The sequence below is a fragment of the Arvicanthis niloticus genome, unplaced genomic scaffold, assembly GCF_011762505.2.
Source record: "Arvicanthis niloticus isolate mArvNil1 unplaced genomic scaffold, mArvNil1.pat.X pat_scaffold_548_arrow_ctg1, whole genome shotgun sequence".
In the NCBI taxonomy this organism is placed as follows: Eukaryota; Metazoa; Chordata; class Mammalia; order Rodentia; family Muridae; genus Arvicanthis; species Arvicanthis niloticus.
In genome coordinates, this window is record NW_023046175.1 from 3922 (window position 1) to 68761 (window position 64840).

General features: G+C 39.3%; 1 pseudogene; it reads right to left on the reverse strand.

The window, feature by feature from the left end:
- Positions 1-1165: 1165 nt before the first annotated feature.
- On the reverse strand, positions 1166-59055 carry LOC117702185 (transcription intermediary factor 1-alpha-like; annotated as a pseudogene).
- Between the last annotated feature and the right edge of the window lie 5785 nt (positions 59056-64840).

Sequence of the window (64840 nt, forward strand, 5' to 3'; positions counted from 1 at the left end):
CCCCCCCCCCCCCCCCCCCCCCCCCCCCCCCCCCCCCCCCCCCCCACCCCCCCCCCCCCCCCCCCCCCCCCCCCCCCCCCCCCCCCCCCCCCCCCCCCCCCCCCCCCCCCCCCCCCCCCCCCCCCCCCCCCCCCCACCCCCCCCCCCCCCCCCCCCCCCCCCCCCCCCCCCCCCCCCCCCCCCCCCCCCCCCCCCCCCCCCCCACCCCCCCCCCCCCCCCCCCCCCCCCAATGCAACCAAATAAATCCTCAGGTCAGCTGTGTTTATTCTGTCAATCTAAAGAAAAAAAATTCTTGAGTCAAAACATTTAAAATGCTTTAATACTAAAAGTTTACTATGGCAAACTAAAACTGTTCCTGTATTTTGTCAAATATGGGCTAGTACAACAGTACATAATGATTTTATTCTACCTTAATCTCATTTGGTGCTTTGTTCATCTGAACCTGTCCTCTCCTCCACCCCAAAAAACCCCACCAACAAGCAAAAGGAATAAATCTTTTTTCTTTTTCTCCCAAAGAAATTAAATTCTGAATTAAGGCAGATCAAAGATGAAATATGAAGTTCTGTTAAAAGAAATCAAGCAAACAGAAGTCAACAAAGAATAGTTCACAGAATTTTTTTTTCTGCTTATACCCCTCCCCCCAAACTAATCTCATCCCAAGTCGACAATAGCCGCTCACTTGAAATGAGAAAGACAGATGAAAGACCATTCAGGGAACTTGAACAGGGCAGCCCCAGAGTATAAGATGAAGAAATCTTCAAATACTGGTATACCCTATTGTACTGTATATTTGGTGATTCTATTAAGGCTCACACTTTTAATCCCAGCACTCAGAGGCAGGTCTCTGTTTGAGGCCAGCCTGGTTTACAGAGTGAATTCCAGCACAGCCAGGACTACAGAAATACTGTCTCAAAAAACCCAACCACCTCAACCTGCCTCCCCCAAGGAAAGAAAAGCCACTAGTCTTGCTGTACCAGCTCTGCAAAGTAAGGGGTAGAGTGGGGGGTTGGGGGAGGCGGATCAAACAGCAACATGTAACACTCATACTTACTTCCCTCAAGGAAGCTGAACAAAAGGCTGATCTAGCAATACATGAAAGAATGGCCCTGAAGACCTGCTATGCCCAGCATCTCTGACAAGATAAAACAAAACAATAACCAAACATTTTCGTTTCCTGATTTTTTTTTAATGCATTTGCCATCTTACATGGACACTATTTGGTGTCTTAATAGCATCTGTCTACACCTTTTCTGGCAGGCAGCCTGGGAAAGAACTCTGCTTCCCACTCACGTTTGGGGAGGACTTCTTTTAAGAACAGTAAACCTATCTCCTTACAGTTGGCCATAATTAAAGGGTAATGAAAGTAACCGTCTAAAAATGGATTAGCACACATCCAAGTCACACTAAAATCTCAACTTACTTCAAACTCTATTTCTCTCTATTGTAGCTCTTACTCCAGGCTGCTGTAGGAAATCCAACAAGTGGGAAGAATGTCTTTTCCTTCTTTGCTGTTTCTTCTTTTTCTACTTTTTCTTTCTTCTTTTATTCTTATACACATTTCCTTTCTTCTTCTTCTTCTTTTTATTATCAATGACAAGAGGTTAAAGAAATAGGTTATTAAAGAAATCACAGTCCAGGAAACAGAAAACAGACCAGAGATCTCACAAACCCTGCTCTGTTGTGATCTTAGATCACTGACAAGGCTTTTGCTTTCTTTAATTTAAAAAAAAAAAAAAAATCTCTAGCACAATAGTGCACTGGGCCAGCAGTGCTTTACTTAAGCAGCTGGCGGTCCTCCGAGCTCTTGAGGCGCTTCTTCCGGGGCTGTACAAAGTCATCATCTGAGTCGTCACTGAACTTACAGTCTTCTGCTTCAGGCCTGAATTCTAGCTTAGGAAATCTTTTTTCTGGATAAAGATTCTTTAGAAGTTCTTCAAATAGCTTTCAAGTTTTATACCAGCATTGGCTACTTCAGAATCAGGCTGTGGGATAAAAATAAAGGTAGGAATTAACACCCAAAAGACCCACGTTTTAATTTATTAATCAAAATAATCTTTCACAATCCTGTTCCTATTTGGCACACAACTGAAACTGTTGGGCAAGTACTTAGGGAATGTCACTAATATAAACAAACACTAGTCTGGGGCTATGCTTTTTACTAAGTCCTTCCAGAAGGAGTGGTGACAATAGGGATGGGTCACATCAGCAAGGTGACAAGATATCATGGGTAGGATGAAAAACAAAGAACAAACAGAACAGAAAAGACACAGTTTACATAAAGTGACACAAGAAGATATTTAAATGAGAACTGTTTAGTACATCCTTACTATTTCAAGATAAATTCAGAAGTCAAAGTGCATAGCCTGCAAATAAAAGGAAGGAATGGGGAATCCTTACTCTAAACTACCTCAGCCTCAGGCCAGCTTGTATTTGCACTTACCACATATAAAACTTTGCAAACTCAGTGTGGATAAGCCTTCTAGCAAGCTCTGCCCCACCCTGGTACACGAGACACTGCACACTTACTCTAGGACAGACATCTTGGGACCTCACTGCTGGCAAGCTGTCTGGTTAAGATCACTCTCCACATTGCTGTGGCCTCGCCCCATCTCACCTCATTGAATTCAGCACAGTTTTGAAAGATCAATCTAAAATCAGCTACAAAATCTTCAGGCTTTGTATACATGCAATAATCCTCCTGAAGTCTTTTCTTGATGGTTGACAAGTCCATTGGGTTTTTAATTATTTTATAATAATCAGGCACCTTATAAAACAAATGAGTTATTATAATATAAATAAGTAAATTGCACCCGGTCCTATAGTATATGCTATTTTTCTTCATGTTAGTTTGTCATTGATGAAAAACAAAATCAAAGAAACAAACATTTACAAGTATGTTTTCACACAGGTTTGTGTCACTTTTTCTAAAAACTTAACATTTTATTCTGGTATATATTTACTGTATATAATGTTGGGTATCATACAGATAATTATGTGTATCAAGACTTATACCAAAGGTCTTCCCTCCCCAATTCCAAGGCATGCATATATATAAAAATACCAGCAGACTCATACTTGAGAGAAAATATGCAATACCTTTCTGCATTCATAGAATTATCTCTACATATCTTATTTTTTAGAAAACAACATAATTTCAGTCTTTATGGCTGACTAAAAGTCCGTTATGCATATATAACTTTGTTCTGTTGTTTGTCAAGACAGAGTTTCTTTGTATGTAGCGCTGTAGAACAGGCTGGCCTTAAACTTGAAGATCTACCTCCTTTGGCCTCCTAAGTGCTGGGATTTAAAGGCACATGCCACTACCACTCAGCAATACATAGTACTTTTTAAATCTAACTATCTTCTGATGAACAGCTAGGCTTATTCTATTAGCTACTGTGCACAGTGCTATAATAAATTTGAATGTGCAAATATCTTCACTGTACAGTGTCCTATGAACATTTAAACCAGAAGAGATTAAAGTATAAATGGCCAATAAGCATTACGGAAAAAATGTGTATTAATGTTAGTTATCAGGAAAACGAAAACTGAAATTACATTGAGATTCTATCTTATGCCAGCCAGAATGGCTACCATTAAGGGATGAAAACACACACACACACACACACACACACACACACACACACACACACACACACACACACACACGGTAAATGTTGATGAGGATTAGGGGGAAAATGGAACCATTATATACTACTGGTGGGAATGTAAGTCAATTCAGCCATGATGGTAATCAGTATGGAGGTTATTCAGAAAACTAGGAACAGAATTACTATGTGACCTAGTTAACAATGGATTTTAAGACTAGAATTACTATGTGACCTAGTTAACAATGAATTGTAATGGAAAAAGGAGCTCCAGGCCATCAAACACTACGTAGTGTTTTCCTTTAAAGCTCCTATGTGCTCCCTCTTCACTGTTAAATAAAAAATAATTACTAAGCTGGTATGGTGGCACACACCTTTAATCGCAATGCCTGGGAGGGAGAAGAAAGGAGATCTATGAGTTGGAGACTAGCCTGATCTACATAGGAATTCCAGGTTAGTCAGGAGTTGAAAAAAAGAAAGGAAACAAAAGAATAAGTGAGTATTTGTAAAGCACGACTGCTCTACCCAGCAACATTATCTTGGATATTTGATGTGCTGGTGTGAGTCTTTAGTGCCAGCACTGGGAGGCAGAGGCAGTGGGATCTCTATGACTTCCATATCTACTTGACAGTCCGATCTAGACAGTGAGTGCAGCCAGGCCAGCAAAGGCTAGAGAATAAGACCCTGTTTCTAAAACAAGCAAACATACCAATTTTAAAAGGATGGATCAACAGGATTTTGTCTTGTACTATTCCCCGTAGAGAAAAGCTGGATTCTCAGCTTTGATACTCACGAGAATGATCCTACAACATGATTTAAACCTGCTGAAAATCTGGGTATATTCCAGATCAATAATCTTGGCAATTTCAGAGAATTAATGAGGTGATTTTTATGAAACCCTTTATTTATCAAGACAAAGGTGTTAACTTGTGGTTAACTGCTGGTACTGTTAATAGAAATGTAAGTCAGAAGCATAAAAAGCAACAATTTTGGGTTATATTTTTAGGTACATATTGGCACGAACTTCCATCTTCTCTACCCTGCTCCTTTTGGGTATGAAAGCTACTTTTCCCTGAAGTTCTTATTTCCTTTTTTGGACTGGAGCTATAGCTTAGTAGCTGCGTGCGTGCGTGCGTGCGTGCGTGCGTGCGTGCATGTATGGGTTTAATCTGCAGTGCCCTTAGAAAACTCTTACTTCTAAAAACTTAAATATAAAAACCTAAATATCAGAACTGGACTGCTGGTGCAGGAGGATCCCTGCAGGTTCAAGGCCAGCATGGTCTACAGAATGGCTTCCAGGCCAGCCAGTGCTACACAATGAGCTATATATTCACAGTAAACAATAACAATTATTTAACTGTAATATTTTATACCATAAAATTGACTGTCTTGAGCTAAATTATTTATGAGTTTTCTTTTTTCTAGTTTACATTAATTTTTAAGACCCAACAAACCATAAGTGTAAATGTCACTAGAAGGTGGAGATAGGAGGTCAGGAAGCTCAAAGTCATTTCCCTCTAGACTGTTTGAGGCCAACCTGAGATACATGAGATTCTGTCTTAGAAAACCCAACCCAACCCAACCCAACCCAACCCAACCACAACAGTAAAGAAAACTAAAACAAAGTTTATTCAATTTCAGAAAGAACTTTCATACATTACAGATGGAGAAAATATTTTAAGAATGGGCTTCTTTCTAGTATTCTATAGGTATCAAAGTCATATCATACTTTCAGTATAGATCGCTTTCATCTATTTGATATATATATATATATCATATATGTACATTTTATTATCTATCTATCTATCTATCTATCTGAATGATTCTCAGCTTTTTTCCATAATTAAATTCTACTTAGTTTTTATAAGTCTAGACCTATAAACTAGAGAGATCTTTATTTAAAAAAAAAAAAAAAGTGGCTATTGTCCCCAACAACTCATGCCATATAAGCCTTCTAAGATACAGAAAACATAAAAAACATCCCAATATAAAAGTAAACTGGGCAGGATGAGAAGGATACCCAAGAAATAAATAGACATTATCAGCCAATTGCCACTAACATGCATTTATCTGTTTAGTGAAATCAGCTCCTTTGTAGGAACAGGAATGAAGCTTGAGACCATCACGCTAAGTGAACTAAGCAACTCAGAAGGAGAAATGCTGTACAGACATGCAAGCACAGTGGGTCTGTGTGAAGGGAGCAAGAGCAGTGCTGTTGAGGAAACAAGACCGAGCGAGCAATGTGGGAAGTCAAAGACAGATTCAGTCTTCTATCTTATATGGAACTTAGATTTAAAGCACTTACTCATGCACATGTGTACATCAGAAAGCGTGAGAGAAAGGGAACCAGTGGGAGAAGAGTATGCAGGAGCATAGTGAGGGGGGTGTGTGTGTTCAAGATTTGGATTAGGAGTCTGGGAAGACGGCTCAGTCAGCAAAGTGTTAGTGGTGTATGAGGACATGAGTTTGACCACAAGCACCTCTGCAAACCTATGTAAAAGCCAGGCATGGCAGCACACTCTGATAATCCTAGCTCTGGGGAGACAGAGACAGGCAGATTCCGGGGGATTACTGGAGAACTAGCAGAGAGTTCTCTTAAGTCTGTGATCCTCTCACAAACACACACACACACAGACACACACACACACAGACACACACACACCTGTTCAGACTCCCCCAAAGGACTGATCACAAAAAGATTTGGATTAGATATAAGAAACTATTGAAATAAGAAAGAAATAAAGAAATTAGTTCTCATAATAAAATTTAAAAATTCTCCCATCATGTTAACACTACACATCGCGTTAATACTTACAGTTAGAGGGACAGGGTCTTGGAAAGCCAGGCTCATTTCATGGCAGTAAAGAAACAGAAGCAGGCGTTCACATTTCTAATGAAAATACAAATGAGAATGAAGTCATAAGCTTATTTTCTGAAAGAATTCACAGGTCTCAAATGAAAAATTAAAGCCCAGGGAATCAGTAAGGACACTGAATCTTTGGTTTTGCTTGCCATCTGAATTAGTAACAACTTAGGGGTATGGATCTGAGAGTCCCTGTAATTGGGTGAATAAGCCAATCACACTAGGGAATACACATTTGTTCGTCAAGGTGAGTGCCTCCCCATTACCCCGTCACTCCAGTCTCTGCTGTGTGAATCAGCAGTCACTGGCGGAAGCTCACACACTTATTAATAAATGTAGTGCTACAGCCTTTTCCCTGGTAAGAGCTCTCTTTTCTCTCTTACAAACAGAAGTGTCCTGTTGTGAGTTCTGCTACTTCCGCCCCTCACCACCAGGGAGCGCCTGCCTCCCAGGGAACATACAGTGCACTAGCACATCTTAGATGTCAATTTTCATAGTTTCTTTTCTAAAAATATATTTTGATAAATTTTTTAGTAATAAAAAATCATACCTAAAGCCGGGCGGTGGTGGCACACGCCTTTAATCCCAGCACTTGGGAGGCAGAGGCAGGTAGATTTCTGAGTTCGAGGCCAACCTGGTCTACAGAGTGAGTTCCAGGACAGCCTGGAAGTTTCTACACACAGAGAAACCCTGTCTCGAAAAACAACAACCAAAAAACAAATACACACCCACCCACCCACACCCACACACCCCTAAATGTTAAATAAAATTTCATGTGGTCAAAGTATGGAATTCTTTCCAAGAACATTAAATCAAAAAGTAAATCTGTCAATTCTCAAAAAGATTCTGAAAACCAGTGATAAAAATGAAACAAGACAGAAAGAAATTAAGGTAAACAAATTTAAAAGCTCAGACTAAAGCTATGCATGGTGGCCCATTCCTATAATCCAGAACTTGGAAAGCTGAGGCAGGAGGATTGCTGTTTGATGACTAGACTAACAGTGATACGCTGTCTCAAAGAAACAAAACAAAACTAACAATAACAAATAAAACAAAAAATCAGAAACACAGAACAAGGCTGGGCATGTACTTGGAATGCAGAGCCAAGTGGAATGCTGTTCATTCAAGACCAGTATGTTACCCAGAGAGTTAGGCTAGCCTGGGCTACACAGTGAGTCCTTCTCTCTTCTTGGCCCTGCCAAAAATAGCCAAGATTTAGGTGGACTGAAGAGACGGTTCAGTCAGTAAAGTAGGGAGCACCTGGGTTAAATTCTGAGACGGAAGGTAAGGAAGCTAGGTACCCTGATGTATACTTGCAATCCCAGCAGCAGAGAGGTGGAAATTTAGGGCTGACTGCCTAGGCAGCTTCTTCCCCTCCCTCCCTCTCTCCTCCCTCCCTCCCTCCTCTCTCTCTCTCTCCCTCCCTCCCTCCCTAACACTATCCCTCCCAACCCAAAGGCCAGCTCTATCTATAAGGGATATACAGTTTACTCTGCTCAAATATAGGATTTTAAATGCCTAGTTAATATAGTTTTCTTTTTTATTAAAAAGTTCAGTGGGTCAAGTGCTTTTTCTATGCACCTGGATTTGGATCCGTATAATCTAAGCAAAGAAGCCAAGCATGGTAGCATCAGCATCCACCTGTAACTGACGGGAGGGAGAATGGGGAAACAAGTGAATATCAGGTACTTGCTAGCTAAGCCACTCTAGCCCAGTGAGCTCCAGGTTCAGTGACAGGACCTGTCTCAAAAGTAAGGTGAAAAGCAAAGGAGGAAGAAGATATGTTAGGATAACCTCTGGTCTAGACCAGATGCAACCATGCATCTATACGTAGATGCATGGATGAAAGCTCACACACAAGTGTACACACACACACACACACACACACACACACACACACACACGCACACGCGCGCGCGCGCACACACACTATAGCTTACTACAGATTCTTCTGAGTACAGAGGGAGAGAGAGAAAGAGAGAGAGAGAGAGAGAGAGAGAGAGAGAGAGAGAGAGAGACAGACAGACTTAAAGGTGAAAGAATTCAGTTTAAAATCAATGCATGTAACAAAACATGTCCTAATACTCTAGCGTGGAAATGTTAAAACTTACCCTTTTATCTATTGGAGTTAATTTAGTAAGGCCTTCACTTTTCCTTTTATCTGAGTGGTGACTGGGAGCATCACAATCATATTCAACTTCTGGCTTAGATAAGTCTCGGCAGAAAGTACAAATCCATTCTCCACTGTTGGGATAATGTACCTTTCAGTTCTGAGGATGTCAGATCTCCCCACCATGTTCCCACCCCCTGCAGGCCACCTATGAGTAGTTTCTTTGGAATGGTTTTTATCCTTTGCCTATTTATCACATACTACTAGGCACAAGGCAGTATAGAGAAGAAATAGCAGATATTTGATGCAAAGGTCTAAGAAGTTAACATCAATGTCTGAGTAAACATCACACTTGTGACCCTCCCTCTATCTCCTCCATGCTTGGTTACAGGTGTGTGCCACAAGGGCCCAGAGAGAGCCTATGACTGTTTATCTTAACCGATGAGCTTTCTGACAAGCATAAAGACTAGAAAGCAGAGAACAGGAAATTGTAGGGACTTTAGAGCACACACTTGTGCCAAATGGAATTTAAATCTTCATAACAATTGTCAAAAGTTCATTACAACTGTTAGATTTAAAAAATCCCTTCTCTGCCTTCCCTTCCCACTCTGTGTCATTCCTGTCCAGTTGTATCCCCTCTCCCGCTCCACGTCATTCCCGTCCAGTTGTATCCCCTCCTCCGCTCCACATCATTCCTGTCCAGTTGTATCCCCTCTCCCGCTCCACATCATTCCTGTCCAGTTGTATCCCCTCCCCTACCCCTCCCACGTCATTCCTGTCCAATTACACCCCCTTTGCTCTGGAACACTGTCCTTTTATATACAGTCCCCTGGGCACGCACATGCCAGCTAAGAAGCTCTAGCACTCCTAACCCTGTTTCATACTTTAGACAGACGTACTGTTTACCTCGGGAAGTTTGTCAATGTGGGCACATGACATGTAAGATGGAATACTTTAGGACATTTCTCACAGCACAGGAGTTCCCCACCATTTTGACAAACAGCACACCAGTCTTCATTGGGGTCGTCCTCCTTCCTTGTCTCTCCGACATGCACAGGGGACTTCTGGGAGGCATCCGGCCACTCAGACTTTCCATTTGAGGAATTTTCTTGATGAAGTCCAGGTTGATCTCCTGTACTATCAGGCGCATCAGATCGTAATACGGTTTCCTCAGAAGCGGAGCTCTGATTACTATTTAGGAGGAGGGAGGTAAGTATGCTTCTTGGATAGTTAGTCTGTAACCAAAGAGAGGGCAATATCATTTATGTATATATGCATGTTCTGAAGGGGACCCTTTAATCTCCCGATGGCTACAACAATTAAAGACTAAGTGAGCAGTAAAGATGGTTTATTGTAGCTACTAATTCAAATCACACATCAGACACTGTGCTGGCTAGTTTTATATCAACTTGACACAGTCTGGAGTCATAAGAGGAGGGAAACTCAATTTAGAAAATCCTTTTCTTGCCTCCTAAATGGAATTAGTACTGCAAGTGCTGGTATAATTACATTTTGAGGTCTAGAGTCTTCATCTGATTCTTGTTTTACTATAACAACAGGAAAATCATAATTTTCAGGTGGTCCACTGTTTTCTTGTTTTATTCTAATTGGCTCCAACATGACTACTGGGACCTTGTGAGTAGAGTCAGCTCCTGCTGGTTTGCTGGAAGAGCCAGAGCTGTGAGGGAGAAAGACAGAGAGGGAGACAAAATCAGACAACCTAGAAGCAGTAAACTGCAAAACATTCTGGAATACTGTCACTTCACGATAGTAACCGTTTTTCTATCAGCAGAGAATGATGTGAAGGTTCAGTTTGTGGAATGTAGCACTCCTTTCCTCGAGGACAGAAAGGCCCTACGTACTAACCTTTCACACAGATTTATCTTGGAGCTGAAATTTAGTAAAACCTGATTTATACCTAAATGACTGGACTATTCTAAGGTTCTATTTTAGAGCCTTAGATTTGGTGTCTTAGAACTAACATTTTTTAGTCTTTCCCAATTTCCTGTCTAGTTAGTAACAACAGGAAATCTAGACTTCCATGCATAGTCTGTGCTAAGACACTAGAGTATCACTTGTTGGCTTCTGCTTTTTTTTTTTTTTTTTTTTTTTTTTTTTTGTTTTTTGAGACAGGGTTTCTCTGTGTAGCCCTGGCTGTCCTGGAACTCTCTGTAGACCAGGCTGGCCTCGAACTCAGAAATCCTCCTGCCTCTGCCTCCCAAGTGCTGGGATTAAAGGCGTGCGCCACCACTGCCTGGCGGCTTCTGCTTCTCAAAGGTGGCAGCTGAACAGAAGCCTATACTGTTAGCCACTCTGCTATTAAGGAGGACTACAGGCAAATTTCCTCCTAGAGAATGCTGTTTTCAAATGATACAAATGATACAAAAAATAAGATTTACATCTAGAGTAAGTTTCAAACATAATGAAGGCAGAACTAAATAATAACTTAAAGTAGGAGCTTAACTGTAAAAATTTCTTTGTAAGTAGAACCAATGTTTGATCATTACAACACTAAGAGAACACCGAAAGACTGCTTCTCCATTCTGAGACAGAGGCAGGGGCATCATCACAAGTAAAGAGACCAGTCTCATCTATATAAGTGAGTTCCTGGTCAACTAGAGTTACACTGTGTACCATCACAGAGGACTGAACGTCTGCAGGTTTTGGTACACTCAGATAGGTCCTGGAACCGATTCTCTATGGATACGGAGGAAAGACTATACTCATAAATATGGTTAAATCTGTTTACCTTCCTCGGCTCCCAACTGGAGGCACTAGGTGAACGTATTGGGGGATGGACGCTAGTCATAGTAACAGGCCCTGGAAAGAAGGAAACAGACATATACAGGTGAATTAATAATCTATGCATTCAAGCTTGTCAAACTGTTCACTTAAATTACACCAAAACTAGGACCATCCAATAAAATTCTATGAAACCATAAGCATATTTTTAATTATTTTGTTATACCAAAGTTTACAGTTATGGCACTCCTGACTTCTGGGCAGGGAGAAAGTCTCTCAATGATAGGATATCTCCCAACCTCAAGTTCCAGTAAGAAGACATGTTTAAGTCCTTCTTGCTAATAGAGTAGGTAGAGGATGGAGAGCCAGTGAAAACTACAGGAGAGGAGGGGCTAATATAGGAGTTCAAGGGGATGGAGGGTGGCTCAGAAGTAGGTAGTAGTCAGCAAGCCGACAGCCTGAGCTGCATCCCTGGTCCCACCTGACATCAATTCATGGGAAAGTAAAAGTCAGATTCAGATGTGAGACAATAAACAAGAGATTCTGTACTGCTGCCATAAAGAACCTAGGCTCAGACTGCTGAGCTGGCTCAGGAGGAAAGTTGCTTGCTGCCAATCCTGATAACCTTAGCTAGATCCCTGGGATCCACATATGGGAGGAGAGATTAGATTCCCACGAACTGTTGTCGTGCATGCTGTGGCACTCATATACATATGCATACAGACCAGTAGGTGGAATACTATTAACAAGTGAAAGCTATACTCTGGAAATATTAGAAATTATATGGGAATCTGTCTAGTGTCTGGCAGTCCATAGGAGATAAACGTGAGTCTCAGGATTATTGCCATGGTGCCTTCAGAAGTGTCTTGCCAAGTGACACTGCAGTACCCAGGGAAGGGTTCAGCTGACATCTGCATCACTGCTATCATCACTATTCCAGTTGTGGCTAATTCAGTAGTAAGAAACCAGATCCTGTTTAGACTCTTCTGACAACCAGAGAGAGGAAAGTTTTGTTTAATCTATTTTGCTGGTTGCCTTTATTGTGTGTTGATTACCTATTCATGTGTCTTTCATCAATATCAAGAACATTTCTAATTTATTCATATGCATTTGTCTTTTATTTTATTCTAAATTCATGTATAAAATAGGATCCTCCACTTAAAATTTGTAAGCAAATTACTTTTGGTAACATTGCTGAACACTTTAATTAAGTTCTCTCCTTTCTGTTATTCCAAGCAGATACTGTTGTGTGGCTAACTTCCTCAGAACTGACCGTCTCTCCTACAGGGACAAGGAGGCTCCTAAGACTCAGGAAGCTGAAAAAAACATATGACGTAATGAAACTTTGCTAAATTCAAGGAACTGAAGAAGTTAAGATTAAGAAAGTCAGAATACTTAAGTAGGCAAGTGTGGGGACAGAAGAGTTCTTTGGCAGAGGGGCTTGCAAACTGTGCAGATGGCTATAGGGACCTTCTGCTGAGTTAACAGCCACACTGGCATGGTATGGTGAGCTCACTGGTTCACCAGGCTAGACCTGAGTGCAATTCTTGCTTTAGCTTGTCACCAGCATATTATCTGGATACATCTGTTCACGTCTCCCCAGATGTCACAAAAGAGACACCTGCTATATCCAAGTCTCCAGGAGTAATATTTCCAGTGTTTCTTGTAGCAATCAATTAAGTATATTGACTTTTATTGTGATTTGACTGTTCTGCCTAAATGTATGCAGTGTATCACATGCACACAATGCTTGGGAGAGGCCAGCACTGAAGTCACAGGCAGTTGTAAGCCACCATGTGGATGCTGGGAACAGGAAGTGCGCTTACCCAGTGAACCATCTCTTTATCTCAAACCATTAAAGTTGTTTCTCTTCTCTTGTAGCCTAACTAATAAAATTTGACACTAGACAAATTACATTCTGAAACTCACCATATCACAGGCAACTAAATGTATTAATGACACTGTGATAAAACTTTGCTCTTTGGTTGCTATAATGCCAATAAATTTTGCTGAAACTAAAAAAGAAGCCATGTTTCCTTCTTTGTGAAGAGCTCTAGTTTGACATGGTATAAAAACTCAGCTTGGTGAAATGGGCTCCGTGGGTTATAGCACATATCACCAAGGCTGACGACCTGAGCTTGGAGGACTGGAACCCACTTGGTGAAAGGAGAAAAATCAACTCCGAGTTGTCCTCTGACTTCCACATGTGCACTATGATACAGATGGAGAAATACGCACACATAAATGTATATAAAAGAAAACCTCAAGATACAGTAATCATTGTCATTTAAAAATTAGGGCAGAACACACACCACCACCAAAAATGAGGCAGAGAGAAACTTTAATCATGAGTAAAAATACAAATAAAAACCAGAAAACATTTACAAATCCAAAAGGTGGCTTTACCTGCAAGGCCTGGAGATGGCACTGACGAATTTGGTGACTGCACCGTTCTGTTTGATGGAGGTCTTGGCTGGCCGTGATCTACATTTGTGTCTTTCCTTGCAATATTGTCCAACATGATAGTACTTGAACAATCAATCTTTCAAGGGAAGGAATTATTTCAGGGAAAATTAATGTTGAAAACTAAAAACTACTGTAAATTTACAAGAAAACTTCAATCCTAAGTACTATCTTTGCGCCAATGTGAGGCACACCTGCCGTGCAGGCACAGCGCCAGCACAGAGATACCGGCACCTGGGCATTGTTATTCTCTACCTCTACAAAGATTCTTTGAAAAGTCCCTTGTCAAAGTTAAAGAGCCTGAAGGTTGACTGCACTACCTAATATGTTCAGGTAGGCGGCTCTGCCTCTTCTGCAGCTCTTGCTCCCCACACTCTTGTCTGAACAGCCCAGTCTAGCCATCCACCTCACCTCCTAGCCTCGATTCTATGACACATCGTCTGCAAACATCTCTAACGTCAGAGCCCAGAAAAACATTCTTTTGTATATCCAAAGGTTCATAATTTCTAATTTTACTGACATTTTATTTCTAAAGAATAAAACTAAGCTTTCAGAAATAGCTGATAAATCAATAAACCCACACCTTAAACTAAATCCAAATTTACTGCCAATTTTCAGATGAGGTTATTAGTACAGATTTTACATAAACTTACATCTGGAAGAGAAGGAAGGTTGTAAGACCCTCCTACTGGTGCACTCAGATCAATCATGGGTGAACTAAAAGCTTTCCCATCATACCCAGCTGCACTTGTGATTGTGGGACTGGAAGGAGTGGAGGAGGAGCTGCTGGCAGTTGTGGGCGGAGCCTGTCCACTGCTGATCTGCCACTGGAGTACCAAGATGAGGAGCAAAAATGAGAAATGTAAATCGTCACTCTTAGACATCAAAGATAGAAGTCTGCTATTTGAGCTCAAATGTTACTTGAACGGAAAGAACAAAGGGAGAGAGGAAAGGAAACATATCGCGCGTGTGCATACACACATGTTAATATGTGTGTGCATACACATGTGTTAATAATACCAACAAATAAGTAAGCTTTTTTTTCCTGGCAAAAAATAACTAGCATATACCAGAAACCAATCTCACATTCTTGCAAAATATATATACATATATATGAAATGCACAAGAAATGTAAGCATACAAAAAGCAACTTCTTTGAAATAAAGCTAGAGAGTTGGAGACATACATTTTCTTTTGTCCCTACCTAAAATGCCTAAAAATAATTAGCCACAGATTAGGGCTGTAAGATTTTTATGCTTCTCTTACTTTTCATATATGAACAAGTAATTAAGCCTTAGTGAAGAAAGCCCTCTCATTTACATTAGAAGATAAACACAAACAAAGATAATGCTAGGTACGCTGAGGGATATGAAATTGAATCATGCTGTTTGGTTGCTTCAAAGCAAACAGAAAATACAGTATAGACAAAGAGTGAGATAAAAAGGCCTATGGCTAATATGTACTAAGACAAGGGAAACAAACTGTTCCCTATAAAATTATTTCAATATTTGAAAACTATGAAGACTCAAGAATAAATCTGGAGGTGGGAGAACTAAAAGGTATCCCAGGATGCTGCCCAAACACATTATCATTTATATGGATGACACTGTAGAGTGACATTCTGAAACATGGTGTTCTGAAAAAAAAAATCCTACATATCTATGTAACTGTAAAAGGTACACACAGAAACACGTGAAGCTGGGTTCAGCACCTTCAGACTCAACATCTTTATCTATCCCTACATCTTTCCTCCTCCCTTTCCGAGAATAACTAATCACGGGTGATGAGTGCCTTTCTGGGTTTGTTACCTATGTGCAAGACAAAACACACAGAAATGAGAGCGGATCTCACAAAAGTAGGTAACGTAAGTTTCTTACTAGCTAAAAAGTATGTCATTACATGAACATGGTATAATTTGGTAAATTTATTCACTAAATTTTTGGGGCCAATGGGATGCTCAGTACATAAAAGCACTTGCTGCCAAGCCTGGCAACCTGATCCCTGAGTCAACATGGTGGAAGACTAGCCTCCCACCAGCTCTCCTCTAATCTCAGACAGCAACTGTGCCAAAGCACTGCCCTACCCTACATGTTTGACAAAAGCATAATAAACATGCATTTAAAAAAGAACACATCATCTATAAATCTAATTATATACTGATAATTATATACCAAAAATTTAAAATACAATCATATTTCTCCTAGTTTATTTGCTCATTTTATTCATTTATGCTTAGATTTTTTTGTGCAGAAAATATTTTTAAAAATTTAAGAGCATTTTCTGAAGCAGCATACACTATCCTGCTATGTTTCTACAAAACTCTTCTTTATGTCCCTGGCAAGAATGCTTCCATCTGCCCAAGGAATGGCACAGGCAAGATGTTTCCTATTCCTGTAGAGATGCAGCTCACCAAACAACCCCACTTGGCTTTGCGGCCTTGTGCCTTGTGAGCACATGGGATGATAGTACAGAGTGCTTGAGTGTGTTTCTCTGTCCCCGAGACATGGGATGACAGTGCAGAGTGCTTGAGTGTGTTTCTCTGTCCCCAAGACATGGGATGACAGCACTGAGTGCTTGAGTGTGTTGCTCTGTCCTTGCTTGAAGTCTGTATGCTGATCTGCTCAAAGTTCCACAGCCTTGTGCTAAGTATACTCTGTATTTTCTACTCATTTAGAAAAGCAAGCACACAACCTTCATCACCTATTGTCTACATGTAAGTTCCTATGATCTGGAAGCACAGAAGCACCTGGAGAGAAAGGTAATACACACCTGTTTTATGGCCTGTTGAGCCAAAAAAGCCATCTGCAGGGGGTTGGGCTTTATTGTCTGCCGTGGTGGTATATTCTGGCTTGGTGGGTATCTCAGCTGCTGAGGATAAGGAGGAAGAACTGGTCCATTGGGCTTTGGGCTATGATTCTGAAAGTTTATCAAGCGTGGTGGTGGATGCTAGAAAAAAAAACAAAAACAAAAGCACTGCAGTAACAATGTAACAGATCGCTACAGCATAACCCCCCCCCCCCACGGAGAACAGCTCTAAGACAAGAAGCGACTGGGGGTGGGGTGGAGGGTGGGAGTGCAGCACCAGGAGTCACTTAGAAAAGGGGAAGGAGAGGAAGGAAGGAGGGAGGGTGAGCAGGAGAAAGCAGGTCTGACACTGGTGGATGGGAAGGCTGGGTGGAGAGGCATTATCTGCCGCATCTCCTGTCCATGCGGTCTTCAAACTGAGCAGTTTTAGCAAACCCTAAGCTCACATGCCAGTCTTTCTGACCACTCAATTGTGTTTATGGTTGGGAACTCATTGCTTCTTTGTCAAAGACACCATAACTGTGTTTATGATCAGGACTTCCTAAAGAAGGAAGCACTTCTGTCCCCATATAGAGACAAGTGAATCCTTATCACTGTAAGGTTCACGTGGCCACACCTAGACAGCTGCAGAGTGTAGCTCTGCCCCCTCCCTCCCCCAATTCTTCCTACTTTTGGAATTTATTCTCCTACTCTTAATTAATTGCTTCCTTTCTCCCTCAGTTAAGACTGTATTACAGAACCATTGAAAACCAGCCATGTCTAGTGTCTCTGGACAGCTGCAACTCCAAGGTGGAGAGCAGAGCAGCATCGATGAATAACCTCATAGAGGAACCGGCCAGAGCCCTAACAACTTTTTGATTTTCCTATAGAACTTGAGACATGAGGGTTTTACATCATGAAAACACAAACAGAAAATAGTGAGGAATTACAGGAGAAGACTTTCTAAATTTATTTAAAAGAAAAACACGCAAATGAATTGTAAGGGAGAACAGATATTTCCCTTAGTCTCATTTTTTGGTAACTGGTCAACACAATGATTCAACCAAAAACAAACAAATGAACAGACAAAACACCGAAAACACCAAAAAATGCCAAAGCAAACTGACACTTGATGCCAGGGCACCAGACTGTATGTTAACCCCGTCTACCTTTAAGAGGTTTACACGCAAGCATGGTGTAGGTGTGCTCTCCCTGTTTCCTGAACTGCTACAGTGGGTTAATTTATGAGAATGTTTTGACAAACTCCACTTATTATTAAATACCAGATATAATCTTAAACAGCAAAACTAGTGATATTTTGTGCAAATAAAGTAATTCATTCAAGAATTCCGAGATGAGACGAAAGCAAGTGAGGAAAGTAACCGAGCTTTTGGTGAGACTGCAGGCCTGGGCACTGTGAGAACCAAGGCTATAAATCACGAACAGCGATCATCTGTCAGTGTTCTCAAACGAGCGGATATATCCACACCATTAGAGCGCAGACTGTGCAGCACTAAATCAGCCGTCTATCAGGGCTGCTCTACTTACTCTGTCACATAATAAAGCACTCTACCTTTGCTGCCACCTGGCACTTTAAGAATGGCAGTGACATGGTTCATGTTCAGAGGAAGAGTTATGAAACTATCATGTAAGCGACTTTAACAAGCACAATGCTTTCAATCTACTTGTCTACACATGATGTGCATACTCCAAACAGCCAGAAACAAAACACCCGCTTTTAGAAGGCAGTTACAAAATGTACAGAAATAAAAGCTGGTAGAAAATGAAGAAACTAAAAATATAGCAAGAGGGTAAACTGATAGCAAAAGAAAAAAGTAGAAATGGGTATTTAGCAGAGCAGACTTAAAAATAAGAGAGAGGACAGGTCTTCATAGAAGACTAAAAGTAACACACACGGAAAGTTGTGAAAAGTACTTCTAGGTTGGAAATTAAGTTGTATAGTAGAGGTTTTATACGGATTACAGCACTAAATGCTATAGACTGAAAACCAAAAGCCAACCTCTAGAAAAAGCAGGCTGCAGGCTTCCATGCTATTTGTCTGCCACTGCTTCCATGGGTAAGCAAGTTCTTCACAGTTACTGAGTTACTGCCCCAGTTATGGAAAGGCAGTTCATTACGGTGATAGACTCACTCTTTTCCTGGTTCAACACTAGTGGCAGAACATATGCTTTCGCATGTGCAGGGGTCTGGGCTGTCCCAGCACTACAAAATGGGCAAATAACAAAAGCATGATGTATGTCTGTAACTCTCAGTTAGTGTTGAAGAATTCTTTAAAAGCTATTTCATCTTTTAACAGCAATTTAATTGCTATTAAAAAGACTATGCCAGCCGGGCGGTGGTGGCGCACGCCTTTAATCCCAGCACCTGGAAGGCAGAGGCGAGCGGATTTCTGAGTTCGAGGCCAGCCTGGTCTACAGAGTGAGCTCCAGGACAGCCAGGGCTACACAGAGAAACCCTGTCTCGAAAAACCAAAAAAAGACTATGCCGTTTAGATGCTTTTCCCATAAAGAACCACATTATATATCTTGGTGTTGGTAAAATCCTATAAAATAAAGTCACTCCTAAGTAACAGTCCCTTTTTATCAGTTAGCCATCTCTGTATTAGCCCCCTTTCCTTTTTGCTTTTGTTGCCAAGACAGTTGGAGCTAAGTTTTGTTCTTAAGTGTAATGAGACTTCTTAGCATAGTTTTGTCCCACGTACTTGACTTTTATGAAACTCCAGCTCATTTGTGTCCTTTACAAAATCATTACCAATCCTCTGTCCAAACAGGGAGAAGATAAAATTAACTGAAGTAAGTTCTGAGAAAGAGACTGAGGCAACTCTACACCAAGCCTTTATTCATCTAGTACGTCCTATCTAACCTGAACAGAACTAGGCTAACTAAAAGTACAGAGCTAAAAGTGGACTGGAGGGACTGGAGAGATGGTTCAGTGAATGAGGCACTTGCTGAGACCAGCCTCAGTGAGTAAGTGGATGGCGATAAGGGAAGACACTGATGTCAACCTCTGCACATATGATGTATGCACGCTCACCTGTACACATGAGGACATGTACACAGACACTTGATCACCACCACACAATGCAAACACAGGTCAAAAGAAACAATAAATGAAAGGATAGAGCACCACACATGTAATAAGAGTAAGAATAGTATATAGATTTGCTCTGGAAAAATTAAAAAGGCTGAAAAGACAGGATTCTAATGACTGCCTGACTTTCTCTAGTGAATACTGTCCTAGTTTCTAGAATAAAGTGTGGTTTTCTAAATACTGCCTCCAAAGAGATTCTTAAAATATTGTTCAACTTGATGCACCTATAGGACTTAATGAGACACAACACTTGACGTCTCCCAGAGGCATTAAGTCACTTGGGAACAGAACATTTATCCCTTGCCAGAACAGATGACAACGCATGGAGGCTGAAAGTAGATACAGCAAATAAATCATTAAATCAGTTTGGAGGGGAGCTAAAAACGACGTGTTAGATCAAGGGTCCTTTAATGCAGTCAATTTTTAATATGTAAGTGGAGCGTGTTGGGGGGTGGGGTGGGTTACTGTAAGCTGCTCAACACAATTACTCTATAGTTATCTAAGTTAGGACAGGCCTGCTTCCAAATTTACCTGATGAGAGATGGAAGGCTGCTGGATGGGCCCCTGCATTCTAGGGTTTGGTAAACCCACAGGTGCTGGCCTCCGTTGCACCTGTTGCCTCTGAGCCATTACCTGTTGCTGCATATGCTGGAGTCGTAACTGAGCTAGGCTGATCTGTGTTGGGAACTTGGATAACTGGTTGGAAGGTAAACCACCTGGTGGCTGTGAACTCTGTTCCACGACAGGATTCTGCTTAGGCATTTGTGGCTGGGTCTCTTTATCCTCGATTACTAAAGAACCTAATTAAAGAAAAGAGAGCAAGATAAAAATGTTTGGTAAATGGTAAAATAACACATATAATATAGCTACTTGCTATATTAGTAGGGATATAGCTAGTGAGTTGAATTTTAATTGCCACACAGGATCCTATAAACTATTAAAAATGGAGGATTCCCAATGAAGTTCTTATTTATGTTCTATAAAAACTTACCTTATAAAAAATTTAAGAATACTAATTCATTTAAAAATAATAAAATAGGACTTTCAAGAACAGCCATCTCCCAGCCCATGCTTTGTATTTTTAATTTTTTTTTTTTTAAGTAGGGTGGATCAAAGTGTTTGATTCCAGTTGCTGGCTATGTATTTCAATAAGCAAATGGCCACATAATGTCTCAAGTTGGCCTGCAGGGGTCTCTATCATCTAGCTCCCATGATTCTCTTTTGTTCTTCCTTTGTATGGATGATATTCATCAAAGCCTATGTGTTCCTTTCCTGTTGTACGGTAGAATGAAAGCACTGGCTCCTTCTCCAGCTGTTTTTCCTTTCTCACATATATTCTAGTCTTGAGCGTGAAGAGCAATCATATTTGATGATCACCCAAGATGCCATCCAAGGGAAAGCTGGCTGTTGGGGAATGTCTAGAGAACTATAGAGCTTTGGCTTCCAGCATGTCTCTGTGAGAAAGTTTAGGAGCAAAAGAGTATTTTCATATATTTAGTAGCACAACAAGAAAGCTGAGTGGTTACTTTTGACTGCACTGCACTGCTTACAAAGAATACTTCCTAATGTTGCCAAGATGCTATTCTCTGACTCAGTGAACCATGATATTTAAGACAGAGTACTTCTCTGTACTCTGTCAACTACTTACAGACCCGCTTCCTACACCTCATTCTGTACAGTCACACAATTTAGAACCTGACCAGGATAAGAAAAAGATCTAAAACCCAAAACAAATGGGAAGAGTAATGACGAAGGGAAGAAAAAGAAAAATCTTCTATAAATAAGATATAGCAGTTGAGCCACTAGGGGCTTGAGCAATGGTTTAAAAAACTGTTGTCAGCCTTCTGACATGGTGACACAGTGCTAACACCTACAAAGCTACTGCTTGCAAAGTAAGATGTTGATTAAAAAAAGCAAGCAAGATTGGGAAAAAGAAAGTCACATGATAACATGATTATATGCCGGGTAGGTTGACTACATGGTGTTATTATGTAGTCAGGGTAGGTTGGCCTGAACCACATGAGACCTTTCTTGTCTTAACCCAGTCTACGCCACTACAAAAAGCGTAACTTGGGCTAGAGAAATAGCTGAGTGGTTAAGAGCATTTGCTGCTCTTTTGGAAGACCCCAGTTTGGTTTCTAGTACTCTTGTTAGGCAGGTGACAACCACCCTGCAACTCCAGCTTCAGGGATCAAATGTCCTTTTCTGGACTCCACAGGTACCAGTATACTGATGCACATAACAAACACATAAGCACAAGGCTCCTCACTAGCAGCATGGGAGGTAGTATTTCTTCAGAAAACATTCTAAATATCAAAACCCAAACTGACATGGGCAATGTGGGTTAATGGTAAAGTACTTATACAGCTATGATCCACAGCAACACACACACACACACAACACACCCTAAACATCAAAGCCCACATATCACGTACAGTCAGGAGGAAATACATTCTGATATAGAGATAGGATTCTTGGAGTTGGCTAGATGACTCAGCAGTTAAGAGCACTGGCTGCTCTTCCATTCTTAGCACTCACACGGCAGCTCACAACTCTGTAATTCCAATAGGATCTGGTGCCTTATTCTCGACTCTGTGGACATTGTACATACATGGTGTACAAATATACATTCAGGCAAAATTCCCATATACATTACATTAAAAGACAAACAGGACTCTATGGGGAGAAGGAAGGCTCCTAAATCCCTAACTTAGGTACCCTATAAGTAAATGTATTTTCATATCATCTCAAAATTAAGTGCTATATATTATTCATGCATGTGTTACCATATGCATATACTGATGACATACTGAAAAAAGTATGACTGTAAAACAAGATAATGAATGGGAATGTTATATCCAGTAACATGTCAAGACCAAAACAGTCGTGTAGGGAAAATGTATACAATGGCCTACCCAAGTTGATAATATTTTGAGCCCAGAAACTAGGATCACAGTGAAACTGGATGGTGTTGTTGGTCACAGGAGAAGCATCACACCTTGCACGAAGAAGGTGCCGTAACCTGTATGTAATCTAGAAGAAAACAGAGAAAAAAAATTAATATATTTTTAATGCAAGTAATGTGTTAGAGAAGTTCAGCGAATTCCTAAAATAGCTACTGATATGTATGCAAAGAATCTCACTCGGGTTACAAAATCGGTCATACAAGCCAGGACTCCTGAGGCAGAGGCAGGAGGAGCTCTTGAAGTGAGCACAGTCTGGTTCTACACAGTTCCAAGACAGCAGAACTATGTAGAGACCTTGTCTCTACATAAACAGACAAGTAAACAAACAAATAGCCAAGATGGTCACCCAGAAGTTTCTGCTCAAATGTTACAATTTTGTGATATGACTCGGCTGTATTATTGCTTATTGAACTAAAAAGTATCATACAATTAAAACTGTCAGAAAACATGGTCTAAAAACAAAGTCCTGTGAGAATTTTGAGTGCTTGTGAGAAAACTCCCAGAAAACAAGAAAAGACCTTGTGACCTTAGTTTCTTCAAAATACAGATAGCAAGGCCCGGCTTATTTACCCCTTCATTCTGTGCTGTTCATTAGGCCGCCAGCCGGAGTGGTTTGCAACCAAAGTTAGTTGAATCTAGTTCTCAGATGACCCACTCACTAGTATAACAGTGTGGAATAACAGTTTATTTCAGACAGTTTGGTTTGACCAGAGCCAGGCTGATGCTGAGCAGATACAAATTTGGTTATTGGGTGTCCTTTATGAAACTCATTTATAGGGCAGGACAACTCCACTACTCCATGGGGAGGCACAGAAGGTTCTGAGCAGTTCATTGTCCATATTAACTACGATTTCTCAAGGTCTATCTCTATGCACAGTCACACACTGGGCTCAGTCTCCTGAACCTTTCAGCTGGCTGCAAGAAAAAGGCGCTCCATCCCCCTCTCTGTCTCTCACCAGAATCTTTCTCACCAGAACTGTATCACAAATATCAGTGGGTTTGGGGGCTGGGCGGGGGTGTGGGCATGTTCTGACAGGAGAGCCTACCAGTATTTGTAGTAAGATCCAGAGAAAAATAAAGCAATCTGCTTCCCAAACAATAAGCTTAGGCATGGCCTTCTTAGGATGGCTCCCAATTATAGCAGCATAATTATACAATGGGAAACAGTACTTCTGTAGCACCAGCCTGCTTGGCTAACCCCAGACAAGCTAAATTCAGGCTGTTTTTATGTTGTACATATATTTCTGTGCTAACTGCCACAGTAAGCCTCTTTCTTCCTTTCCTAGTTTGCTCCCCCTTCGCCCTGTCGCTTCATCACCATGCATGGCTCTAAGCAGCTTTCTTCTGCAACATTCTAGTGTGCAGTCTCTGGCCTCTCCTGTTTCTGTGCAGAACTGACCATCCTCCTGATCACTCCCTCCATCCTCCAGCTTTTCTGTACCCCTGATTCTGAGTCACTTGTACTCTTGTGATCACCCTCAACATCCGGAAGTTTTACTACTTCTCATTTTGTGCCACTAAAATGCAGCTCTTCAAGAGCAAAATCTGTTTTCAACTGTCCCTCAACATTTAAAATGTTGTCCAGAAGGTGGAAATATTGAGTAAGTAACTATTGAGTAAGAAAATTTCCTGCACATGATTATAGTACCTCATGCTACTATAATAAATCGACTAAAATGTATGAATGTACTCTGGAGTCTGTGTACTGTGCTAAGTTAATAGCACATAACAGGATGAACCTTCTGAACCTTTCCTGTGTTTTCCTTTTTCTTACTCTAACAATTCTGATTAGAAATCATATATGAAATGTTAACTCAACTTGTTCTGGCAAATGTCCTCATAACCTTTACCATTTTCTGAAACACAATAAATTACATTTTATTTGACTAATAATAAAAATGGAGGCTAAAGATATAGTTCTATTGGTAGACAGCTTGCCTAGTGTGCAGGAAGCTGTGGGTTAAGTCCCCAGAACCATATAAACTGGCTGCAGCGGTATGCACCTAATCTCTGCATTTCAGAGGTGGAGGCAGGAAGATTCAAAATTCAGACTACACAGTAAAGGTCAACTCTGACACAAACAAACACAGCAGTGAAAAAAAGTATACTGTAAGTATTTTTCAACATGTATTTTTATGGAATAAACTGAGCCAACTATCATGAATTATCTTACATATTTGTCTTTCACCTTACATATTTTCCTAGGAAGACAGAGTGTAATTTCAGCAGCTTGTAGTGGAACAATTTTTCTATTAAGTATCCTGTTTTGATAGTAAATTTACTCCTTTAGCCCTGCAACCATGGACTACAGACCTTTCTCCATCACCCCCTCCATCCTCCAGCTGGCTGCAGACCCTCCTCCTGAGCACTCCCTCCGCCAAGTGTACCTCATCCTGAGCACTGAGGTAGTGTAGGAGGTATACTTGGTGCTTCTCACGTCACACAGAATGCTTTCCAGGTTCACCCCACACAACTGACAGTTTGCTATAGATTTTATGAAAATACACTGAAACACGCTGAAATGTATTCCTACTTGTGACTCATTCAGTCCTGTGGGTGGGGTCTAATGAAATCAACGTGAGTAGGGCTGTGAAGAAAGCCAGTCTGCAGATTCATGTATGTGCTTGTTGTCAAGTAATACCTTTTCCTAACTTGAAACATGTAGTTCCACCTTCAACATCAAGGCTTTTACTGTATGCAAGACCCTGAACTTTATATACCACACAGCAGTCTCCAGAACAACAGGCTGAATAGCTTTTTGTTTTTTACAATGAATAGTACTGGTTGTAAACACTGAATGCCACCCGCTTTGGATATTTACCCCACGGTCAGATACTAGGGTGTTATGATAGTTCTGCTTTTACCCTTTTTGAAGAACATTATACTGTTTTTATTCACAACTATACTAGTTTACAGTCACCAGCAGTATAAAAGGGTTCCTCTGCAACACATCTCCAATTTTAAAAATGATGAAAGTTGGCTACATGACTAAAACCAACATCTCCATTCCTTTCACCCAGAATCCTCAGCTGTTAATAATTATTTGTTCTAGCACCCACTTAGCCCCTCCCATACACATTATTCTGAGAGCATGATACAGACACAAAGTCCTATATCCACTGCAGTGTAAGTGAAGCGAAGCAAATATTTAAAATAATTAACAAATTCTAAAATAAGCAAGCACCTGATTTAGGCTACTATCCAATGCAAACACTTGGCCTGGTTCCTGTGACATGCCTGAGTATTGTCTAGTCTCTGATGCAGCAAGACATTCTATATGCTCTGCACTCCTTTTTTCCCCTAAGTATTTTAAAACCAGGATGGCAGGCCCTGTTATGGACGGCATACATCAAATATATACAAATGTATACTGTAACTACACAGAGACAGCTGTCTGCCCTAATACAGAGAACCCTGTTTGTACTTAAGGATTCTCCCCAATGAACAGAACTTGGACCATGCCCTGGCTTTGTTTCTGTCTTTCTAAATATGTTCATGGAAAATGGAATAACATCACCACCTTCAGTACACTTATATTAAATCCATTTGTTTATCCAACTAATAACCCAAATCCAAGACAGTACCTTGTTTCATAATATTTGCTACTTCATTAGAGTTTGAACCTAAAATGTACCTGCACAGGCTGGTGTTTTAACACTCAGTTCCTAGCTATTTTGAAGGGTGGATCCTGGCTGGTAGAACAAAGTGCAAAGTACCTAGCCCTAGTTCTTCTGGGCTGTTGCCACTGTGGGCTGAGATCATGCTGAAACTGTAAACCAAAATAAAACTGCAATGTCTAAACTTTTGGATATTTTGTCACAGCCCTGATTATTGGCCCATGCTTCTGGGTGGCCCCCAGTCCTTGTCACATTATGTCCTTATTTATAATACTAATATCACACCATGCCAGGGAGAGGCAGATATTTTTACCTAAAATTATTTTTCCCTCTTAGTAGACCTAGTAGTCTATACTGAATGCGGATAGTATTTTCTTGTAAGAAAACAAAGAGGATGAGTGCCGGAGCTGGAGAAGTAGCTCTGTGAGTCAGGAGAGGTTGCTGCTCTTCCAGAGGACCTGGGTTCCCTTCCCAGTCAATACCCATCTGTAACTGCAGCTCCTGGCCTTGGTGCGCTCTTTTGACCTATATGGGCACTCAAAAAACATATACATAAGGGCAAGCAGCTATAATTAAAAGGAACTATAAGGCATCTTCCTTGGCTGTAACTATTTCTAAGCTAAGTTGTAAATCCCTTCCATTTAATATTGAGGTTTAATTTATACCTCAGAAGCTGAGTACCTATTTACATATTTGCTGAACAGGTAACAGAAAGGTCTAAGGTAGTATCAGGTATGGTCAAACTTGGCTCCTTGTCATGCACTAAATGTTTAGGATTTTTTTTCTGCTTTATTTATTATCTATCTAAAGTGTAAGCTGTTAGTCTTGACAACTCCTGATGTCCTTTAGATAATCCTAAAAATTAAGGCCTACCAGTACAAGAGATAAGTGAAGTCTTCCTGTTCATCTTTTCATATCTACAAGAACTTAAAATGAACTCAAGCTGTATGTATAATAAAAAAATCTAGTTACTGCTCAACATAACAAGGAATAAAAAATTTTTAACAGAAAAGGTAGCAAAAAGTTTGAGGTGGTTTTGGGGAAACTGGGGGTGGGGAAAGGTGCTGGGGAATGAATCCAAGGCCATACTACATCACAGGTCCCTGGTAATTGTGTCAGCCAGTCCTGGCTCTACAAATAGCTCAGTTTAACAATTATTATGTTTGTGTACTTATCATCTGTATCTGCTCACATATGAGCATTATAGCATATGTATGGAGGCTGAGGACAACTTGTGTTGTGATAGTTCTCTCCTATGTGGATCCTGGGAACTGAACTCAGGACATCAGGCTTGGCAGCTAGCACTTTAGCTATCTCTTCATACAAAGTAGCTTTTGACAAGCAATTCAACAAGCTATTACCTTTCTACTGAGGTTTAAATAGGTTTTAAACTTAATTTCTGTATTTTCAAGTTTTCACTCCTACAAAGAACATGGACTTTTGTCATCTATGTCTTCTGACAGACTAATCACCTTCAATCACTGAGATTCTATACTATCAAGCATTGAGCAACATCGAGTTCTGCCCTTACATCTTAGTATTTGAGTGCTTCCTTTAGATAGAATTAGTGTTCTCCCTCTTTTTCATTGTATTGATTCATTAAAAACCTAATAATAAGCTTTTTCAAAAAGTCTAAGCCAGAAGTAGTGATATGTGCCTATGATCCCAGCAGGACTGTAGCGCAAACCAGAAGAACCTACCATAGTGGTTGTAGTGGTGGTGGTGGTGGTGGGGGTGGTGGTGGAAAGAAGATGAACAAATGTGAATCAGGGAGAGAAAGGCTTTCTATGATAAAGCATCAGAAAAAGCTCCATGTTCTGAGTACTAAGGGTTAGGGATAGGGAACTGGTAGAAGAACCACAAACAAACATCAAGGAGTAATAAAAATGCCCTTGATGGCTAAAATGGGAAGGGGAGCAGAAAACTCATCCACCTCTTTTGTACTTTTCAAACCATTACCAGCAAAGAAATGCCCACTGCTTTATTTTCTTAGTTTCTATTAACATTGTTTTTCCTGCCTTCCTGTCAGGAGCCATAATGGGACAAGCTAATAACCAGCAGGTGATCATCCTGAAATGGCCTGCCCTGGATTATTATATAATCTGTGAGAGGTGCGCCCTTATTCAGCAAGGCTGTTAAGAGATTCATTTTAGGAGAGATTTCTGCGATTAATATGCTTTTACTATTATTATTAAACATACATAACAATCACTAAGTAATAGCACACCCCTTTGAAGCAGATCTCTGCAGATCCACTAAGATGTATTGTCTTGCAGTGATGCTATATAGACAAATAAATGACTTAAGTCTTAATGATGATCCTATAAGAATTCCTAAAATTATATCAAATTATTATTAAGTTCTTTTATCACGGGACTGCTATTAGGTCCCTGACAGTCAAAACTGTGATGAGAATTCTGCCAGTCTCCCAAGTGTCACCACTTAATTGCTCTTAGACAGTAACCAGACTTTCTCCTACTCAGAGCACATTCCAAGAGGTTGTAAAACAATTAAGTGAAGGTCATAAAAAGGGAACTAAGGATTTATTACAGGTGCTGGGACAGAAGAAAAAATATTGACTGGGTTTATCTATACAAAACTTCACTAATAACTCAGTTATGGTTTTAAGCCTCCAGTGAACCTGTGGAGCTGAGACAGGTGATAGATGTTTAGCCAGATAATTACTCCTAGTGGATATACATGTAAACATTCTGTTGTAAACTTCTATTTCAATTTATGAATTGATTTTTTTTGTGTGAACTTGTGATGAACTTTGTAACATAATCATGTATTCTGAAAGATGTCTAAGTACTGAGGACAAAGAGAAGAACTCCGCTTTCTACAACCTAGTAATAAATGCTGTAACTGTAAGTTATAAGTGTCTTCTTCCTGCAACTTCTGACTTGCAGGTTGAAAGTTAGAGCCATGCAGTTCCTGCTGAGATAGTACAAAGGCTATTTACTTAATCCTTTGCTGTTTTTAGGAAGAGGTGCTAAGTGCCAGAAACTGAAGTTTCTGGCCTCAGAGGATCACAGAAGGCAGGTCAGCCACAGTAGCATAGTAACTTAGATAAGTAAACCTTTTATTATACAGCAACCCTATATATCTCATAAGACAAAGTCTTACCCTCGAATCTCATAAGACCAAGTCTTAGCCTCTGATGATGCTCTTCCCCCTCTGCTGCCTTAAGAAACACCAAGAAGAAAAAAGAATCACCCCTACCCTGGGGCTGCCCCCCCCCCCCTTTTTAAATAACCCACAGATTCAAGGTTCAACAGATGACAGAGAAATTCTAAGCTTAGTAATGTTTAAAAATTTCAAAATATTATTTTATAAGATTTGACTTCTAAATAGATTTTCTCACTTCATGGGACTTAGCCGGTTTCTTTCTCTTTGTCTGGTTATGAAAAAGAGGAATTAACTAAATTAGAAGACATAAAATTAACAAGAAAGGCTAGCTCACACTAAAATTCTTCTACATGGTCAAAAATAATTAAGCAAAGAGGAATAATTTCCTCTCAATTGGGAGGAAAAGTTTGCAAGGGGGGGGGGAGGAGGGAAGAGAGAGAGAAAGAAAGAGAGGGGGAGGGAGAACAAGCAAATAACAGATATTTTCATAATGATAAAGACATCCAACAGGAACGAAGAGATGGCTCATCAGTTAAAAACACTTGCTGCTCTTTCAGAAGACCATTTAGCACACATGTTGGGTGGCTCACATAGCCTAGAACTCTAGTTCCATGGGATCTGATGCCATGAAACCTGCACAAGTGTGCATATACCTACACAGATACAATTTTTAAAAAAAAAATCTTTAAAAACTGTCCAATAGGTCTAAATGAACAAGTGCTTAACAACATACACCAACAAGCTAAATGCAAATTAAAACCACAAGGAGTCAGTTCGTCATGCTTGCAACTACAGCTGCTAGTTAAACAGTGATCACAGTAAATGCTGGTGAGGGTTGGAGATTGGTGATAATGTAAACTGGTTTAGTCATCATGGAAAACAGTATGGAGGTTCTTCAAACAAGTAAAACTAGTACTATATGCCCTAGAAGCCCTTTAATTGAATATATTCCCAAAGAACTAAAATACATGACAGAAATGTCTGGACTCCCATGTCTATTGTAATTTTCATGAGGTAAAGTGCCAGGAGCCATGAAGGAGAAGCTAAAACATAGCAGGTGATCTTTCTGAGATGGTCCTGCCATGGACTGCAATGAGAACTGTGTTCAAATTAACTTATTCTGAGATTGTAGGAAGCCGTCTACAACTTAGAGCATATTTCAAGAGGTTGTAAAACCATTATCCAAAGGTCATAAAAAGGGAACTAACAATTTACTATAGGTGGAAGAACAAAGATAAAATATTGACTGTGTTTATGTTCACTAATACCTTAGTCACAAAAATTAAGGTTTTTAACTTTCCATGAACCTGTAGAGCTAATGAGAGATGATGAATGACTAGCCAGATAATTACTCTTAATGGATATACATGTAAACATTCTCTGTTGTAAATTTCTTATTCAATTTATAACTTGAATTTATGTGTAAACTTGTGGTGAACTTTCTACCATGTGATCATGTATTCTGAAAGATGTATAAGTCAGAGGACAAAGAGAGAGGGAGAACGTTTAAAGCAGAACTCAAGAAGAATCTTTTAGAGATAAGAACTTTTTAGAAAAGAACTTTCTTAGAAAACATTTAGAGAGAGCTTAGAAGTAAAGGCATTGAGTGTAAGGACATTCATTATTGTGACATCAGAGGTGGGGGAAGAGCAGGATTAGAAGAAGATAGCAGAGAAAACTTTTTAGAGAGAACTTTTTGTAGAAACTTTTTGGAAAACTGAAGAACTTAGAAATAAAGGCTAAAACCACTTTTCGAAGTGTCCCTCTTTCTTCATTTGACTTCAACTAGCAGGCAGGAAGTTAGAGTCACACAGTTCCTGCAGAGATAGAGCAAAGGCTACTTTACACCTTTTACTAGGAGGTGCTAAACACCAGAGACTGCAGTTTTCTGGCCTCAAAGGAACACAGGCAGGTCAGTAGTAAAATAGCTTAGACTTAAGATAGGTAAATGTTTTATTATTAAACAGCAACCTTAAATATCGTGCCCTAACAATACTCTTCCCCTCTCCTTATCTTTAAGAGAGAACCAAGAAACAAAGTAGTGCTGGGTATGGTTCCCAGCAGTAAAGACAGAAAAAGAACTTATAAGTACACAGACTGATGGATATATACATATCTATAGATCTTCACGTATCCACTGATGGACAGTGATAGATATTTATACAGATCTATGTACCTTAATACACCATCAATCTCATATACAATAGAATGTTTGATATTTAGAAAAAAAACCCTTAACATTTGTGACAAGAATACAACTCTAGGTTATGCTATGCTTAGTGACATCACTGTAACTGAAATAGCATAAGACATTAACTGCTTTATTATCTCATGTCACATCTCAAAAAACAAAATTCAAATGTGTAGAAACAGAGCACCAGGCAGAAAGAAGCAGATAATGTTGAAATTAGTCAATGACTGATTTAACAAATAAATGGGTATATATAGTATAAAGATTATTTATTCTTGAAGCAGTAAAAATAACTAAATCACTGTTAATCATTAAAGAAATGTACAATAAAACAATTTGTAATTAGGAATAATTTTTAAAATGCTTATAAGTCAGCATCCAGCCATACTTTGAGACTTGCCTTAAATATTTATATTTTTAAAATGTAAAGCAGTATTATTAATTTAACTAAGTAAACCATATATGACACATGGGTGCTATTTCTGTCACTTGACTGTATAGAGTATATGACAAAGGATGTGGGGCTCTCAACACTTCAGAATAGATGGATAGATCTGCTCACCTTCAAAGCCACACTCTTCTATAAACACAGTTGAGACCAACAACAAGCAGCCCTGGACACTTGATGGAGACAGAGTTTGGCAGGACAGACAGAGATCCTACATGCTCCGGGTATAGTGGCAATATTTCAGTAAGTATACAAAATCCTAAACCACCCTTGTGAGATGCTGTTTGTTCTCCAGTAGCATGTGCCGCAGCGTGAAACTGACAGATGATCAGACTCAAAGGTGAGGCGTGGTTATAGCTCTTTAAAGGATGGTGTTAGACATGCTATTTATCACAGTTGTCTCATCAATTTGTCCAATGAAATGGCTAGCTAGGAACACTTAACAATGATGTAAATATTCAACATGGAAAATGCTTAAAATTAGATGAGGCAGGGTGTTAAGTGATAGTAATGTTTACTATCGATATTTATTATTATATTGGGCTCATTTGCCACAGAGTGAAAAAAAAGATAAATATGAGTGACAAAAGACTAAAATTGACGTTATATCAAAATCATTTCAAGTAAAAACATTTGGCAGGGGAATCTCTGAGAGTTGGAGGCTAGACTGATCTACAAAGTGGGTCCCAGGACAGTCAGGGTGATTATATAGAGTAGCCCTGTCTGGAGGCTTGGGAAACCAACACAAAACAAAAAAAAAGCAATTAAGAACGAATACGTACTCTATCTCTGTGTTTTGTTTTGCTGTTGTTGGGGGGGGTGGGGGTGGTGTCTGTCTGTGTAGCCCTTGTAAGTCTGGAACTCACTATGTAGACCAGTGGCCTGCCTCAACCTCCCCAGTGCTGGGATTAAGACAGGTACCACCACACCCAGATTTTTTTCTTTTTCATGGTGCCTTGCTAAGTTACCCAGGCTGACCTTGAACCAGGAAAGTGCTCTCCTTGAGTAGCAGGAATTCAAGGTGTGCAGGCTTATTTCTGAATACGAAGCACTCAACTCCTGCCTCACTATGCATGCTACAGACTATTAAACCCTGGATCCCATCTTACCAGCCGCTTGCTGTATAGCAAGGCTGTGCTGCTGCCACTGGAAACAGCCCATTTAGAAAAATGCATGACGTGCTCTAACTGCTTAGAAAGCCCAGCCACTTCCTGCTGTTGCTGCATAAGTTTCATTCGATGGTCCTTTGCAAGACTCTGAAAAGAAAATAATTTCAGAATTAGTCTCTGTACTTTGTATTCATTTCCATGATTATTTTCAGATAATCAACTCACAATAAGAACCGGTCTGTATTCAACTGACAGTAATTGAAAATGATTGTAAGCAGTTTCCTTCATAGTACAAAGGCTCCCTCTGAGTGTAATCAACGTGCAGCCTTGGTGTTTTCTCCACCTTTTGCCTGTAAGCCTGGTTTATATAGGTCTCAGAGTATGACTCTTGCCAAATTAAACAAAAACAGACATAGGTTAGCTATAATAATCTAAGTGTTAAATTCAAAATACCTAAAACAGATATATCATCCAGTTATCTACTGAAATTACCAGTTGGTTTTAACCAATACATAGTACCACATCTTACAGAGTGCAAATAGCTGAATCATGCCCAGTGGTAGTTGAAACTTATCTTGTATTTGGTATTAAAAAGAAATCAAGTTGTTTGTCTTGAGAGTTACTAGAGAAGCCACTAGATAAGTACTACTGTGAATGCATTCCCATAGCAACTATATAAAACTAAACTATAGATTCAATGCCAACATGGCAACCCTGCCACAATGGGTTACAATATAGACTTTCTCCACAGAAAATGCATACTTAGGAAACACAGCGATCAAAAATGGAAGGCACCATATTGAGTTATTTAACAGTCTTTATTGAACAAACACACACACACACAAACCTCATCCATAATGGAGGTGAGAAGGACAAAAAGATACTAGGGCTTTCTATTAACACAGATGATTAGAAAAACAGAACGGAGCTCTCCCTGTGTGCCCTGGTCAGCTGTCTGGACAATGCACGAAGTCAATGGCTTTGACAGATCTACTTTAAGTGTGACTCAGAAGATAATTTATTTAACAGCTGCACTGACCTCGGCAAAACTACAGTGTGCCTTTGGAGTGGAAAGAACTTTTTGAAAACTTCTAAGAGGATTGGAAATAGAGAATGAGAAGTTCTGGTGCCTTGGTTTTCCAAGGTAGCAAGCAAACTGGCTCCATTTGTCTGTCTCAAAAGTGACTCGTGAACCACAAGAATGATGATTTGAGGCATATCCAAAAAATACTATGACATTTTCAGGTTGAAGTTAGTCAAAACTAATTCTGACGGCTGAGTACACGGTCATAGATTCATTCTGGAGTCTTATCCTCATTTTTCAACTCTTCATGTGAATGAAGCCAAAGCAGTAAACTATGTTATATAGAAAACCGAAATCATCAAATTCTGCTTAAATGTGCCCATGTTTAAAGCAACTACTACAAAACCTTGAAAATACAGATACCATGACTGAGCACTGATTCCTTTCATCCAAAGTACTTTCTCAACTAAGTAACTAACTTCATAACAGCAGAATTATAAATAGCCATTTTTTTCCTAGCTGGGATAGGACTCTCTCATAGAGATCTTATCAACTGATTAATTATGAATTAAAGATGAACTAAATTTTTTTTTCCTGGCTGTCTCTACTTCACGTCTTCCCATATTGGCACTTTCTTTCTGCTCTTATTCTCAACAGATTCTGGTCTATAAATTCTTTCTCACCAACATACTGAAGGAATAACTAAATAGTATACAGTAAGTTCACGTACCATGTATACTATAGCCCCATATTATTGCTGGTCAAACATCTGCTGTTGCCTTTGATGAATTTAAGAAAGACAAGCAAGCTGGCATATGGTGGCTCATGCCTTTAACCCCAACACTTAGGAGGCAGAAGCAAGTAAACCTCTATGAGTTTGAAGCCAGCTTGGTCTACGAAGTGAAAAAGAAAAAGAAAAGAAAAACAGAGTAGAAAAAGATGATCAAGATAGTACATCTTTTATTGTTTCACAAATAATTCTAAACAACTCTCCTGCCTTGAGCATATACTCTGTAAGTGCTGCTTTTAGAACTGCGGCTATATCTAAAATAAAGCTGGGCATGGTGGCCTAGGCCTGGAACCCATCATTCAGAAGGCTATGGCAGGAGGATTTTGAGTAATAGGTCAGCATGGGCTAAACAGGGAAAAAATGTTAGCAAAACAAAGAGTTTATAATATTGAGGGTAAGAAATACATTATATGTATCTATTTTATTGTTCTTGCTGATTTGAGTCAGAAAAGGTCTCAGTTTGGAGCCCTGGTTAGCCTGCATCCCATTATATACACCAGGCCAGTCTTGAACTCACAGAAATTCCACCTGCCCCTGCCTCCTTGATGCTGGGATTATAGGCATAAGTCACTATACCTATTTTACCTAATCTCTCAGAAGGCTAATTAAATGCCATGCATTACTAATAATGAGCTGTACTGAATATTTTGTTTGGTACTTCTATCATTGTGCAAGCATCATAGAGTGTATCTCCATCAACAAAGACAGATGGCCATGAGATAACATAGTATATAATCTTAAAAGATCACTATTATAGTTTGCTATTGACAGGAACATCACTATATGTTGCAAGAATCTATTTAAAACCTATATATTGCAAACAGTGGATGTGGTTATTTAAATAGAAATGGCCCTCACAGACTCATGTGTGTAAATGGCACTTTAGGAGGTGAGGTGCGGCCTTGGTGGGGGAACTGTGTCACTGGAGGCCTGCTCTGAGGTCTTGGAAGCTTGAGTCTCACCGGCGTGGCACATATTCTGCCTGTGGATCAAGGCGTAGAACTCTCAGTTCCTTCTCCAGCATCATGTCTGTTGGCACACTGACTAGCACGTTTCTCTGCCATGATGAAAATGGACTAAAACTGTGAAACTGTATGCCAGCCCCAGTAAAATGTCTCCTTCATGAGAGTAGCTCTACACAGCAATAAAACCATAACTAAGTGTGCATATTTTTCTAGAAAATTCTGTATCCCCTTGATGATACAATAATAGCTGTTACTTCAGTGAATATCTAACTATGAACGACACTCAACAGAGCTTCGCAGTAAGGCAATGCTGTAGAGTAAATGTGAGGATTAAGACACTCTTAGTGTATGACAGGGCTATAGGCAGGGAGCCACAAGGCGGCATCTGGCAGAAGAAAGCATGTTGAATCACAGACCCTTACCACTGCCCGACTCACCTCAAGCTGGTGCAGCAGAGCTTTCCCTTTTTTGTTTATCTCCACCATTAATGTGAAGATGGCAACTTTAATATCCTGTTCCACCTGCTTTTGGTTTTGGTTGACTTCAATTATCCTGAAAATGAAATGAAAGAGAGAAAATATCTAAAATTAAACCAAAATGTTTAGTCTTAAAAAGCTCTATTTCCAAGTCCTATTGACTTGGAGACAGAAGACATTAGAAACCATAATTCAGTTAACAAAACATGGACAGTGGGTATATTTTAAAGAACATGGTTTTAAAAAATATGCCACACAGCAGTATGCGGGCCTAAAAAAATAGGACCTGGGAGTAGACTGCAACTAGAATTTATAGTCAAGACAAAACAATTATGACTGGGAACAAGTTTGGCTATATAACTGTGATATTCTGATCTCAGGTGTCTATTTTTTTTAAGCTTTATTTATTTTATGTATTTGAGTACACTGTCACTGTCTTCAGACACACCAGAAGAGGGCATCGGATCCCATTACAGATGGTTGTGAGCCACTGTGTGGTTGCTAGGAATTTAACTCAGGACCTCTAGAAGAGCAGTCAGTGCTCTTAACTGCTGAGCCATCTCTCCAGCTCCCAATCTCAGGTGTCTAAATTGGCAATTTTCACCATATTGAAACACAGAAGCAAAAGACAACAAAATTAGTTTACGTTTCTCAATGGTTCAGAGGCTAAAGTTCTTTTTACACTAGCATGAGGACCAGAGTCCACATCCCTGGGATCCACACAGATGCAGGGTAGCTGTGGAAACCAACCTGTAATTCCAGCCTGAGAAAGTGAAGACAGAATCCCCAAAGTGAACTGCTTAGCAACACTATATACATATATCAGTCAGCTCTTTTAACTAAGAGAATCTGCCTCAATAAATAATGTGTAAGAGCAACAAGGATGACCCCTGATATTAACCTTAGGCCTCCACACACATGTACACATGCACATGTATACCAGCATACATCAGATGCCATACACATGCAAACACACATATAAATGCACACCCCCACACATAAAAATGGAGGGTGGTGGGTAGGTACAGTGATTATTTTAGTCTTCTGGTTTTCTTTTAAAACACTAAAATATTCTAAGCTATGTTTTTGCTTTAACCCCAGGTGTGGGGATAAGGGGCTGCTTCAGTTGTCCACAGCAGCTGATTATGATCTGCCTCGTGCTCTAGCAGAAAGAAGCATGCTGTGTCAGCTGTGACTGCATAACATTTGGAATTCTGGGAACTTTTCAGAGGGTATATAAGTGCTAGAGCCCCCATAGGGTGTGGGTGGTTGTTGAGTGTTTAGGGAGGTTGGATGTCTTTTGTTAGCAGCCATACTCAAGAGACAAAAGGAAATAAGAGCCAAGTAGCTGAAAAGGAGAAAAAGATTTAACTTCAACATTAATTAAAATATGATTAGAAGAGATTTACTAATAAGCTTACTCAGAAAATGTTGAGGCACAAGAGTTTTAGCACCCACATATCACTAGGAAAACCAGGAATGCTAGTCATGTATGGGGTATCTCCTCAAAGAAAGAAATAACTTTCCCAGAAGGCTGGGAGTGGATAGTCAATGACTTTTTGTTCTCTGTAAAGGTAGACTTCACCCAAATGCCCCAGAACATTATCCCAGATTCTTCCTCCCCACACCTTTTATCTTTAGCTCCCAATTAATAGAACCCCTGCCAGGAGCCATCAAGGAGAAGCTAAAACCTAGCAGGTGATTTTCCCCAACATGGTTTCACCATGGACTGTAAAGTTAATGATGGATTTGCTTCATTAGGCAAGGCTGAGAAGATTACATTTGAGGAAAGATTCTTGGTATTAATATGCTTTTCCTGTTATTATTAAATATATATAACAATCACTATGTATTAGCCCAGCCCTTTGAGCAGATTTCTGCAGAATTACTAAGATGGACTATCTTGAGTGATGCTACATAGACAAACATGATTTCTTAATTCTTAATGATGATCCTATAAGAATTCCTAAACTTTTTTAAGTAATGTTTAAGACCTTTTTAATAGGACTGCTATTAAGTCCTTTCTGATGTTAAAACTTCAATGAGAACTCTGACAGTCTTCAAGTGTCAATCAAGTGTTAACTGCTTCTGAAACAACAAGCAGGTGTTTACAACTTAGAGCACATTCTAAGAGGTTGTAAAGCCATTAACCAAAGGTCATAAAAGGGGAATTTAGGATTTACTATAGGTGCAAGGACAGAAGACAACATATTGACTGGATTTATCTATATGAAACTTCACTAATACCTTAGTCACAAAATTTATGGGTTTAATTTTCAATGAACCTGTTGAGCTAGTAACAGATAAAGGATGTTTAGCCGGATTAATTATTCTTAATGGCTATGCATGTAAACATTCTCTGTTGCAAACTTCTTATTCAATTTATGACTTGAATCTATGTGTAAACTTGTGGTAAACTTTTTACCATGTTATTATGTATCCTGAATTATGTATAAGTGCAGAGGACAAAGAGAACAGAGACTCCCTTTTTACTTGGAAAATCTTTTAGAGAGAACCTTTTAGAGAAGACCTTTCTTAGCATTCATAGAAAAGTTTTTAAAGAGAACTTAGAAATTAAAGGCTAAAATCACTTTTTAAAGTGCCCCTTTTCTTCCTGCAATTCCAACTAGCAGGCAGGGTGTTGGATCAGCAGAGTCCCTGGGGAAATGGAGAGAAGGGACTTCACCTAATCCCCAGCTTTAGGCTTACCACAGGTGCCAATCCTAAGTCAGAGGCTTTTAACCCTTACAAAGAGCAAAGTTTTTAGGACTTTGTAGAAGTTATCAACAAGCATTCAGGATAGTTAGAGAGCTAGAACATCTGAAGACTATCAATCTCTAACGCTACACTTGCATCTGACTCTGTGTCTCCCTTCAACCCATTTCAGACAGGGAGGTTTCTGGCAGAAGCCATCCTTAGGAGAGATGTTACATGTATTTTATGGCCTGCTAACCTCTATGCTACCTTGGCAGGAGACACCACCGATTCTAGGCCTTTTAGCTACAGAACCCATTTCAAGGTCACATGTACTTTTGCAAAGCAGTTGCTATATTGCCATACCTTATGCTTTATTGTGCAGCTGCAATTGGAATGATGGTTGCCTGGAAACTTTTTCCCAAATTCAATTGTGTTTAAATATGCTTGCAATAATCTGCCTCGCACCAGACTCTTTAGAAGTCTGATAAAGTTTGATGAAGTCAAACTGAACTGAATTCTCATTCTCACATATTTGCAGTTGGTTTCCCTGCCTGTTGTGACACTTGCCCATACCTGATCAAGAAATATTAAATTACATAGAAATAAATTAAGCTGAGGGGCTCTCCCCCAGTGTTATTCAATGACTTTAAGACAGACAGCTTACTATCTCATTTCCTCTAGACAATACAGGAGAGTAAAGAAAACAGAACTGTACTCCCGACTTAATTAGAATTTAAGTTTGCTGAAGTTGTGCTTTTATAAAAACCACTCATTAGGGCTGCTTGTTCGTTAAAAGTCCTTCCTGTTGGTATCAGGAACAGGCTTGGCAGATTGCTTCCAAACCCATCGGTGGTAACACCCATTGGTGACAGTGACCCACACGTCTGCTGCCATGGCAATCTCATACATTCCCAGAGTCTACATCCCACCCTTACCTGTGAGCGATTACATTACAGCCTAAATAAAAGGCAGACCCTTCCTGACCTTCGCACCCTTTTTTTTTTTTCCTTTCTCTGTTCTCCTTTGTCTCTGTCTCCTCCAGCCCCCAATAAACCTCTGTCAAGTGGCACTGCATTAGCCTGTCTGGTCTGTCTAGACTTGAGCCGTGATTCCAACATAACACTGCCTGCCTCCTCCTAGGAGTGGCACTTGTCAAACTGCCTTGAAGACACAGACCTTGTGGACGGATGCTCTTTTAAGAAAACGGAGCTGTGCTTCTCTGTCTCGAAACTCACACAACTGTACATAAGATTAGAAAGTTTCTAGCTAGTCAGAACTAGACCCCTCTTAAGCACTAGCTGGGAGCCCAGTTGTGTGCTAATAACAGTTTTTCTTTTTCATGAGTGCCTAGTGGAATCCTTTGTTGGCTTGAACTACTTTTATGTTTTATGAAACAAGTATTTTAAGAGAAACATGGAGATGAAATGGATAGAAAGAGAACGGAGCCTCATATCCAATACACTGGAACAGCTGACACAGGAGGTACTGGTGTCTACACACCCGGTTCTACATAACTAAACACAACTTCATTTTTCTTGCCTGCCCCTCCTACAGCCACTCTAAACTTTAAAGTCACAGTTGAAGAGATTGTACTCTGTTATAACTTCAAGATAATTGTTTGAAATCAATATTGCTTCAGAATTAAGGAAAGCAGGTATGGGTACAAAACAACCACTTTTTAAAAAGCTGACTCACCTTCAGTGGTACAACAGAATGAGTAAGGGAAACACTGCCTGTTTTTAAAGCAAAATAATATCAAACTTAGTAGCATAATTTTCATCCTTCTGCAATCAGGTAGGCTGCAGAGAAATAGGGGGTTGCAGATATATTTCAGCGCTAATGCCTCAAATGCAAGAGGATTTCTTAGAAACGAAAGGAAAGGACAATTAGCACCAACCTAAAGATTCTTTAATACCACAATTTAAAGACCAAAACCACATACACAGCAATGTTATTTTGTTTAAGGAAGAAAGTGGCCCATATTTATAAACCCAGTGTTTGTGAGGTATACGAAGCATCAGAAACAAAAGGTCAGCACTGGCTACATAGCAAGTTTAAGGCCAGCCTTAGCTACACGTGACACTGTCTCAAAAAGTACAATGAAAACGCAAATATGACTATCAAAAAACAAAGCCAGAGGCCCGGTCTGCTGCCACTATGATGAACAAGTAAATGGTAGAGATGGGACAGAAACAAAGCAGAGTGGTTTGTGCACTATGAAGAGAGGCGGAACTGGAGATGCAAGGTTTGAACCTGATTTGAGATTTCTGTGGCCATGGTGATGTCTGGGTCTACTTTGCCATTACAGGCTATGTCTGGGTCCGTGTTGATGTCTGTGGCTGTGTTACCACCAAGGCCATTGAGATGGCTGTTAGTGGCCTAGGCTAGGTGTGGGAGAGCTGGCAGGCAGAGCACCTCAAATACTACCCAGGCCCAGATCCAGGGCTTTGAGCTGGCCCATCCTAACATATACCCCATTGTGAACTGTTGGGGGAGTCCTGCTGAGGATCCGGTATTGATGGCATACATAGCAGAATCCAGAGGGCTGGAAACAATGACTCACTCACTCTAATGAACATCTTCAAGGAAAGCTGTTTGGATAGAAGGGTATACGTATGACACACTATGGCACACTGAAGATTTTGGCACACATGGTAAGATTTTTTTTTTAGCTTTAATTTTAATGTTTAATATTCTTTTGTGGAGGAGGGTGAATATGGAAGGACTGGAAAATAAGTGGATTGGAGTGGATGGTGTGAAATTAAGAATCAAAAATATTATGAAAAAAGGAAAAGTAAAAACAAATTTAGAGAATTCATAGTATCTGATTTTAAGATTTCTTATAAAAGCTACTATGACCCTGAAAGTGGAAAATGTCAAATGAAACAGAATAAAGCAATCCTACTCCCCCAAAATAACCACAATGGAACACAGTCCAGAACCTAGAATCATTCTATACTTCTGCAGTTAACTGAAGTTCTACAGAAATACTAAGGCTGGTGCTTTGAACAAATTATATTAGAAGAAATAGACATCTTTATGCTAAAAAAAGAGAAGTAAACCTTGCTATACCGCATGCACAGTAGAGAAATCCACAGAGTAGCTCTCATAGCAGACAGATGTTTTAATTGGAAAGCGTCCCACAACTGCTACCTTTGACCATCACAGTCACTCGACTTTTCAACTACTCAGAATCACAATTTGAAGTTAATTATTCTACTTAGCAAAAATACTATATTCTGATTAGAATATAATGAAAGAAAATTATACTTTGTTAATTAGAGTTTTTATACAAATGAGAAGGGTTAAAAGCAGCAAGAGGCTGTAGCAGTTGCTGCTCTTGTAGGGGGCCTAGGTTCATTTCTCTGTACCCACGTCAGACACCTTCTGGAATATATTTCCAGGGATTCAAAACTCTCTCCTGGACTCTGGAAGCAATGCATGTATATGTACATACACAAACAACATACAAATAAATGAAAAATAAAAATAAATAGCACAATCTGGTTATAATAAAAATGAAAATATATGAACACGATGTAACAGAATAAATATATGACAATGACACAATCCATAATAATTATACTAATACTAGAATATTGAAAAATGGCTAGACTACATTTAAGATTTTAGGTAAGAATTTATTCTCAGCTAACAGAAGTATACCTATAATAACAACAATAACAACCACCACCACAAAAAAAAGCATCAGGTGTGGTGATACATGCCCTTAAATGTAGTACTGGGGAGGCAGAAGCAAGTGGATCTCTGTGAATTCAAGGCCAACTTGGTCTACATAGTGGGTACCAGAACAGCCAGGACTCTACAGCGAGGCCCTATCTTAAAATAAAAAATCCCACAAAATTTTCAAAACAAAACAAAATAAAACAAAATCCTGAATCTCCTAGCTGTTTCAAGAAAGAGTAATAGACTATAATGATCAGCTATGCCACAGAAGCTGACAAAAATTTTCCCAGTGAACAATAAATAGTGAGATACACAGAGCAGTCTCTCTTACTCAAGTCTTTCTACTCAGTACTTCCTCACCTGTAGACAGTAGCAGTTATTTTCATGCAAAAAACAACACAAGAAAGAACATGGTGTGCTTGGTGTGCTAAGGTGGTATGTGAAAGTCAGCAAGTGCCCTGGTGGGAACTGCTTCTCGGGACATCTGACTTCCTTTATGGAGCACAAGCCCTAACAAGTAGTATCTAGAAACAGACAAGGAATAAAACTGCTGTGTAATAATTTTCTTGAGATTGAAATATTTCATACTACAAGGAAGTTAAGCAGGAAGGCCAACAACTTAAGACAGCTTCAGGAAGTCCCTAAAACTGGCCAGGTTCACTAGGTCTCTTCCTGACAGTAGCATTAAAAGCTTACAGTCCCCTCAGATCAACTGGAGTTGAGCTAAGCTGCCAAGACAACTCTCAGTGGCTGAGGTGCAAAGAACACTTTGAGACCAGACAGCTGCCTGGAAGAAGCAAACTCGGGCCTACCTGCCTGGCCTATAAGAGGTTTAGATTAACTCAGGAACCTGGAAAGGACACTCTCCAACATGCTGAGTTGCCTCAGGGTATTCGGTGTGCTCCAGGTTCCCAGCTTGGTGAGCTGTCACCCATTCTAAGGTGGGCTTTGGTGATGCAGCTGTCTGTAAGTCTTTTCTGCTCCTAGAACTCCTCACCCATATTTCTGTAAGTAACCCAATAAAAGTCATTGGCTCACCAAATTGGATGTTTGTGGTTCTTCTCGCTCCATCTCCTGTCCACCCCAAATTCATGATCTTTTCTTATTGTTGCAGATATGTGTATACATACAAATATGTATACATATCACGTATGTTTATATATGTATCTATCTATCTATCTATCTATCTATCTATCTATCTATCTTATTTATACATTGTGTGTGTGTCTGTGCATTGAGTCCCCTATCTGGATGTGTATTGTGTCTTCTCCTCAGGAAACGGTACATCCAAGTTTAGTAACACCCAGTATCTGTGTTTTCCAAAACCTCCACCTATATGACTAAAGAATTAGAGCCTAGGGAGGCATCTCAAATATTAACGAACTTAAAAATAGCAATTAAGTACATAACCTAGTGTTTAAAAACTTACATTACTGGTAAAGCTGTCTTTTTCTCAAGCTTGAAAAAAATTTAAATTAGAAAACACCATTTGATTATAAATATATACCAGATAAATGAGCTATTATTGTTACACATTTTCATTTTACTAGTAAAAAAACTGCTTCACAACCCAGAGTTTCTGAAAAAGCCTTACTAACCATGTGTTCATAATCAAAAAGCTTACCAGATACTCCACAGTAGGTTAAGAAAAGGTAACCTAGAAATGTATACATCTACTACACGTCAAAATGTATAGTATCATAAATGTACTTACCTATTTTGAATCTGATTTCCAGTATACTTTATATATTTTGTTTTTTCCATCAGTTTGGTGATTAGAGTATCTATGATCACTTTTTGATTCTGAAAAGCTTCCTCTATAAATTGGTATCTGAAGAAATAATAAGCAAATAACTTCATACAAATATCTGTACAAAGAAAGTTCAAAAGTTAAAAAACAAACAAAAAATAATATAGAGAGAGGCTGTGGGGGCTAGAGAGATGGTCCTGGTTAAGACAGCTTTCAGAGGCTGCCCTTAACCATCTGTATCTCCAATTCCAGGGGATCAGATGCTCTAGTCTAGTCTCTTGGAGTACCTGAATCCATACGCACATACATACAAAGACACACACATAAATAGGTGATTCTAAAGAAAGAGAAATAATAGAAAAGGTATAAAAAATGACCTTGGAAAATATAGAATGTGAGCTGGCAAGATGGCCGCAATGGGTAAAGATGCTTATTGTCAAGTCTAATTTTGATTCCTGGGACCCTTATGGCAGGAGAGAGTCCCCACAACGTCCTCTGACCTCTGCACATAATGTAGGCATGCAAGTACATACATGGGCTCAGAAAGTCTTAAAAAGGCAGGTATTCTCATTTGCTCAAATTTGTTATGGTGTTGAAAACCAGTACTAAACACTAAAAATGTTACAAAGTAAAAGTTTATTTTATGGCTGAGCCAAACTCCCAGTCTCCTTGGAAGTAGGAGAGAGAAGTGGCCCTGACCAAAGCAGGGGAGCCTTTTATAGCTGGGCTCTGACCTTTGACTACAAAGTCAAGTTTTTGCACTTCATAATTTAGTTAGCTACTTATGCTTACAGGAAAAGTTGTGGTTTTATGACCAATCAGTTCTACGAACATACCATGAAACAATGGAAACAATTTGCAATGTGCAAATGACAAGATTATAGAGGAAGAACAAGTTAAAAAACAAAACAAGTTGACCTTTAAGCTTGATATATGATTAGAGAAAAACACCATAGGGAATAATATAGAAATAATCAAATTATTGTAACACTGTTAACTAAAAAGGAAGAAAAATGGAGTCAGCTGGTCATTAACAAAATTATTATTCAACAAAAAGTCTTTAGATACTCTTTTATTTCAAGAGTGTATTAACCAACACTCATTACACAGATGTAGCAAAAAGAGGTCAAAGATTTAAAGTAAATTTGTTAATAGGTTAACTATTTTGGGGCTTCAGAACCATAGAAGTTTGCTGAGGATAAACACTCTCAAGATCAGAAACAGTAAGAAGCTTTGTTGTATAACAAGCCACAGAATTATTCTTTTGGATAAATGGGGTAAGGCATTTGATATTGTACCTTTTGATTAAAGCCTGGGGTGACCTAAAATAAGACACAGCATTTAGCAGTTGTTATCAACCAGGAAGTCAAGAATTCTATACCCAAGGAACATATTCTTAATGTTAAATGGAGCTGAAAAGTGGGTGTGGTGGTACATTCCTTTAAATTCAGTGCCAGGGAGGCTGGCAGGTACATCTCTATGAGTTCAAAGTCAGCCTGGTCTATGTAGTGAGTTACAGGATAGCTAAAACTATATAATAAGGACCTTATCTCAAAAATAAAAATAAAAATAAAAAACCAGCAAAGGTGAAAAATATTTCACCTGGGGGCCTCTATCTCTGATATAGCCTAAGTAAGAATAACTAAAATCACAGGCAGAAGCAAAGTTAAAAGAGTTTTGGTGTCTAGAAGATGCATATATGCCATACACAAAGGTTGTCTTCTAATAAGGTTCATGCCTGATCCAGGAAGAAGATAAGTACAATATGAGGATAGGTTATAACATCTAGTGTAGTCAGGGCCAGTGAGATGGTTCAGCAGACAAAAGCACTTACTATGCAAACCTCACAGCTTGGGTTTGACTCCTAAACACACACCCCAAAGACAGACACATATGGGAACACACTAACAATAAACTTAATTTTTAAAAGCCAGTCACAACTGGTGGCACACAACTAAGATGGACCTCTGAGTCTGAGACCGACCTGGTTTACATAGTTCCAGAGCAGACAAGACAACATAGTGAGACCATACGTAAACAACAGCAACAATAAAATCAAACTTACAAACCCACCCAAAACAAGGTCTCCTCTGTGAAGCCTGGGTAACTGCTCCTGCCTGTCTAGCCAGCCATTTTATGTTGTTACTACTGTTACAAAGGAAACTTTCCCTTGTCCAAATTGATTGCATATTCTGTTATGTTCTGTGCTTTGGTGTTCTTGGAAACAAATCACAATAGAAGTCAGTTAGAACTGCTTTGCACAGTTAGCCACAGTAAACTTGGAACGGAACCAACCATCCAGCAGTGCTTCCTGGAGCTGTGTATGAGCGTTTATGGTTTTATGCCTTTATAATCTGCCCCTGGGATGGACCGCAACATAAGAGAGACACCTGTACTAATACAAGAAAGCTATTTGGGATGAGACTTCCATTTTGAGTAGGGGTCAAATAAAGTTTAAGTTCCCAAGACCTCCCTGGGAACAGACATCCTACTTGGCAGATAGACATGTGTATGTGGGTGACTGACACCCTGCTTGGCACGTTAAGACATAAATGTAAGGCAAGGCAAATCCCCTGCCCCAGTTGAATACCCCAACCAATGGGGGCAGGATAAGTGTACTACAAAGACATGTTCTTAAGGAAGTCTCCAATCCCTAAATCCTGATTGGTAGAATAACTCGGCGCAGATGTTTATGGATTTTAGACTTAAAAGCTCTGCAGGATCCTGGCTTGGAGTTGAAATCAGCTCCCAAGTCTGGTTTGTAGCCCTGAGCAATCAGTCCTAGCGCAAATGATCAATAAACTATCTCTGTCTGACTGATATTGGTGTTCATGTGGTTTGTGGGGCGTCTCCTGGATTACAACATCCTCATTTTTTGACACTAGCAACTAATATCTTGTTATTTTAAAAACGGCATTATAATAAATTGACTCTCAATGTGGACTAATTTTGGCCCATAGTATATTTGGTAATGTCTTAAATATTTTAAATTGTCTTTAGCTGTCATTTATGAGGCAGAGGAATACAGGGTATAACTAGTATTCAAATAGGACACTGCTAAACAACATACAATGCATAGCATTCTTTCAATGTACTGTCCAGACCAAAAATAAACAAACAAACAAACAAACAAACAAAAAACCAAGACCCAAACCAAAACAAAAAACCCCTGAAATTGAGAAACACCTGTGTAAGCCAGGATACCTCTGGCCAACCAAAACACATACAAATTGCCATTTAGCTGAAGTAGTCGCAGTCTGTAAACCACATAAAAGGTATGTTGCAGATCTGAAGGCAGCAAAGATGCTGGTACCTGTGCTCTTTGTGTTCTAGCAGCTGGCAGTCTCGACATGTCAGTTTATCACATGTTTCACAGTAAAGTTTCAACTGCTCTTTTTTGTGGAACGGACAAAACACTGGTCGCTGACTGGTTACACCAACTGCCTCTGCAAAAACAGAAAGCAGAAAGAAAATTACTATAATTGAATAATAAATCATTAGTGGTCCATCTCTACTCAATTTCACTGATATAAAAAAGAACTACCTTTCTTTCATCTATGCACTTAATTACAACTACTGCATTACAGATTTTGAAATATTAAATATTTTCAAGGCTGGTAGCTAAAGGCATCTGCCTCCAAGCCTGATGAACTAAGTTCAATCCTCAGGACCAACATGGTGGAAGGAGAACCAACTGCCACAAGATGTCTCCTGCTGGGTCAGGATGACAGCAAAGGGGTGGAGTGACATAGCTAGTCTAGTCCTGGAGCCAGCAGGACATGGTCTCTTTGTACTGATGGCTGCTGAGTCATAGGCTTGTTTGCATGATAATGTACATAATTTACTTCATGTTCCTCCTTTGAGGAATGTTCTTTGCCAAGGTTAACAAGCTCTAAGATAATCAGAAACAGCATGATTCTGGGAAGTGAGGAAGTGTCTGGTGATCCTCAGTAAAAATGATGATGCTATGACTGGCAGGACAGCCCTTAAGGCTGTTGAAAAAATTCTGAAAACATGAGTTCAAGAATACATAAGTCAGTGTAAGAGCTGTTCTTTACAGGATTTCCCAACTATTCAAAATATAAGCATGCAATATGAATTGTATGAGGGTTTCACACAGACCTGAAAGAACAGAGGGAGTTACACTAATAAGTCAGCATAGTCAGAAAGATATTAAAGGAGACATGATTTGATCAATAGAGGAAAAACCCTGGATCATGAAAGAGAAAAGAATAGTTACAAAACAGGACTCAGATAGATGATTATACATTATTGAGGGTAAAATGGTGGTCTCCTCCACAGAAGCCATTAAAAGCTAAATTGGATCCAGATATTATACTCTCTAAGATGTACACTCCAAATAGAGGTTGGGGACAGATAAAAAGTCTAGTATCAAGAAAAAAGATGATGGCTTAATGATATTTCTACTTTCTAGGATCGCATTAATACGTTCCAATAATAAGAGGAGTTACTGAGATGAAAAAGAAAAAATCCAAAGATTAAAATAATATATTGTGGTAGCTAAGAATTATAAAAATGAGCTACAATACTGCTTGCATTGGCACAAACAAGAGCTCACTAAATAGAAAATTATAAAAAATATTATGCGTCAAGCTAATTTTCTCACATAAAAATAGCCTCTATTACTAGTCTTGGCAACCACAAGTGCTGTGGACTTGCATAGGACTTGTGATGTTAAAAAATGTACTTGCTGTCTGGTTCATTTGCCTTGAATGTGGTCCGTATTTTAGTTTCTGAGAGTCAAGGGGCTAAGGTCATAAAATGCTGATTGGTGGAATGATCAAAAGGGAACCTGGGATAAAAGATTAAACTGATATGCAATTGCTAAGGAAGTGGCTTTATAAGACTGGGCTTTGTTCTGCAAGAGAGAGCTATCTAGAGCAGATCACAAAGCTATCAGCTTGCATCATTACTGATTCTGAGTCATTCTTCTGCTGCACCCATTCACCCTTTCCTCAGGTCTCTCTCTCAAGCTGAGGCTGGATCTTGGCAATCTACCACAAGGTACCCACATATATAATACATACACAGAATAAATAAAATTGTAAAAAAGAAAAAGTCTCAGAAAACACCTCTCAAGCATTTCTTAAGAAAAATGGATAGGATTTTTTAATTTAATTAAGGAGTAATTTAAACAGACATGTAGTGGCAAAAAAGAGAGAGATTTATATAATTAAAAAGTCTTCAGATAGTCCCTATGAGTATAAACTAACTGAATATTTTCTATCCCAAATATGAGACAGGAGGATCAAAATATGTGGACTAAGACTGGAAAGGTCGTTCAGCAATGAAAAGTACTTGCTGATCTTCCCAAGTACCTCAGTTCTATCCTAGCACCCACAGGCAGTACACAATCCTCTCTGACTCCAGTTCCACAGATTGATGTCCTCTAAATGGTCTGCCCATGTATCAGGCTCTAATGTGGTGGTACACAGACATACATCATGCAAAACATCTCTATATACATAACAAAATAATTTTCTTAAAAGTTTGTGGACTGTCCTGGGCTGGTTCCATAAACTGGCTCTCATGAATAGTGTCATAGTTGAATATGTATGTCTGTTATATACTGACATACTTCTTATGAGAGAGCTGTAATTTTCATTCCCCTCAGTTCTAGGAATTAAACCTAGAGCTTTATATAAGCTAAGCAAATATTTTCACACTGAGTACATACAACCCCAGCTATGTTTAGTTTTGTGAGGAGACTGAACAAAATTATACTCCCATCAATACTGAAAGTGTTCTTTTTTCCCTTTGTCCTTGTCAGATCTTTTTTTTTTTTTTTTAATTATAGCCACTCTGACTGCAATGAGATCATTTTCTTATATATTTTCTGTTGACTTGTACTTCTTTTTGACTAGATTATATGAGGAGAGGATTTTGATGTCTAATTTGTTTGTTCATATATTCTAAACTATGTGTGCTCACGTGTGTTTAGGTACATAAATGTACAGTGCATGTGTACACATGTGAGCATAGGTGTATAGATAAACCTCAGGTGTCATTTCTTAGAAGCCACCCAACTGTTTTTGAGATGGTAGTCTCTCACTAGAACCTAGAGCTGTCTCACAAGTGAAGCTGCTTGGGTCAATAAGCCTCAGGAATTGGCAAATGTCTGTGTTCCCATTCCCTGATGCTCCATCACTCACCCAGACTACAAGAAAGAGTCATCATGGTAGGCTTTTTTAATGTGGATATTAGTGACTAAACTCAGGTCCTTATGCTTATAAAGCAAGTACTTTACTAAATCCCATGTGTCAATATTTGTGTAATATTTTTTGGCCTATTTTGTCCTCTTGAGAGGCTGGAGAGATACCTCAGCAGTCAAGATCACTTACTACTCTTACAAAGGACCTCACTCAGTTAGGTTCCCAGCACCCACATCAGGTGGTTCAAAATTGCCCATTGCTCTAGTTCCATTTCACACATTTTCTTCTGACCTCTGTAGGTACTGCATGGGTGAGGAACATGCAGGCATGAAAGCAGGCACTTACACATTCACAATTTTAAAAAGTGTGTGTGTGTATAAAATTGTTATTGTTATTATTATCATCATCATCATCAATCATCATTATCATTATTAAGATAATGTTTGTTGCTGGGAAATGGTGATGGTGCACGTTAATCCCCACACTTAGGAGACAGGGGTAGGCAGATATCTTGAGTTCAAGACCAGCCTGGTGTACAGAGTGAGTTCCGGGAGAGCCAGGGATACAGAGAAACTGTCTCAAACAAAGCCAAACAACAAAAAAGATGAGACTTGTTTATTATTTGCGATACTAGGAATTGAACCCAAAGACGTGTCAGGCATTCTATCACTGAACTACATTCTCAGCTCTAAAAATGAATCTTTGTTTAGACTTCTTTCTTCAAAAAAAAATGCATAAACCTACATTTTCAGGTCTAAATGTAGAGTTTATGACTTCTAATCTTTTTTTTTTTTTTAAAGCTGTTTTCCCCCATAATAGGTAAAGTTTACTAAATTTAAATACTAGAGACAACTAAAATATTTATATGATTTTAAATTTTTAAAAAAACCTTAGAAGTAACCAGAAAGGAAAACTGAGTTAATAGAATTATCTTACTATAAGTTAATCAAAGTTGACAATAAAAAGTAGTAAAAAAAGCAAAGAACTGGGAAAATTTTCCTTCTTTCCTTTAAAGAATTCTTGTAGGTGCTAGGGGACAGCCTTGTTGGTAGAGTGTTTGCTTTGCAGACATGAAACCCTGGGTTCAATCCCTAATGCCTCAGAAATGCTAGCACAGGCCACAACCCCACCCAGCACCCGAGAGGTGAAGGCAAAAAGGATCAGAAGCTGGAGATAGATGATTCTTCACTATAATCAACTCTTGAGTTCATAATAACCACACTATGCAGCAATTTACATTGAATAGTATATCAGTCATTCATAGAACTACCAATGTAGAGTGAGTAAAAACAAAAGCCCAACTCTTCAAGAGCAGAACATCTTAAAACCAACTGAAAGTGATAAACTATAATTCAAACTTTAAACCCTTACCCTAAACCACATCAAGCATATAGTACACCTGTACTAGTAATTTAAAAAACCAAAACCAAACCAAACCCAAACTTTGTCGTTTTTTTTGAGAGAGGTCTCTCTAAATGATGCAGCTCTGGCTGTCACAGAACTTGCTACATACATAGGACAGGCTGGCCTCAAACTCCCAGAGATCCACCAGCCTCTGCTTCTTGAGTGCTAGGATTAAAGGTGTGCATCACCACACTCTAGTAATAGAAACTGAAAATAAAATTAAGGTAACTGAAAAGAAACAAGATTGATGGACTAAAAGATAATGATAAGTAACTGGGTAAATATATTCAAAAGACTATTTCTATAGACAAAAATAAAACCAAACTAACCCTGTAAGATAAAAAGAAAATGGTAAAAATTTATAAAACTCACAATGAAAAAAAAAATACAGAAAATTTTGGTAGTTGTTATAGTTTGGATGTGAAACCTTCCCCCCCCAACCCCACCCCCTCGACAAAAGCTCCCGTGTGGAAGGTTTGGTCCTCAGCTATTGAGCTAGTCACTAAGGTGACCGGATTTTGAATGGCTGTAACCTAGACAACGGGACTGATCCACTCTGCCTCTTCCTCCCAATTCCTGGGGCTATAGGCACGTGCAACAAACGATAAGCCAGAGCCCATTGCTTCATTTTAACCACCCATCCATAACCACATGGACAATTTTTGTTATTACTATTCTATTTCTATAATTACCAATCCACCAATTCCACTTTAATCATTCACATTTACTTAATTTAATATAATGGCTATATTACTAATCCCTTTATCAGTTCTAGCCAAAAGTCACCCTATTAATCAATACTTTGTACCTCCATTAGCCAGTTAAAATCCAAAAACAGTTCAACATGTCTTTATATGACTTTCCTATGTTCCATTTCTATAATACCTGACCAGCTAACCCAACCACATACATATCCAATTTTCTATACTGATATCCAGAATGCCAAGACCCTATGGAGAAAGTTTCATGGTCTACACTTCAAATGAAACACTGATGCTACCAAGCAACTCCCCCATCTCTATAGCTAGAGCTCTTCCAACTGGAGTTACTTGGCCTCCAACTTAAATCCCCGATCTGAGGTTGGGACTCTTTGTAAGTATTCCAGCAGAATTTGGTAGCCCAACTCTCATTACTTACTTGCTTATATTCTTTATTAGATACTCCTGTAGTACAAGAATCAACTCACATTCTCATTTCTAGTACTTAAATTGACTCAAGGACAAATAGGAGAAAAGCAAATCTTAAGGAAAAAAAAACAAACTTTTAAAACGTTATGTTAAATGGGGCTGGAGAGCTGGCTCATTAGTTACGAACATGTGTGATGGACCAGCCTGTTCAATCTTCAGGATGGAAGTCATTTTGTTATAAGGTCAGAACAAGTTCATTTCTGTTTGCTGCAAAATTCAAGTTGACTGTGCTTTACCCTGTTTCTGGAACATGACAACACCCTATGGAGTCCAACTCTGATAAGTTAAGATGTCCTGTCAAATAATTTTGAAATGTTCAGCCAAATTCTGAATATAACCAGAATTCCTCTAGAAATCCCCAACCCTTGAAAAGCCCCTAGTCTTGCAGGGTTTCCCTGGGCTACATACACCTTATCTCCTCCTGTACTCTATGTGGGTTTTCTCAAACTCCACTTTAGGGAGGTAGGACCTGTCTAGATTGCATAATTCGGCCAAAGAATTTAGGTAATGGTCTTCACTCTTACTCAGTGAGATTTACAAAAGCAAAGTTTTATTTCATTTTGTTTTCCTTCTGATTACATCAAATTGAATTTACAGAAGCAGAAAAGTTGGGAATATAAATTAAAGCAAGACTCAATATATAATTCATATAATACTTCTAAGTACAATTTCAAATAGAATGTTGACTTGATTCAAAAGGTATACTCTAAAGTACATGTACTATTTATAGCTGTATCAAAATAAGTCAGTATAGTAAATGTAAAATTACAGTTGCAGAGAGAGAAAAAGAGAAGTGTGGAAAAAACCTGATTCATTACCTGGAGATACTTCTTCTTTCTGCCTGACTGTGTGGTCTTTTGTGAACTTCACCCTCTGGTGAGCTCTAATACATGTCTTGCAGAGCCATTCAACACACTCTACACAAAACCCATTAGCTTCTGCATTGTCTTCACAGCTCGTACACACCTAACAATAAAAGAGTCTGGTCACATACACTGTTGGAAAAATTAAAAAGAATGAAACACTAACCAAATAGACTATCAGCTTTCTTATATTATCCTAAGTTAAAACTGATACTATGAATTAAACTATATGCATATTAAGATGAATATATTATCCATAAGAATTGTCTTTTTAGACAAGGTCTCGCTACGTAGCCCTGGCTGATCTGGGACTCAGTATTTAGACCAGGCTGGACTTGAACTCCTAAGACACCTGTTTCTGCTTTTAGGACAAAAGGTGTGCAACACTAGAGTGGACAAAGGATTACTTAAGCACATTTTTCTCCTTAGATTGACATACTAGATATTACAGGCACTAGGCAAATGATCTATGTAGAAATCATTTCAAGTGGTTTAAGAGACGGCTCCAGCTTCAGGGTTGGCTTCTAGCTCCCACATGATTACTTACAACCACCTCTAACTCCAGTTTAGGTCTGACATCTTCTTCTGGCTTCTGTGAGTACCAGGAATATACGTGGTGTACATATATACATGCATACAAATATTCATACATACAAAATAAAAATAAATAATAAAATAAAATGAATTAAATCTTAAAAAAGAAAACAATTGGAGAGATGGCTCAGCAGTCATGAGCACTTGTTGCTCTCATATAGAACGCTGGCATTCAGGTCCTCACACTCAAATGGCAGCTGATGACCATCTGTAACCCCAATGATAGTGAATCCAATGCTCTCGTCTGGCCTCTGAAGTCACCAGGAATGCTTGTGGTATAAATGCATGCATATATGTTGGCGAAAACACTTACAAATAAAGCAAAAAAAAAAAAATAGAAAATTAATTTTAAGTACATTTTTCTCCCTAATTCAGTATATTAGTCATTCCCAGTACTAGGCTAGGTACTGAGCACACAATGATAAGGACAAGTACACATTAAGTCTTTGTCCTTATACTGTTTACAATCCTCTTAGATAGAAGGACAGTGAAAATTCAAGTTGTTCTACTAGTTAGCTAAATGGTTAATAGCTGGATGGTTTTTGTTGACTTGAAAAAAATCTAGAGAAATCTCAAAACATTATTTTAAGTCCTTTATTTTATTTTTATATGTATGGGTATTTTGCCTGTAAGGATGTCTATGTAGTACATGTGTGCAAGTGTCTGTGGAGTTCAGAAGACAGTATCTGACCCTTGGGAACTAGAGTCACAAATGGTTGTGAGCCACCATAGACGCTGGAAACTGAACTCAAGTCTTCTGGAAGAGCTTAACCACTAAGCCATCTCTCTAGCCTGGGAAGAAAATGCCTCCATAAGATTAAGCTATTGAGGGTTTGAAGAGATATTTTAGTGGCTGGGAATGCTGGCTGCTCTTGCCCCGGGGTTCAGTTTATGGCACCCATGTGGCAATTTAGGGTTGTCTGTAGTTCTGGAGGATCCAGGGCCTCTTGTGGCCGGAGTGGGCGCTGCATGCACATGATAAATGGACATGCATGCAAGCTAGGAGCCCATACACATAAAATAGAACATAAAAGAAAAGAAAAAAAAAAAAAAGAAAGAAGAAAAGGGACTGGCATGTAGAGAAGTCTTCGGGTGTTAAGGAGGACCCCACTCACTATGGGCAGTGAAATCTCTGGGTAGGTGGCTTTGGGTTACATAAGCAGGCTGAGCAACCATGCAGCATTCCTTCATGGCCTCTGCTTTAGTTCTTGCCTCCAGGATCCAACTTGAGTTTCTGCTATGACTTCCTTTGATAATGAACTGTGATGTGAAATTTCAAGCTGAAATAAACCTTTTCCTTCCCAAGTTACTCTGGGTGTTTCACCTAGAAATCCTAACTACAACGATGGTCTTAAACAGGATACAGAACTCACTATTAAAATGAAGGTAATGATATAAATTTTAAAGATATATTTATTTATGTATTTTTTGTATGGGTACTTTGCATGTATGCCTGCACACCAGAGAATGGCATCGGATAGGTTGAGTTACCATGTGGTGCTGGGAATTGAATACAGAACCTTCAGAACAGCAGTAAGTGTTCTTAACCACTGAGATAGCTCTTCAGCCCCAAGAATACATATTTATTGAGTTCTTCTTAAGATTAAGTAGGAAAGGCACATTATTGCAATGATCACTTCTATTAAGAAGAGCCAATAAAGAAATGTACAAAAAGTCAGTGCTTATGAATGGAGACACAGAAGCAAGCTTTTCCTAAAAAGATTTCCTCAGCACCAAGCTATGAAAGCTACTAGATAGAAATCATTTAGTCAGAGAATAGCACCAAAAAACAAACAAACAAACAAACAAACAAACAAACAAAAAACCACGCAAGAGCTTGGCTGCTTTAAAGAACTGAAAGCAAGCAAGCAGCACTTTCCTACAGGAATCAAGGGGAGGACTGGAAGAGAAGGAGTTGGTTGGTGCAAGACAGGCAAGGGTCAGCTCAAGTAAGGCCACATGATAATGTCGCACTTTGTCTGAAGAGAAAGATTAAGAAAGGCATGGGCAGACTTATATTCTTAAAGCACTATTACTGCAATGCAAAGAACAGATTAGAGAAGTGGAAAGCATTCCTACATGAGGTTAATTGTATGGGGGTTAGCAGAAGTGAGGAAGGGAACAGAATGGAAACTTACAAAGCTTACAAGCACGCCTGGAGAGTGCACTGAGTACGGGAGGTGAAGTATCTCGTAGACGTATATAGCTGGGGAATGGTGAAGACAGTGGCAATACTGTCTTGGCAGTTGGAAACAAACAAACAAAAAATCATATAACTTAGAAGCTGCCAAATTTCCAAATATCTGGTATTTCCAGGAACAACAACAACAACAAAAATCTGCCTTTCTTAGGGCTTATCATCTTCACCTTTTCTCACACTGCTGGTATCTGCCAATCCTCTTTGCTTTCCCAATGCCACTCAGAATCCCATCTGCCGTTTCTCTCTCTTCCTGTGATTCTGTAGGTTTATGCTATATCTAGGGATATCCTTAAATTCAACTATCATATCTATAGGATGCCACTTAAATTTCTAATCTTCCACTGAAGGCTACAAAAAAGAGCAAAGAATAGGCACTGCTCCAGATCTTGGTAAATGAGACAAAATATAAGATGCAAGATATGGTAATACCTGTCATCCCGGGAGAGAAGCAAGAGGACTGTGAGTTCAAGGCCTGCACCCTGGGCTTCACTGGAAGAGCCTATTGCAAAATAGCAGCAGCAACAACAACAACAACAAAACAAAAAACAAAAACAAAGAAAGCAGCAATGCAGGAAATAAGTGCCACGGAGAGGCCTAGAGAAGCAGCCGATCATGCTGTAGTCTCCACAGTCAGTTTCTGGATTATCACCCAAAGCAAAGACCATGAGCCCAGGGTCTCCTACACAATACATACTACACTTGAGGTAAACTCACAGCCAATCCCATTACTTAAAGCTGCCTTCACAAGGAGATAGTTTATCCCCTGAAGCAAGCCCAGTGTGGCCTTTGGGGAGTAGTGTGGACACTGTTAAAACAACCCAATTTTAATTAGTATTAACTAAGTTCTTTTATAAGTAACTTGAGTCCTAAACTCCACTGGAACCAACAAGTTGAAAATGAAGAAGTGGGGAGAAAGCACAGAAACAACTCAGTAGACAAAATTAACAGCTGTTTTCTAACTAGACTTAGTTTTTTCCCAGATCTTGTTATAAAGAAAAGAAACTGTCTATGAGATAATGAACCAAAAGTCATAGGTACACAAATTTACTATTCTTACACATGCAAGAGAATTCACCTTAGCAGGGCCATTCCATGATAGAAAACCACAGATTCTCCCTAGGGATAAAGTCTCTACATTTAGGCTTAAAGGAGTGAAAAAGAAAAGATATTGTTGTGTATCTAAATTCAGCACCTTGGACAATGCTACTAAGCAAAGCTTTCAGAGCAACACCATGAACATAACTTTCTTAAATGTATAAAGTCCTGGGGATGAGAGGCAGCTCAGAATGTAGGGCTCTTTTCTACCTGACAACACAAGGCTAATGACCTAAGATTGATGCCCAGAGGACACAGAAAAATGGAAGGAGAAAACCAACTTCACCAAGTTGTCTTCTGTTTTTATCGTAGCCAACAAATATGTAGATACATGTACACACTAAAAATATTGTTAAAATGTAGAAATCTTATTGATCAAAAATATAATGTAAGTCATTTGAGCGATTATACAGTTTACAAAAGGAGGCTGGGGCTGGAGAGATGGCTCACTGGCTAAAGACACACTTGTAGCTCTTGCAGAGGAACTGGGTTAGGTTCCCAACACCCTCAAGGTATTCACTATTGTCTTTACCTCCAGTTACAGGGGCTATGATGCCCTCTTTAGGCCTCCACAAGCATTGCACACACATAGTATACTTACCAGAATGCAGGCAAAGCACCAATATACATAAAGATAAATCTTTTTTAAAAGGAGTCTAAAGTAACATTTCAACACCTAGTAACTCAGTACAAAGAAATACTAAATATAGCATAATGTTTCTTTCTATCATACAGATATATAATGATAAAGTCAGAGGCTTCTACATTGGCACCGTTTTATGCCTAAGCTCAACTATTCACTATCAGTCATCATTGTTCTGAAGTTTGGCTATTTATATAAATTCCTTCAGCTTCATCATGAGCGGTGAAGGCTTGAATTTACACTTACCTGATTAGACTTTTCTACTGTACTACTGGGAACCTCAGTGGTGTCCTTCACAAAAAAGTTGTCTATGATGTGTCTCTCAGCACACTCTTGGCTGCAAACTGGGCATCGAATGACTCCAACTGAGAAAGACAAAATGGAATTTGAAGTTTAACATACTGAGGACTCTAAATCTCATTTACACTGTAATTAGTTGGGGGCTTTTGTTTCTGATTTTTTAAAGTTCATATCCCTCTTTCTAAATTCATAAGGAATCTATGTATGCACGTGTCATGTATTCTATATCTATAGCATAATAAGATGCATATAAATATGCATTTTATACATATTAAATATACTAAATGTTGTACACGCCCTTTTAAGTTACATGCCCAATGGCTTTTGTTCTTACTGATCAGTAATCTCTCTATCACTGTTTTTCAAACCTAAGTAGTTTTGTGTTCTTTGTGTATTTGAGATTAGGTCTTGATAGGTCACCATGCACCAATGTCCCATGATTTCTACAGAACAAGGAACTCTGGATCTCCAGGCCTACAGAATCAGAATTTCTGGAGGAATTACAATCATCTCTCTTTAAAGGCTCCTCAAGCTATTAAGAAGTATTATTTTTTGTTTTTCTTGAATAGTTGCAAACTTTTTCTACCGGGAAAAGTTCTTTCTCAGCCATTAAACAATACATACAGAGCACTGATCTATCTTATAACGGAAACTTCAACAAGGCTCACAGACGCTCGTGGTTGGAACGTGAATGTCCTCTGCAGGCTTAGCTGGCTGCACTATTTGGGGGCTTTGGAAACTGCAGGAGGGAAGAGCTAGTTAAAGGAAACAGGTCAGTGGAGATATGCTTTGAAAATCATATTTGCCCCCAGTCCCTCTACTACTTCCTGTCTACATGAAGAAAATAGTTTCCTCTAAATGCTCCCTGTGTTATCATGGGCCCAGAATCAACAGAGCAAAGGACATCTAAAACCAGGAGCCTAAATAAATGCTTCTTCCCCTTTAAACTGTTTCTATCTGGTATTTTGTCATAGCAATGAGGAAAGTGACTGATACAAATGTATTTTTTTAAAGTGAAATACATTAAAAACAACACAAAGACGTCCATAGGTCAATTTTATCTGTGTACATTCAAATAATAAAAATTTAAACACACACACACACGTTTAAAAATTCATCTGAGATCTCACATATGTGGTGATCTAAATCTGATCCTCAACAGTAAAGCAAATAGAAATTTTAAGTTGTTTTGTTTTGTTGTTTTACCACTTGGACTACATTCCACACAAGAGCCAATGATTATTCAACAAAAGCTCTAATACCAGGCATGAGAATTCCTTTTCCAGTTATTGGTCAGAGGCATCCAAGAGATTCCCCAAACAGTATGTTACTGGTGTTGCCCTTGGTTGCCTTACAGAAACTGAAGGTCACCCCTTACTGCTGAAGACACTGTGCACTTCAGACACAAGACCTGGAAGAACTGAGCTGCAGCTGACTGGAAAGCCTCACACTGAGAGCTTGTTTTCCTAACACTAGCAGGTGCTATGCAAGCTTCTGAGGGCAAGAAGGCACCAGGCGTCTTACCCAGCTGTAACCCCTATAAACCATGATAACCTTAAGAGTGCAATAGTGGCACACATACTGGTGATAACCAAGCTTTCCAACTGAACTAAAATCTACTCAACAGGAGGAAAATCGTGCCAGGTACTAGAAACTTCGCCAAGTGCCTAGGGTTAGGTGAGGCCATGGACTGTAGAGGAGAACCCACCACCATCACTTTACCAAACTAGCACAATTTCAAACTACACTCTATTTATCCAAACACCCCAGATAAATGTAGCTCTTACCCCTCATCCAAGAAACCTCTCAACAACAGCTGGGAGACCACTACAGAAACCCATAACTGGTTAAAAAAATTCAGAGAAAAAAGTGATCATGGGGTGCCCAGCCAAGACTCAGGGGAGAGGGGTAGAAAGACTGTGTGAGCTAAGGACCTGCACATTTGCTCTGAGAATGGCCCTGCTAGAAATGACAGCACACAGCAACATGACTGTCTCAACAAGACCTACAGACAGTCTCTAGGAGTGACAAGCAGTAGCACTGCCTTAACAGACAGGCTAATAGAGAAGCAGGTGGCACAGCAGTTAAGGAATGCTAAGGGAGGAGAAACAGTTTTCCCCTGCGGAGGAACCCCTCAGGTTATCTAATTCCAAGTGGTCAGTTCTGAAATCATATACACATACAAGTAACAAACACTAAATGGATTGAGCAGGTTTATTTATATATCTATGGCATAATATATACTAAAGAAAAAAAGAGGCCATGATTTTAAGAGGGAGTACGGTGGGGGGGGGGGGGATACATGGGAGAGATTGGAGGAAGAGAAGGGAAGGAGAAAATGATATAAATTTAAATTAAAACTATTTTATAATACAAATTATTAAGTACTTAATAAATTTTACAAGATAAGAGTGATCAATGCTAAGAAAAATGTATTCTAAAACAAAAACTCTAAATGATGAAGAAAACATGTCAATACAGCTAAACATTCAAGGTTGTTTCTAATTCTTACTAGCATTTTTGATGGCAGAATATGTCTATTAAGTAATGACACTTAACCACTAAGCCATAGGTAAATACTATGGTATTTTTGTAAGAAATCAGCAAAAGCAAAACTGAATATGCATACCAGAAACATGTATATAATGAATATGGAACTAGAAACCAGCAGGAAAACAGATGAACTCTTCAAGTTGCTGGGGTGGCTACTAATTACCATTCAGGAAAGAGGGGATGATTAAATTCCTACTTTACCTGATGCCCCCCCCCCCAAATTAGATCAAAATTTTTAAAATTGGCCAGACATGCAAATGCATTCCTTTTATCCTAGTAGACAAAGGCAGGTGGATCTCTGAAAAACCACCTGATCTACATACAAAGTAACTTCCAGAACAGACACCTGTCTTAAAGCAAAATATCAACTTTAGAATCTGGCTGGAGAGACAGCTCAGTGGCCAGATGTGCTCATCACCAGTGACAGCCAGAGTTTTATCTGTGGGATGAACACAGGAGTGGAAAGAACTGACTTCTGTAGGTTCTGACTTCTATATGCACATGTGGCATAAGCACCTCCACCCCCACAGATAAAAGTGTTATCAAAAATACCTGCCACAGTTGGATAGCTAGTGGCCCCCAGGTACCGATGTTAAAAGCTAGATGTCTAAAGTACAACAACCAAGTGGTGAGACTGCATGATAGGGCCTAGTGATGTAGGAGTCATGAGGGGTGTGTCTGGTCAGGTCACAGAGTCATGAGGGTGTTCCTAGTGAGGTCATAGAGTCATGAGGAATGTGTTCAGTGAGGTCACAGAGTCATGAGGGGTGTGTCTTCAGAGGAAGTTTTATGATCCTGACTGCTTTCTCCTGGTTCCTACTTGCTGATGAAACAGATGAGTGAATTTTGTTCTGCTACATATTCCCATCATGATGATGTCATACCACAGGTGCAAGGCAAAAGGACAACCCAGCATGAATTGAAATCTATAAAACTGCGGGCCAAATATATGTGTATACTTCCCGCATCCTCCTCCCTCAGCCCCCTGTGTGCCATTACACAAAACAAATATTTTTCTCTTTGTAAATCTCTGGTAGTTTGAATTTTTTTTTTGTTTTGCTTTGTTTGTTTAATAATAAGGGAAACCTAACAGTACACTCTCATAATAACAGAAAATTATTTGTGAACTCAAAAGAAAGAAAGATTTTTCAGGCAACAAATAAAGACCAAGATCAAAATAAAAAAATCCAACTTTGTTTGCAGAAATACAAATTGTTGGGTGTGGTGGCAGTAGCCTTTAATTCCAGTTGCAGGCAGGCAGATCTGTATGAGTTTGAGGCCAGCCTGATTTACACAGTTAGTTCTAGCCAGAACTACATAGGGAGACCCAGTCTCAAAAAAAAGAAAAAAGAAAAAAAGAAAAGAAAAAAAAATACAGGTAATTAAAAAATTGTTCTGCTGAAACTAAGAAGAGAAGCCCTTAAGTACACATGATTACTATTTAACATTAGCCCACACTTAGGCAGTTAAAGGTTGTTATGGAGGTGCTCAAGGCCCTATCACAGCCCTCCAAGACTGCAAGGTAGTTAATGGTTGCTTCCGGTGTGTGCTAAGATGTTTTCTTCAGTAGTGCAGTCATTGCAGGTGCCCATGATCCTGTAAGTCACACAGTTAACCTCTGGTTCACTGTGCTGTAGTTGAGTCTGCTCCATCATGCTTTACCTGAGGTGACATGTTTGTTTTATCTTTTTTTTTTTTTTTTTCATTTTGGTTTTTGAGACAGGATCTTTCTATGTTCTAAAACTAGACATGTAGACCTAGCTGGCTTCAAACTCACAGAAATCCTCCTGCATCTTCCTCCCAGAGTGTTATGATTAAAGGCAAATGCCACCATGGCAGGCCTATGTGTCATCTCATGTCTTTCCTATGTTGCTCCCCACCCCACACACATGAGAATGTACTCCAGGTTGACCTTGAAGTCACCAAGCAGCTGAGAATGACCTTGAATTCCTGACCTTCCCGCCTTCACCATCCAAATCTTTGGGTAACAGGCATGTTCCACCATGCCCATCTTCCTAATCCTTTTAAAGGAGAATCGTTATTTTGTACTGTCAGTGGCTACATAAATCTACACATATGATGAAATGGAACACAACTCCATCCACTACCATGCTAGTGAATATTCTTTGTTTTGATATCATACTGTGATGTCTGTGAGTCTATAATTGCTTTCAAAGTGAAATAGTTAAAAAAACAAAAAATAAACCCCAACCCTTTCTTGGACTGTGCTTTCATGCTCAGCCCAGGTTTAACAGATAGGAGTGGCTTTACTTCAGAGTACTCACTGTTGCTTGTTCTTGTTGTTCAATTAAATGTTGAAACTATCCTTTATATGCCTCTATGGAAAACACGTTTTTGCCACGTATGGCTTGTCCTTGTGGTTGTATACAGCTTGAATTCTTGAGAACTTCACTTATGACCGTTTGTAACCCTCAGTATAAACTGTTCAATGCTCTGAATAAAGTCAGCTCCACTGTCCTGGGTCCCACTGCTTCTGAGGTTGACACATAAGGATGTCCGCCTTCCTGACATCTGACCCTTTTACCTGCTCTAAGACTTTCTCTGTCACTTACCGACTTCCTATGTTGTCTACTTAGTGTCTGGCCATCCCAAGCACAATATAAATTCCATAAAGACAGACATGTTTGGTTTCTTACGTTCACTGATAGTCGAAAGCACACAACAAATGGGCCTGGCCACATAATGGTCAATAAACATTTGTTGAGTAAATGTACAACTTCCTTTGCACAAAGCATGTATTTGTGATCCACAATTAAAAAATCATATAGAACTCATACTTAACCATCTAGAGACATGTTCTAAGAACGCCAGTAGCATTTTACATAAAAGTCTTCCTTTATAACATTTAAATGTCTGTACAGTAGCAACAAGCTCGTGTGCCACATTCAAAGAATAGCTAAATAGTAGCAAAATAAACAAATTATGAAACAAAGAAATTGGCTGAGTCAAAATGAAAATTCAAGAAAGCACACAGAACTAATAAAACTAGAAGAAAAGCCTAATGATGGTTAACAAAAAATTATAGCAGTGGCTATGTCTAGAAAAAGGAAGCAGGGCTCTTCAAAGACATTTGAATTCTTTCTGAAGTAAATGAATACCTTCCAACCCCAAGAAAGAAGCCTTATCCAAATCAAAGGCTTGCTAGCTTCTGCATGAACCTCTCACCTGGTTCTGGAAGAGCCCAAGGACTATCACCTTCCCCATATCACTTCTATTATATTCACAGTTACTATGACTTACTCATGGTCCCATACTCTGATTGGAATGTCTGTGGTT